Raw genomic sequence first — 72089 nt, 5'->3', positions numbered from 1 at the left:
AGGGCATTGAGCGAACCCACAACCCTAGTAAGCAACATAAAGTAAAAGGAGTAATTTAATTTAATATCATTCATATATTTTCATATCAATAATTTAAGATTTAAAAATAAAAGGAAAACTCAATCCATCCAATCTCATCCATCTCATGCATTCTCATATCACCATTCAAAGGATATTGAAAAATAGAAAACATAATCACAAGATAATACTAAAGCAAGTCAAGATATCAATAATAAAAACTAACTAACATCATTATACATGTAATATAAGGTTAACTATATTCCTCACTTTTCACTTTGATCCTTTCCCCAAAGTCTCAATTCACTCCCACAGTATGGTGATTAAAGATACATAGACTTATTCATGCAAGAGAATTAATAATCACAAACTAGAGTCAATTTGGGTTTCAAAGGATATCCCAAAATCTTCCCACGAAAACAAAATTTTGACCACTAGTTTAAAAATGGTAGTTCTCAACCTCATTAGTGAATGGTCTCTAATTTGCCACCGATTCGAAGTCTAATCAAAATGAAACTTTGGGAAAGTCTAATCAGCAGCAAAAGGATCCTATGGGTACCATCAATTTGATCCAATTCGATCTAGATCAAAAAGCCCCAAATTGGCTATCCTAAATTGCTTGTGGTAACTCAAAGAGTCAAAATGCAAAATTTTTCACAAGGGGACGCACCATTACTCTTATAATAGAAAGGAATATTAAAATAAGAAACCAAGGGCAACAATAACCCTAACATGCTCCTACAACCACAATTGCACCAATAAAGAGAAGAGAAGATTCTACAAAACTGTGTCTAAAGAGAAGGGTGTAAGAATTCTAACCTTCCTTCAACGTTTCTCGCAATAATTTGAGTCACAAAACACCTTTGATTGGATGGGAAATACTCTTCTCCTTGGTTTCTCCTCTTCCCAAAGCCTTTGCCTTGTTCTAGCCTCAAAAAATGTGTTTTCGGAGTGAGTTATAACCTAAAATAGGGTTTAAAAACCCAAAATTCTGATTATGTCCCGTAACTGAAAAAGGGGTGGGGGTTTGGTTCACCCAACCAGCACAACCAACTGATCCATGTTTGGACCCCCATCCGGACTCTGATTTTGGTGATTTTTGGCTTGATGGAAAGGTCTTTCGACAATCTTCATTTGGATAACTTAATCTTGTCAATCGGATTCTCCATCATTGATCTATGGACGTTCCAAAATCACCCTTTTACACAATCGTGATTAATCTTCTCTCTTCACTTAAACTCTAAGAGAGTTGTTGAGTCATCACAAGGGTCATCCACCAACATTGGTTCCATTTTCAATCGTTCGGGCTTGACTTGAATGGCCCACAATTATCGCTGACTTGAGGCCTGAGTTCTCTGTCTTGAAACCACGGGTTAAAGGGGTAGAAATCCAGGGGATTTCAGACTCATAATTGGGAAAAGATTGGACATGGTAAACTGAATAATGGACTTTATTTGTTGGAGGCAATTGGCGGTTACTTTTGCTTTCCCTACATCTTCTTATTAAATCCATTCAATTGTGTTAGATCTTCATCAATGGCATTGTAGGCTAGGTCACCCCCTCTAAGAACTTTTAAGAAAGTATTTCCTGATTTAGTTTTTTCTTGTAATAAGGACAATTTTTTTGTGAAGCCTGCATTTTTGCGAAGTAGACTGGCTTATTTGCCATCTATTCATAATAGAAAATCTATTCCTTTTGTGTTACTTTATATTGATGTGTGGGGCCATTGCCAATATGTGTCTATAAATGGCTATAAATACTTCGTTACTTTAATTGTTTGTCACTATTGTTCTGCTTGAAATTTTCTTTTAAAACAAAATAAATTAGGTTTTCTGATGTTTTTGAGATTTTCATAATGTGATTAGAACTCAGTTCAATGCCACTATGAAGATCCTTCATAGTGATAATGGAATAGAGTACATTGATGGTGAATTTCAGAGATATCTCTTTGATTCTGGCATAATACTCCAGACCAGTTATGTTGATACGGTGACCCAAAATGGGATTGCCAAAGGAAAGAACTGACATCTATTAGAGATAGCTAGTTCTATTATGATTCCTATGAATGTCGCTGACCAATACTAGAGTGATGCTATACTCATTGCTTCTTACTTTATGAATAGGATGCCCAGTAGGATACTTGGTTTTAAGTGTCCTAATGAGATTCTCTAAATAGACTCTTCATTTGTTATTCCCTCAAATTTTTTTGGATGTATGTGTTATGCCAGAATCACAGCCTACTAGAGTAAGTTGATTCCCTGCGGCCTATACTACATATTCTTGGGGGTATTCTGCTGCTCAAAAGAGGTAACCATGTTATCATCCTCCTTCTAGAAGAACCTTTGTGTCCATGGATTTAATGAGTCTTACCCTCACCATACACCTCTCCAGGGGAGAATCCTATATGAGAGGTGTTCTTTCCAACTTTGGACTTCCCTACCACACACATAGACTCCCACACACCACCATAGCACAAGTTAGGAGTTCAGGAAGAGATTCTTAACTAGGGGGAGACTTCGGCCAACAGACTAGAGGACTCTTTTCTCCCCCTTCTTTGTCTAAACCTTATGAGGATCCTGTTCATGGGGAGATCACCTTTGTGAGACACACTATTGAGATCTTCCAAAATAATATTGACCAAAATAAGGAGGTATAGACTTATCAAAGGAAGAACTACAATCTGCCAAATAGGTGGAGAAAGTTAGCAAGTTACTACTCTGTCTTCTACTCAAGAATTAGATTATATTGTTCTCCCTAAGGTATTTGTTCCTGATTGTCCTATTGCTATTAGAAAAGGAGTTAGATCGTGTACTCAGCATCCGATAGCTAAGTATGTTTCCTATGATTCTTTGTTTGACTCCTATTGTGCTTTTTATCCTCTTTATCCTCTGTTTCTATTCCTAAAAGTTGGTAGGAAGCCTATAATGATAAAAGATGAAAGAGAGATATGGTAAAGGAAATGCACACAATGAAGAAAAATGATATTTGGGAGTTGGTTACACTTCCTTCAAAAAAAACTTGTCAGCAATAAGTGGGTGTTTGTGGTTAAACAGAATATGGATGGATCTGTTAATAGGTTGAAGACTAGACTGGTTGCAAAGGGGTTTACCTAGATCTATGAGATAGATTACTAAGAGACCTTTGCCTCAGTTGCAAAACTGAATACTATTAGAGTTTTGTTTTTCGTAGCTATAAACAAAAATTGAAACTTGCACCAACTAAATGTAAAGAATGCCTTCTTACATGGGGAGTTGGGGGAAGAAGTTTATTCGGAGTTCCCTCATGGCTTCTTTGATGACATCACTACAGGGAAAGTTCATCAGTTGAAGAGGTTAATTTATTGGTTGAAACAATCTCCTAAGTGTTGGTTTTGATGCCTCTAGAAGTAGTGACATCTATCGGGTACAAATAGAGTAATGTTGATCATACACTATTTGTCAAAAAGATCGGTACCAAGATTAATCTTCTTATTATTTATGAGGTGATATTGTCACCATAGGAAATGGTGGTAAGGAATACAGAGGCTGGAGGACTTTCTTGGCAAAGAGTTTGAAATTAAAGACCTAGGGAAGCTACAATACTTCTTGGGAATTGAGGTGGCTGGTCAAAGAAGGGCATATTCCTATTCTAGAGGAAGTATGTTCTAGTTTTATTTCTGAAGTGAGAATGTTGGGGTGTAAAGCAGTTGATACTCCTATTGAGGTTGGAGTTGAACTCAAGGAGAAAGAGGGAGAACCAGTGGACAAAGGAATATATCAAAGGCTGGTATGGAAGCTTATCTACTTGTCCCACACCAGGCCTGACATTTCTTAGGCCATGGGGCTAGTGAGCTAGTTTATGCATGATTCATATTTAGCTCATATGAAGGATGTTATTGGAATATTTCAGTATTTATTGGGTACTCCTGATGCAGATTGGGTTGGGTCTCCTGATAGGAACTCAATTTTAGGTTACTGTACTTTTGTTGGAGGTAACCAAGTTACTTGGAGGAGTAAGAAATAAATGTGGTAGCTTTATCATGTACAGAAGCTAAATATAGAGCCATGGTTTGTGGAGTTTGTGAGGTACTGTGGCTGAAAGGTCTGTTAGAAGACATTGGAGTTCAACTTCCAAGCCCTATGATATTGTATTGTGACAACAAGGTTGCAATCAATATTGCCAACAATCCTGTGCAACATGATCGAACTGAGCACATTGAGATTAACATGTTTTTTGTCAAAGGAATGCTGAAACGAGGTCTAATTTGTATTCCTTTTATGAGATATAGAGACCAAGTGGCTGATATTTTCAGCATGGGATTGAAGGAAGGTGATTTCCTCCCTATCGTAGGTAAGTTAGGCATGACTGACATCTATGCCTCAAGTAGAGGGGGAGTGTTGGTTGGTCCGGTTCTATTAGTGGCTTTGATTTATTTAGTTTATTATTTCTTATTGCCCAAGTAAGGGTAGTTATATAATACTTTTCACTTTATTATAAATAAAGGGCTTGGGATCACACTGATCTATTTAAGCCATTCTACCACAATTGACTTTGTCAACAAAAAGAAGCACTAAGGAGGATGCACATAAGCAAAGCATAAAGTCTTGATGAAATCCCAATAGAAGTATAGAAGAGCCTAGGAACCTACAGGGTGACTTGGTTGACTAAGTTGTTTAGTAAGAAGTAAGATTATGAGCATAGAGAATGTGCCAGATGAATGGAGGAGAATAATCGTAATTCCAGTTTTCAAAGGTAAATGAGATATTCAAAGCTATAATAATTATAGAGGGATTAAACTAATAAGCCATACTATAAAAATTATGGGAAAGAGCAATTGAAATCCGCTTGAGACTCTTAACCATAGTAATAGAGAACCAATTTGGGTTTATGCTGGGAAGATCTATAACAAAGGCTATTTGCCTAATTAGGAGACTTATGGAAAGATATAAAGAGTGTAGGAAAGACATTCATATAGTATTTATTGACCTAGAAAAAGCTTATGATAGGTTCCTAGAGCGATAATTTAGCAAGTACTAGAGAAAATAAGTCTTAAAATAAATATGTGGACATAGTTAAGGATATGTATGATAGTTTAGTGACAAGTGTAAGAACAATTAAAGAATGAATTCCCAATTACAGTTGGGCTACATCAAGGACCAACTTTAAACCTATATTTATTTGCACTTATAATGGATTAATTAGCAAAAGACATTTGGTGTATGCTTTTTGCTGAATAGTGTGTTGATGGATGAGACTCAAGTAGGAATTAATACCAAGTTAGAATAATGGAAAGAAGCTTTGGAATCAAAAGACTATAAACTAATTATAAAAAGTTCAAATATATAGTTTATAACTTTGTTCGTGATCCGGTAAACAATAAGGTGGTATAGAGGATGATGTTTTCCAGAGAATTAAAATATGATGGATGAAGTGAAGAGGTGTGTTTGGGGTCTTACGTGATTGACGTACTCCTTTAAAGTTTAAAGGAAATTTCTATAAGATCATCGTTTGACCAGCTATGATGTATGGTGCAAAGTGTTGGGCTATTAAAAAGAATCATATAGATATATTCAGTGTGGTAGAAATGAGGATGCTAAGATGGATAAGTGGAAAAAGTAGGAAAGATAAGATAAGGAATGATCATGTTAGAGTTGGTCTGGTAGTAGTTCTCATAAGTGATAAGCTACAAGAAAATCATTTGGGTGGCATGGCCACATTCAATCAGAGCCTTGTAAATGCCCTTGTATGGAGACTTGAAAACCTTAACAAAACACACAGAAACCAAAAAAAAAGACCCCCCAGAACAAACAAACCCAAGGGACAACCTCCGAAGCCACCCCGAACACCAACAAAAAGAACAACCAGGCAAGACACCACCCAAAAACGCGCGAGGAATACCCATATTTAAGAGCGGCACGGAGGAGGGGTTAGAGGCGGACTGGTTTGAAAAATGGGGACATTGACCTCCCAAAGTCATTTTGGATTTATTAGGTGAGTTTATTTATAATTTTGGTTGTAACATTTAGCTACTATGGATCACAATCTTGATTTGCATGGTTCTTAGGATTATTTGTTAATTCTTTCTTCTTCTTCTTCTTCTTCTTCTTCTTTTTTATTTTTTTTTGATGATTAAATAATTCAGTACCAAAGAGAAAAAAAGGAAATACAAGAGCACAAGTGACAAAGCCCAGGCAAAGCTAAGCAGAAGCCTCAACTAACAAACAACCAAAGAGGCATTGAGCCAAGCAACTACCTAAGAGCAACAATTAAAGCAAATCGATACACAAGCACAAGTGGCCCAACACCAAAGTAAGAGGCATCGACCCTAGCAACCATCTGAGAGCAACAATAAAAGCAAACTAGTTATACAACACAAGAGGCCTATAGCCACACATAGAAAGGCCCCCAGATAAATCGACACAGTCTTCCGTTCGATCCTACCCATGAGAAGTATTCCTTATAACAATGCACATGGACTTACGCAGCATCACCACAATCGCAGAGAAGGTAGCAACACAAGAATCATATGAAGAATGAAGAGGATAGATCAGAGACCAAAACACATTTGGAGAGTTCAACAATGATAGTCCTCATGGCTTTCCCCCATAGCTAGAGAAGCCATCAATGCTAGAACCCTCAACAAATTGAAGCGAACCCCAAAAACAAGAAGGGAAGAGGAGAAGAATTTGGATCTAAGGTTGAGCCTAAAAAGTAGAGATCAACAACGATGACTCTCATGGCTTACCCCCCAACACAAGAGAGGCCAAAGAGGAAAAGAACCCTCAACAATATGAAGTTGATCCTAGAAACAGAAAGGGGAGAGGGAGAGTGAAGGAGAGATAGAGAGAGGAGAAGAATCCATATCAGAGTTCGGACCCGAGTTGGAGAGGATGACAACAATACCCATTAAGGCTTCCCCTGATACCAATGAGTCATTTGAGCCATCAAGACTAGAATCCTCAACAAACAAAGATGAACCCTAAAATGGCCTCAAACACGGGGTGTTTTTTTTTTTCTTTTTCTTTTTTTTTTTTGGGACAGAGGCCGGGAGAATGGGAGAAGATGAGGAGAAGAGAGAAGAGGAGAAGTGGAGAGGGAGTTCAGATCACATAATTGAGATGTAGCTCGACCACTCCACCAAAGAAACAGAAGGAGAAGAAACAAAGAGAAGAAGAGAATCAAAGGGAAGAGAGCAAGTTTGACCCAACCTTAGGAGAGAACAAGAGAGGAGGAGAAGAAAAGGGAAGAGAAGAATCAGAGAGAAGAGCAACTCTCAAATCTGAGATCATAATCGACCTTGCCTCTGCAAAAACAAACCAGAGGGAGAAGAAAGGAGCTCAGATAAGAGAGCTTGACCAGAGAATTGCTGAAACTAAGAGGAGGAGGAGGGTGGCAGAGAGACACACGGTGGAGGACCACTAGCATTTCTCCACCTCTAGAGACAGTCTTCTTGAACCTTTGTAGATCTGGGTTTATTGTTGTCTCCTCAAAACCTAGAGGCATGAAGGCCTAGATCGATGGAGTTACAGCTGTAGTTTGAAGGATGTAGCTAACTCTCTATCATCGCAGCTTTGTCTTGAAGGAAAGTGGCTTCCATTTGATATCTATTGTCTAAACAAGTTACGATGTATTTAGGAAATCGTGGAGTTTTTTTTTCTCGTATACTTTAGTTTGAGCATAAGGTAAAATTGGACCACTAAATACCTTTGAATTGTTTCTTTTACCCAAAACCTATGAGTGCATTTTTAAAACAACTCGGTTTCTAAAGATTTGTGGGAGGAAATTCTATATCTTAAGATTTGCGGCATATGCATATGCTATATCTACAAATTTGGAAAGGTCACATGCTAAAGGTGTCTACTAAAATTTGAGGGTAAATATCACTTTCCTCTCCTCTTAGCTCAACAAATAGCACTTAGACCTCCTTTTAGTTGGATAATGTCACTTACCTCCCCTCTTACCTAACAAATATATCAAACACTCCCCTCTGTTAACTTTCTCGGTTGAATTTAACTTTTACTATTAAATATTTTTCTAAAACCCCAAACTACCCTTGGCTGAAAACATTTTTTTTAGTTTAAACCATAAATTACCGTAATCAGCCTAGCAATTAAAATACTAAATTACCCTCAATTAAAAATATTGTTAAAAACTAAAATATCATATTTAAAACCCAATTATCTTAAATTATTAAAACTCCAACGTACCTTTTTATTTTATTTTTTTTTTTATCAAGATGTCTTAATTTAAATTGCATTTTGATATCAAGTAGTACGCGTTTCTTTTAGTTGTTTGATAAAACTAAAAAAAAGGGTACGTTGGCGTTTTAATAATTAAAGATAATTTGGGTTTTAACTATTGTATGGTTTTTCACAATTATTTTAATTGAGGTAATTTAGTATTTTGACTACTAGGGTGATTACAGTAATTTAGGTCTAAACTAAAAAAATGTTTTCAGCCAAGGGTAGTTTGGAGTTTTAGAAAAATATTTAACAATAAAAGTTAAATTTAACCGAGAAAGTTAACAAAGGGGAGGTGTTTGATATATTTGCTAGGTAAGAGGGGAGATAATTACATTATCACTAAGAAGGGGTTTAAGTACTATTTATTCAGCTAAGAGGAGTGGTAAGTGATATTTACGCAAAATTTGATTTAGAGGGTAGGCATGCTATAGTGTACATGTGAGAATGGTAATACTGTCCAAGCACTGGCGGTGGCTAGTATAGCTTTTTAGGTGCTTTTGCCATATCCAGTTGGCACTTTGAACACTTGCTCTCTTTGTGCAAATCTGTTATGGATCATTCATATTGGTCAATGGTCAGATCAAAGTTGATGGAATCAGACTCATTGAATTCCAAGGGGGTTTAACAGTTGGTCTTACTTAGGGTAATCTAGTGGCTGCTACTAAGTTGTAAACGGTTGTTGAATTTACGCTGTCAGGTCATCTGCCCAAACGATCCAAAGAGGCAGATTTAAAAGTATAGAGAGGTTGTAGGAATTATGTGGCCCAACACATATTATTTTACTTGCACATTCACATTGGACATTTGTAAGGTTATTTTGATTATATGTGGCATTTATTGTTTATGATGATTTATGTGGTTATTTGGTCCATTGGATTGTTTGGATTGATTTTATGGATGATCATCTGGTTTAACCACATTGTAGTCCTTGACTTGACTACACCCATCATAATGTATTATTGTCAAAATATACATTATTGGACTATGATGGGTTTGAGGGGTGCAAGTTAAAATTGCTCAGACTATGGGAGATATGAGGACTAGTCTCTCTATGGTTAGTACACTTTGAATCTGTGGAGTCCATCCATGAAAAGATTATGTGTACGTTTAGTGTTGATCTTAGTGACTAGTGCTCCATTGCCAGTGACTTGACAATTGCGAAAGTGTACGCGTACCTACAGACTGCCTTTTGAAAGGATTTATTGATAAAATGTTATTGCAAACTTGTTTTTATTTATTAGTAAAAACTTATTTATTTTCTTCTCTATTTGTTGCAAAACCAATTTGTTTTGTTTTATTAATAGCAGTTCTGTAATTTTTTTCCTTAATTCTTTTGGGGGCTTTCTAGTAATTGTCAAGGTAAGCCTTAAGGGTATTTTGGATATGAGCATTAGTGGGCTAGCATCTCACTTAGGGTGGACTTTATGGATGATCATCTCCACCCTAGAGATATATAAATCTCAAGGTCACACTTGCAAAGGGATAAGAATTTTATTCAGAAGCTCAAAATACCAAGTAATGGTATACCTGTCCAGCTGGGGTGAGCACCCTGATTGCTTGTGAGATCCTTGGCATCAAATGTGTTTCTTCTTGTGGTTTTAATCTTTGAGTCTCATCCTTCATTTTTGCTACAGTGGTGCTAGATCTTCTTTTTCATTTTATATCTTCTCTACAAGGTTGGATTTATCTTAAAAGAGGTATGTTAATTCTATCGTGAGTTTGTCAAATAATAATTTACTGTTTTGCAGATTAATTCTTCTTGATTCTCTCTTTTAGCTAGTTTTTCTAATGGAGGTGTGTGTACAAAGAGTAGCCTACATGTATAGACTCATGACTGTACCGTATAGGTGCATCAATGCCTATAAATAACCCTCCTATATATGTAATGTACTGAAATAGCACACTTACGTTTTCTTTTCTAGTACAAGCTTCATTTGTGCATAGTGCAGCCTATGGCTCAAACATTTGTGGGGCCTTTTTGAGTCTTGGGAGATGGTGTGAAACCTAGCCCTGACCCTGATTCGGAAACACTATTGTTTGCAGGTCCAGTGACCCGAAGTAAAGCAAGAAGTCATCTTTGGGCCATTTCTGTTGAAGACTTGATGGCTGGATTGGATTCCATGAGTGTTGATGCTAGTGTTCCAATTGTGGAAACTGCACCTTGATGAGGATTGGATTAGTTGATGGTCTTGGAGTGGTCTCTGTATAGATTCGAAGGCATTTCTAACTCCTAGGTATGTCACTCTAGGTGTGTGCGAAACCCCTTGATGTTTGGACTTGATCTGAGCCTTCAATTCCCTGTTTTGAAGTTGCTGTCTTGATTGGTCGACTCATTGGTCGATTGGACCAACAGACCAATCAATCGACCAATGGTGTCTGAACTTCCCAATTTGACCCTGCTCTTCTATTTAAGCTTAATCTCGGGAATACTCCGCCTCATCTGCCTCCTAAGCCTTTGGAACGAGTTAGAACCCTAATCTAACCCATTCCCTTGCATTCTTTGATGATCTCTCACAAAGACTTGAAGAATTCTTCATCTTTCTACAGAAAAGGTATGATTTTCACTCACTCTGTCTTCTATCTTTGATCTTCTTTCTTTTATTCTGTTTTTCATTGAGATCAGAAAGATGATGAAGCATTCTTGTAATCATCAATTCTCTGGTCTCACCATATTCTTTAAGACTCATGATCATCATCATGATCTTAAACCCTGCCTGTTGAATTCTTGAAAACCTAACCCTAAACCTTTGAAAACCTAACCTGGGTGATTATCTGGAGAACTTTTGGTAACCTACCTTGTGAGAAGGAAATCCTTTTTGGGTAACATTGTGTTAACCTAAAACTTAATCATCTATATTTTCCTGTTTTGATTTGTCTTTGTTCATCCGGAGATCTCAACCTTTGTCCAGGGAGCCAAAAGGGTGAAACCCTAAATTTACTGGAATCAAACCCAGGAACCCCCTTGTTAATCATGTTAACCCAATTATTATGTTTTCTTTACTAGATTTGAATTCTTTCATATCCTAGTTCAATATCTTTAATTTTTCTATTTTCCCTCCTAACCTATGTTCAACCTAATTAGGTTAACCTCATGATATCTAGGTTGTAACTAAAGAACTTGTTTTGATCTATGATTGATGTCCTCTATACCCTAGGATACTACCATGATAGTTTTCCCCTGAATTGTACTCTTTTGAACCACCGAATTCGGTTTTTGATTCTCAAAATTCGGATTTCTTGAAGGCCACTGTCTGCATTGGTTGACTCATTGGTCGACTGGTCCAACAGACCAATCAATCGACCAATGAGTACAGCAACCTCAATCTTGTTCTGCTTTGATTGATTTATGATCTTTTCCTTTATGCATCTTTCCTAACATGTTGTATGTACTTGTTTAGGACTGTCTTCTCAGGTTTTGTCAAGTTCATACTTGATTCTTTAAGTTTCTATACGAGTTAGAAGGTAAGGACAGTTGATTCCTTAACTACATAGATTGCTTGTTCTCTGATTTCTACGTTATGAAACTATGATATTACCTACTGTTGTTGTACTTTAATTCTGATCTCCTACTGTGAGAACAGTAGCACTTGTTTATATTATCTTTTTCATTATACATCTTATAAGAATTACTTATTATTCCCTAATCTGATTTTTCTTTTACATTCTCTTGTATATGATGAACTGTTGGTTGTGTATGTCATGACTGATCTAAGAATGTGTTTGCTTAAGTTTGGTTTGGGATTGGGGAGTGTCCTTTTGACACTTCTGTCCTTGGACATCGGAGGGAATAGTATGGGATGTTCTCCGAAGATGCCCATCGACGCTTTCCCGAATCATTGGTTGTCATACCTAGGGATGTCTAGCAGTGTTTGGCTAGGTTTTACCCTTGTTATATCAGACCCGATTCGGAAGGGTATTGAGACCGAACGACCCGTGGCAGCAATGGGGATTCATGGGCGCTCAAGACCGGTGAAATGATCCGTGAGAGGACGGGAATCACATTGTGGGGGCCATTTATTGGAGGGTTGCATATGGCTAGACTTGGGCTCATGGGCGCTCGAGACCGATGAGTTATATCCGTGAGAGGACATGAGAGCTTCCCGTTTACCATATGTGGATAACCAATAGGGTTGATGAGTCCGGTGAGTAATATCCGTGACTCTAGTGTGAAGGATACCGGAAAGGATCCCGAGAGGGGAGGAATGGAAGTATCTGGAACTGACTTGATATAACTGACTAGATGACTTGCATTGGGCTAGGCTTTTCCCTGACATGTGCCGGTACTTATGCCAAATTCTTGTGAGAGAGTGTGTTGACTTAACCCCTTACCATGGTTTGTCCGAGAGGGATGCCCGGACCCACTGCCTACTGGAGCCGAGTGATTGACCTACCCAGAGAAGTACGGTGCTATGACTTAAAGCATGTCTACCATAGAGACCAGCATACATAGAGTTAGATGCATTCATACTTTATATGTTCCATATTGCATTGCATCATGTTATGTTTTGTCACATGTTATCTATGATGTTATGGATTAACTTGCCTTACTGAGTTTTCTTCGAAACTCATTCCTTTTTGTATATTCTTTTGTTAGACTATCCTGCAGATACAAATTATTATGACGAGCAGTACAGTGAAGCACAAGCTGATGAAGCGTATTACACGCAAGGTGCTGGCAACGATCAAGATTACTCTGATGATCCCCCGGCGGATCAAGCTGCGTACTACTTTTGAGAACGGCATAGAGATAGAATAGATCAGTTGGATTGATGAAGTCCACACTTATGAAGACGTTATCTATAAACTAGAAGACGCTTGATCTTAGTTTATTCTTTAGTACATTGTTTCGGTTGTAATTTCTTTTGACTTTCATACTGCGTTCCGCTATGTTTGTGAAGTGAGTTTCCGCCTCACTTTACTTCTTTTGATATCTTTGGATATCTAGTATCTTTCCGCACTCTGATTATACTGATTATTCATTATTTGTTTTGAACCTTTGTTTATAATATTAAACCTTGATTAATTACTGTTTATGATTATGTTATTGTATATGTGGGAGGATGATTTCCTCGATACTTGATCTTCGGGGCTGTGGATCACACTCTCGGGTATGCCAGTTAGGGTACCGGCTGGGAGGATGTGACAGATGGTTTGCTGAAACTCCACTGCATCTAGTTGGGAGGAAGGGGGTGGGGGAGTGGAGGAAAATGAAAGCAGCCTTGCAATGTGCCTAAAGGTTCTAACATTCTGTTGTTGCTATGCTATTTCAAGATTCACATCAACACTAGAGAGAGAGAGAGAGAGAGAGAGAGAGAGAGAGAGAGAGAGAGAGAGAGAGAGAGAGAGAGAGAGAGAAGGGGAATAATCTACAACTGAGTTCCTAGAGATTCTGGAGTGTCTTAGAGAAGAAAAGTATTTCATGTATGGATCTCTAATTAGAGAGAGGACGATTGAAGGAATCTCAAATTAAGATACATTGGGAAAGGGGAAAGACTAAAATAATTAGGCAGAAATGAGCAATAAGAAGAACAATAAATAAATTGAACACAAAATAAAATGGATTTTTACTAGAGAGAGCCTCAACTATAGGCATCTCTTGTCTAGGACATAAGGGGAAAGAAGGAATAATATAAGAACCGAAAGTAAAAGTCCTAAATTAAGAATGATGGATAGAAATAAACAAGAATTCGAGGGGTTTGGCCCTTTTCCTTATAGGAAATCTCCCAAGAGTGCCCAATGACATCTAAGAATGTGCCATGTGGACTATACCAATTCAAGGGTCAAGATAAGATAATTATTTTTACCCTAATGGAACCCAAAAAATCTGAATGGAAACTTCGTTTGAACGTCCATCTTCCCGTCTTCTTCTTTGCGAGCTTGTAGAAGTGGAGATTTGCTCCACCGAGCACCACACCCCTTGTAGCCGCAACCTACCCTCCTATGTACACTCGCCTAGCCTACAATCTGTCTCCATTTCCTACTTCGCTGCCTTACCTTGCTACTTTTCCTCTTCTCACCCAGCTCACCTTTTGGATTTTTGACAACACCAAACCCTTCTCTCCTTCGTCCTGTGACTGACTTACGCCTTGAGAAACTTCTCACTACTATTGGTGGACCCTGTTCTTGTTTACTCTCCCTATGTTGGGCCATAGGAGGAGAAAACATACTGGCCTTTCACGATTGCACAACAACACTAATTAATAAATTGAGAAAATTGCACTGGCACCCCTAAAAATGGAGGCCTTAAAGCACTGACACCCCACTTTATGTTTAAAAAGCATAGAGACCCCAAAATTGGATTTTCATTGGATATATTTGTCCAATTTGTCATTGAAAACTTTTCAAACACTGTTAAGCACCTTGCTATTTTCATTCATCCTTTTAACTTACCGAAGTGAGGAAAGCCACATTGGGGATCGTGAGCCCGGTGGGTGGTGAAGATCTTGTGTGTGTCATCGAAGTCTTTCCGGGGTTGAAAGCATGGGTTGGAAGTATGTGTGATGAGCTTCTATCCAATTTGTCATTGAAAATTTTTCAGACATTGTTTATTATAGGGATATTTTTGAAAATAAACAGAGATTTAACTGTTTTCAATGATAAATTTAACAAATATATCCAAAAAATCCAATTTTGGGGTTTCTGTGCTTTTTAAATATAAAGGTGGGGGGTGTCAGTGCTTTAAGGCCTCCATTTTGGGGTGCCAGTGTAATATTCTCTAATAAATTTGGTTGTGATGTGTCCAAAATCTACTCAGCCCTTAGATCTCCTTAGAATGACCTACAAAACAAAAGCGTCAGATGTGGCCCGACCGCTGGGGTCGGGAGTCCACCTCCGAAGGCTAAGTCAGTCGATGAACTTAATCACAAACAACTCTGCCAGAAGTATAGAGCTAAGGAAGGAAAAACTGGAATACGATTTAGATCATAAGCCTCTGAGTGTTTACGTCCAAATGTGTGTATATGGATCTCTCTTTTACCTTGTAGGTAAAAGATGTTTATATAGAGTGTACCTTCGAATCTTCTTCGTTGGATGTACTTGAGCCTTCTTCGGATAGTCGTTGGATTCTAACAGTTAGATCCGTTGAAGCGATAGACTTCTACTAGTTTGAACTAGTAGAGGACTCCTAGGATAACCTCACGGTTATTTGATGGTTATCCCTTCAATAGTGATAAGTGACAGCCGCCAAGTTGTGTCTGTCATCATTAGGGTAATTAACCTAATCCATAAGTTGGATTAGGGCGTGCTTGTGGCTGATTTAGTTTTCTTCCTCAGCAAGCTATCTCCTGAACCCGGCTCGTTCGGAAACGAGTCGATTCTCTTCATCCCGACCGGAGTCGAAGGTCAAACCAAGCATGAACCAGGTTCGATCATATTTTCTCCACATCATGAGCCCCCCAGACCAAGCGTTCGGTCGACCCCGAGGGCTTGGTTTTTAACTGGGTTTTTCGTCAAGCCATGGTCTTTGCATAACCCACTAAATGTCATATCACATTTAATGCGGTGGTCACTTTTTCCTCGAGAGTTGTGAGGGCAATGCCATGCATCCTTTTGCATTCTAACTATCGTGGCTCACGTAACCCAAACGACGGTTTTTGAATGCCTATTTTGGATTCGTGAGTTCAAACTTTCAAACCTTCTTCAAATCTCGATCATTGATGCTTAATTAATCTCGATCGTTCACGTCCTCGAACACTCGTGTGAGTGCTTAAAAGCGGCTTGTTGTCTTCGTAGGTTTCATTCTTCTTGTCTTGGAATTTTGAAACCTCGTCGTCTCTTTCGCGCCTTCTCGCTCTCGAGCTTTTTGCCTTATTGAATCAGTAAGTTTACTGATCCCTTTGAAAAGTTAACTTTCTGTCTCCAGGTTTTTCTTTTCTTTTTGTACCGTAGTGAAACTTTAGTAATGGAGGACAGTAGGGTTTCTTCCGAAGCTTCCCTTGTGCCCAGCGCCAGTAAGAGTGATAATGGTAATGAGGCCTTTGTTTCACTTCCCTCTGAGCAGTCGGACAGTGATAACAAAACCCTAACTGCTCTCTGGCGTGACTTCGCAGAAGTTAACCAGAAGAGAGGAAAAGCTGAAACTTCTTCTGCCCTTCTTGAGTCTGGACCATCCATGACTCATAGGGTGACTGCAGAGTCTTCTGGGTAGTCAAAACAAACTTCCAAACCTAGTGGTAGACCTGATTCTGTTGCCTCCTCGTATAAGGAGGAAACTCTTCTTTTGGCCATCTAGGGTTTTGATTTTCCTTCCTCTTACCATCTTAGGGTTCCCAACCCTAATGAGAGGGTTGATTCAACCCCTCCGGGCAAATTTTCCCTATATATAGATGCACTGGAAAGCGGGGTTTGCTTTCCTTTCTTCAATCCTTTGTTTGCAACCATCCTGAATCACTGGGACATTTGCCCTGGAATGTTCCTTCCCAATAGCTGGCGTCTCATCATCGGCTTCTTGGGTTTATGCTTTGAACTTGGCATTACGCCCTCTCTTGCTCTTTTTGTGCATTTTCATCTTCTTTCTATCTCCCATCCTCCTTGTTGGGTTGTGCTTTCCAAGCGCAATAAGACTGAGCTTAACTGGAGGGGCAACATTCTTGCTAAAGGAACTTGCCCTTCCAATCACAAAGGATGGCGCAAGCGATATTTTTTCTGTCGATCTCCTCAATCAGATCTCAACTTCCCGACCTTTTGGAAACAGTATACTTCATACTCTGAGGATAACCGGGTCCTTCCCTTATCCAAAGAAGACAAAACGGCCGTCAGGAAGATCAAATCTATTCCGTGGTATCAAGAGATACATGGATATGAGATGGAATACAACTCCATCCTTCAATACTGGGGACTGGCTCGTCGTGAGCTTCTTAACCACCATCTTTTTATTTTCTGAGGATGATATGCCCTTTTGCAATCCTGGCTTTTGTCCTTCTTTGCAGTGCCACCAAGAATGAACCCTGAAAATCTTCGGGCAAAGGCTTCCAGGGCTGTTGTGAAAGCTGAGCAACGGTCGCCTCGAGCCTTAACTGCCAAACAAGTAGCCTCTGTTCCCTCTCCCGACCCTTCCTACAAGGGTATTAGGAACTTGAAGCCAGTGGTTGAGGCTTCGGGAAGAGGGAAAAAAACCAATGGTGGGAGAGTCTGATATCCCTTCCGCCACTCGAACTAAAAGGAAGCATGATTCAGTTGATGCTTCCACCCCGAAAAAATCCAAAAAGGATAAAGATTGCGAGGAGATCTTTATCCCCCAGTGGACACTGACGTAGACTGATAGGGCAACACAAGACCCTAAGAAGGCTGCAGAATGGAGTTCTCTTGGGCTTCTGCTTGCTGATCGTCAGCCTTTGAAGCTCTGGAAGATGATGCTCTCGTTCGTCAGTCCACTAGGTACCGTCTTTCCCGATCTTTCATCAATTTCCCTTCATAATCTCTTATGAGTTCTTCTGATAATTTCTTCGTCCCCAGGAATGTTGTGTTGAGCTTTTATCAACACATGGAGGCATTGAGCCGAGTTGGTCGTGATGGCTCCTTGTTGCGGACTTGTGAAGAGAATTTGGCTAAAGCCAATTCTGAAATAGACTGGCTGAAGACAGCAACCGAAGAGCTGAAGATGAAGCACGATGAGGAGATGCATTCCTTGAAAAAGGATCTTGACTCTTCAGTTGCCCGTGCTGTTGCTGCCGAACGCAAGGCTAGGAAACAGAAAAACACTGCTACGTTGTTCGGTGAGAGTCTTGAGCTTAAAGCCATAGAGAAAGAACATATACTGAAGATGGCAGTTCCTAGCAAGCCCGAACATATTAAACCAGAGTTTCGAAGAGATTGCATTCGGAAATACCTGAACAGCGTTCCTTTCTCTAACCTGCTGGGCGCCTTCAACCTTCAAGCTTACCATGTGGGGCAAAATGATGTTTGGGAAAAGATCCTCGAATCTAACCCTTCCTTCGACACAACTCCTTTTCGTGAGGTGTGTCACAAAGAGATCTTTGGGAAGCTTAAGTTGGCCTTCCCCGACTGAGCTTTGAAAGAGGATGATCCTTTCCCAGTTGACCCAAATTATGAGGAATATCTTGCTGATTCACCACCCCTTCTAGAAGAAACTTCACAGCCTGCCGCTGAAAAGGATCCTGAGGAAGACGATCCTGAGAAAGACTCCTCAGTCAATAATGAGGAAGTGTCTTAGGGAGTCACCTTTTTTTTTTTTTTTTTTTTGTAAAGCTTGACCCTCCATAATCAATGAAAATAGAATTTTTCCAATGATTGCTTTAATATTTCCTCTCATCTCATGTCCAAAAACTCGTCTTGGAAATAAAAAATAAATGATATAAATTATCACTTAACTTCTTGTATCTTGACGAGGGTTGACCCTTGGGATATCATGAAGAGGCGTTCGGGAGAGATGTTTCAGCTTCTATGTATTCCCAACTGCTCTTTCATTTATTACGAAGTCCCAATGTCTCCTTGCCTTTGTATACCACTCACTTCTCCCAACGAGTTGGAAATACAAATATTATTTAAGTGGTGGCGCAACGGTTGGAGGTATTCTCGTATCAGGTGCACAGTTCCACGTGGCTTTCCTCTAACCGTTGATCTTGCCTTTTGAAGAATTCGAAGCGTTTCTTCAATCCAGTCCTTTGGTTGCCTTTGGCTTTCAACCATCGCCTCATTACCTGAGGCTATTTAAGTCCCTCCAGGGTACTCCTCATTTATCCTACTATTTGCAAGTTAGATTTGCAAAACGACATTTCGTCTTCCTTTGCTGCATTCGTACTTTTCGTATTGCAACAATATTTTCGATCAGCATCTGAGCAAGTAAGCTTTTTCTTTGTCTATGTCACGAATCTCCTCTCCTTCCCCCCGAGTGAACTCCACAGTAGTAATACTTGGGGTTCTCTTAATGGGTATTCTGAGTAGTTCATATTTGTTTGAGAACTAGGGTTTTCCCTCTTTCTGTATGTTGTTGGATTTTCGTACTGATGCTGCCTTTTCTGTACTTGCAGTGCCTCCCAAAATTGATTTGAGCTTTATTAGGGCGAAGTCATGCAAGAAGACTGTCCCAGTACCGACGCAGGTTGCTTGCCGTACGGTGATTGCCTCTGGTGAATCTTCTAAGCGTAAGGAGACTGCTGTTGGTGAATCTTCAGATCAAATTCCCACAGTTTCTACTGATGCTTCTCCTACTGCTCCCTCCGCCTGAAAAGATCGTTTGATCTTCCCAGGAAGATCTTGATCCTTCCGTCGCTGCCTGTGCTACTGATGCCCCTGCTGGAGAAACCATTCGGGATTCTCCGAAGGAGAACCTTCGGACATCTGAGGCAACTATGTTGGCATTTGATGAAGGCGCAGTCCCGGCGGGTGCTACTTCTATTTCCAACTCTAATGCTTGTTTGGCATCCTCTTCCTCTCCTTCTTTGGAGCTAGAGGATTTTGCCACCAGGAAGCGTCGTCGGTTGGCGGATGATGTAGCTCATCATTCTCCTGATGTAGCTCATCCTTCTCTTGATGTAGCTCATCCTTCTATTCCTCTGAGGAAGTCTGAATTAGTGTCAAACAAGTTTGACAAGGCGCTGGAGTGGTGCACTGCTGCTCAAATGCCTAGCCAAAGCAGAGTTCTTTCCAAAGTTCCAGATGATGACTTTATGAAATCACTAGTGATGTAAGTTTTTCTTCATTACCTTTTGATGCTGAAGATTATTCTTTTGCTCCTAACTAACTCGGGAGTTGTTTGCAAGAGTCTCACTGGCAACTTCCACAACCAAGTGGAAGCAGCCTCTAGACTTAGTAAGCTGAGTATTGAAGTTTCCAGGCTTCGGGAAGACTCCAAAGCCAAGGATGCTGAAATTGCTCATCTTAGGAGGTTAGCTTGGGAGGTTGCAGGAGAGAAGAACTCTGTGATTGAGCATCTCCGTTCAGATTTGGATGATGCCAGGGAGAAGATCCGGTGGCTAGAACGAGAAGTAGGAAAGTCAGGGGTGAAAGGATCTGAAGCATTACCCCAAAGGCAAGCTAACATTCCCTTGCCCGAATCCCTTCCAACTGACGTTCACAAAGCTTGCATCTTCAAGTATTTGCACGAGTAAGCCCTTTGTTGACATACTGAATGCTTATAACTTGCAGGCATACCGGGATGGCAAAAATGAAGTATGGGAATCAATATTAAGGAAAGATCCTCATTTCGACATGACTCCCTACAGTGATGATTGTCATCCTGAAGTGTTTGCCAAGCTGGGTCTTCCTTCCCTTGACTAGACCAAGGATAAGATCGATCCTCCACCCCCGGATCCGGATATCATGCATTATCTCGACGATTCCCCTCCTTATGCTCCTCTCCAAGGATTCAGTTATGAAGAACTTGGCCTGAGTGCAGGTTTCATCAAAGATCAGACTTCTTCCGATTAAGCTGGATAAAGAGTATGGAATTGCAGAGGATTTTGATAACATGCTTTTTTCCAACTCTATTCTCCTTCTTATTGAATTTGTGTTGCTTCCTGACTCTGTATTACTTCTGGCAAAGCTCTTTCAATCTTGTAACTTCTTGATGATGTCTTTCTCATTTTGACCGAGTGAAGATTGTACCCCAACACTTGTTTATATATATGTTGGTTGTAAAGGTTGGCCTCTTCTGGTCGTTTAAATAAATAAAGAATTGAACTTCATCTTTGAACTTTGCTAGTCACTTGAGTCATTGTTGCAGTAGGTCTTATAATGCCTTTACTTAGAGATTTCCGGAAAAATTCAATAAGTCTGAGAAGGAACTCACTCGGGTTTGAAACCGATGCTTTGTAGAAGGACCCACATGGTTTTTAAACTAATGCCTTTACTTAGAGATTTTCGGAGAAATTCAATAAGTCTGAGAAGGAACTCACTCGGGTTTGAAACCGATGCCTTGTAGAAGGACCCACAGGGTTTTTAAATCGATGCCTTTACTTAGAGATTTCCGGAGAAATTCAATAAGTTTGAGAAGGAACTCACTCGGGTTTGAAACCTATGCCTTGTAGAAGGACCCACACGGTTTTTAAACCAATGCCTTTACTTAGAGATTTCCGGAGAAATTCAATAAGTTTGAGAAGGAATTCACTCGGGTTTGAAACCGATGCCTTGTAGAAGGAACTCACTCGAATTTTCATCCGATGCCTTGTGGCTGGATCTGTTCTTGAGTGTGGTGTATGATGCCCCCTAATCAAAAGATAGTTGTTGAAAACCAATAATTGCATTGATTGAGTTGAAATTTGTTACATCATGAACAAAATTGATAATCTTCAAGGATAATATTTTTTCAGATGTCTGGCATTCCACGAACGATCCAACTCTTTTAGGGTTGTCATGTCCTTCAGCTTTTAAGCTCCCGAACCGACTGGTTTTATAACCATATATGGTCCTTCCCAAGAAGGGTCCAATTTTCTTTGATGGCGTGGATCTGAAGCTAAGGTATTTCTCAATACCAAATCTCCTGCTAAGTACCGACGATTCTTTACTCAGTATTATAATGTGACGCTATTCTTCGTTGATAATGTTGAGTTCATGCTATTATTGCTTTTGCCCGAACTTCATCCAACAAATCAAGACTATCAAGCAGTCCTTACTCATTCGCTTTTTCTTCGAACTCTCTGTCCCTCAATGTTCCCGCCATTACTTCCATAGGTGCCAATGCCTCGGATCCATAAGCCAACCTAAAAGGAGTTTCCCCTATGGGTGTTCGAACTGTAGTCCGGTAGGCCCACAAGTACATTATGCGTTCTTCGACCCATAATGCTTTATCAGCCTCAAGTCTTCTCTTTATTCCCTCAAGTAGCGTTCGGTTAGTAACCTCTACTTGCCCGTTGCTTTGGGGGTATGCCCACGATGACATACGATGCTCGATCATGTAAGTTCCACAAAACTGCTCGAATTGTGGACAGTCAAATTGGGTTCCATGATCAGTAACGATTATCTTCGGCATCCCAAAGCGATATATGATTGACTCAAGCACAAACTTCTCCACCTTTCTTTCAGTGATTGTTGCCAGGGCGCTGGCCTCAACCCATTTAGTGAAGTAGTCAATTGCTACTATCAGATATTCTCTTCCGCCCGATGCCTTAGTGAATTTGCCCATGATATCGATTCCCCACATCGCGAAAGGGATGGGATCTAGAATTGACGTCATGGTTTCCGCTGGGCGTTTGGATACTATAGCATGAACTTGACAATTGCTACACCGGCGAACATATTCCATAGCAGCTTGTTGGATCTTAGGCCAATATAACCCAAGTCTCAGGATTTTGTGTGCCAGGGCTCGTCCACCCATGTGCGTGCCACAAATTCCTTCATGTACCTCGGCCAGAGCTGACTCCGCTCCTTCGAGACCTAAACATCTCAGAAGGGGTCCAGAATAAGATCTTCTGTACAACCTTCCATTTTGTATGATGAATCTTGCTGACCATACTCTGACTAATCTCACCTCTTTTGGATCCTCCGGTAGTTTATCATCTCTCAGATATTCAACTATTGGATCCATCCAGCAATGCTCTGCTTCAATATAGGAAATTTCTTTCCCATGATAACTCAAAAATGTTATCTCTTCAATGTAAACCGAAGGGTGTAAATTTTTCTCTTTGGCATTGGCTAATCGGGATAGCTCATCTGCCACTGTGTTTTCTGTCCTTGGAATCTGACATACCTTCAAATTCTTGAATCCTTTTTGAAATGCTTGCACCATCTTTTGGTATTTCTGCAAGCGAGGTTCTTTAATACCATACTCACCCTGAACATGATTGACAATAAGCTGAGAGTCACTATAAATAGTTATATCTGCTACTGCCAATGCTTTTGACAATCTGAGCCTAGCTATCAGGGCTTCATATTATGCTTCATTATTGCTAGCTTCGAATGCAAATCTTAATGCATATCGAATGATAAATCCTGCTGGACTCTTCAAGAGAATTCCAGCCCCTGCTCCGTCTTTATTACTCGAACCATCCACATATACTTCCCAAATGGTTGGTATAGTGGGCTCTTCAACAATGTTCTCCATTGGTGCAGTAGTTTCTACTACAAAATCGGCCAGTGCCTGTGCTTTGATTGCCGTTCTAGGCTTAAAGCTCACTTGGAACTCACTAAGTTCAACCGACCAAGCTACCATCCTTTCAGACAAATCAAGTTTACGAAGAACTTTACTAAGAGGGAAAGTTGTAAATACCTCTATTGAGTGAGCCTGAAAGTATGGCCATAGCTTCCTAGCTGCTGTCATGAGAGCTAGAGCTTGCTTCTCAATCTGAGAATACCGTGTCTCTGCATTAAGTAACACGTGGCTGACATAATAAATTGGCCATTGCTTCTTATCCTTCTCCCGAACGAGTACTGCACTGACCGCTGAAAGGGATGCTGCTAAATATAGCTGTAAAACTTCTCCCTTTTAAGGTCAGATAAAAGCGGTGGTCTTCCAAGTGTTTCCTTTAATTCTTCGAAAGCTCTCTGGCACTCTTCGGTCCAATTCGCTTCCTTGCTGCCCTTCAAATCTTTAAGTGCCTTAAAAAATGGTAGACACTTTTCTCTAGATTTTGAGATGAAACGGTTCAGAGCGGCTATTCTCCCTGTCAAGCACTGCACATCCTGAACAGTTTTTGGGGCTTCCATATCAATTAAAGCTTGTATTTTGGCTGGATTAGCCTCAATACCCCTCTGTGATACCATGACGCCCAAGAATTTGCCTGAAGATACTCCAAAAGCGCATTTCTCCGGATTCAGCTTCATTTGATATTTTCACAGTACTGATAATACTTCTGTTAAATCTGCGATATGCTTTGCCCTTGCAATGGTTTTTACCAGCATATCGTCAACATAAGCTTCGACATTTTTCCCGATTAGGTCTTTGAATATCTTGTTGACGATCCTCTGATATGTAGCTCCTGCGTTTTTCAGGCCAAATGGCATGACTTTATAATAAAAGCTTTCACGATCGGTCATGAAAGCTGTAAACTTTTCATCCTCCTTATTCATGAGGATCTAATTATACCCTGAGTAGGCATCCATGAAACTCAAAGTTTCATATCCTGCAGTTGCATCTATCAAGAGGCCAATCCTGGGCAATGGATAGCAATCTTTAGGACAAGCCTTGTTGAGGTCGGTGTAATCTGTACACATCCTCCACTTCCCATTCACCTTCTTAACCATTACCACGTTGGCTAACCAAAATGGGCATTCAATTGGTTTAATGAAACTAGAACTCTTCAGTTTTTCAACTTCGCCCCGAACGGCTTCTTATTTTTCTATGGGGAAATTTCTCCTTTTTTGGACAACTGGTTTCACCTTTGGATCTATCCAGAGTTTATGCTCTACAACACTACGATTGATTCCTGGCATGTCTTCGGCAGACCATGCGAATACGTCGCTATTTTGTTGAAGAAAAGACTTCAACTCTCCTTTGAACTCTTCCAGCTGCTCAGATCCGATATAAGTAATCCTTTCTTTATCATCAGTAAACAACTGGATTTGCTATAGCCTTTCTACCGGCTCTGGCCTTTGCATTTCTGTTTCTTCCCGATCATCTCATACCTCGATTGGTAGGGCAGTCACCTTCCTTGGGCCTTCCTTGTCCTTCAAATAGGCAACAAAGCATTGCCGAGAGATCTTCTGGTTAGATTAAACTTGACCAATTCCCATCTCTGTCGGGAATTTTATCTTCAGGTGCTTCATAGAAACAATAGCACCTAGCTTGGACAAAGATGGCCGCTCGAGGATAATGTTGTAAGCTGGAAGTTCCCGAACCACCGAAAAATTTACTCGGACGGTAGCTTCTTTGGGAAAACTTCCAATCGATAGGTCCAACTAGACAGCTCCCTCTGCTATTGCAGACGATTCTGCAAAGCCATATAAGTGTGTGGATGATGGCTCCATCAAGTCTTCATCCACTTTAAGCTTCTGATACACCTTATAAGATATTAGGTCTGCAGCAGACCTTGTATCAACCAAAACTCTATGTACTTCTCGGCGCACGATCTCTACCTTAATGACTATGGCATCATCATGAGGTAGACAAACGCCTCTTTCATCTTCTTCGCCAAAGGTGATAGAATTTTCACCATTTGGCCTCTTACGCTTCTGCGTTTCTCCGGTTTCAACAAATTTAGATTTTGTTTTCAACCTCCGGAGTGATTCGGGCTCGGGGCCTCCAAATATTGTAAGGATCGGTGACCGAGTAGCATCAATCACCTCCTTACCTTTTTTAGATCTCGGAGCCTCCTTAGGTTGTTCTGGACTAACCGAACGGTCCCTTTTGGGGCCAGCCTCACGTGGCTCCTCTCTTCTCTTATTAACAAAATTGGACAAATGTCCCTGAGATATCAATCTCTCAATATCTGCCTTCAAATGACGACAATCATTGGTATAATGATCGTAATCCTTGTGGAAGCGACAATATTTTTCTCAATCCTGTTGCTCTCCAGGTTTTAAAAGAATCTTTGGAGGCCACTTCAAGATATTTCGCTTTTTAATGATATTTAAAATATCAGCCCGAGGAGTATTTAATGGAGTATACTCACTTTTACCGAAAATCTCTGCCGCCATGCCTGAGGCTTTCCAACTCGATCACGAACATTTTGCCTTGGCTTCTACCTGTTCTCAGGAGCCTTTTGTTCTTTGGTGGAGGCTTTATTGCCCCCTGGCGTGCATCTAAGATTTCCGTGACTTCAGCCTGCTTTTGGTATCTCTGTACCAACTCAGCATAAGTTGTAGGCATATCTTGAAGTAATAACTCCAAGAGTCTTCGGTTAGTGAGTCCAGTGAACAAAGCAATTTTAGCCACTTGCTCATCTAGATTCTCTATCTCCATTGTAACTCTATTGAATATTTTCAGATATTCTCGAATCGATTCGCTCTTCCCTTGTCTTATAGTAAACAAAGTTTCCTCTGTCTTTTTGATCTGGATCCACTCTGGAATCGCTCTATGAATTTGGTGCCAACTCATCAAAGTTTACGATCCTTCTGGATGGGAGGTTCGAAAACCACTTATGTGCCGCTCCGGTTAAAGATGAACCAAAAACCCTGCAGAGAATTTCATCAGAATTAGCTGCAACTGCCATAGTCTTCTGATAATAACCGATGTGGGATGTAGGATCTCCAAAGCCGTCGAATGTGGAAAAAGTTGGCAAACGGAAATTGTGAGGAAACTGGTATCCCGCAATTGGCTCGGCAAATGGAGTTTTTCGAATAACTGAATAGATATCATCAGTTATCCTTCCTCTAGCCCATTGTCCCAGCTTCTGATTAATATTGGCCAATTCTTGAGCAATATGAGTTGAATGATCCTGTGCAATACGATCACGACCTCGAACAAAACGATCATCACGAACATTCCGATCATCACGAACAGCTCGTCTAACAGTTGGTGAGTGAGTTCTCACTCCCGTAACCAACCTCGTATTCCAATCGGTTGTACTTCCTTGCGGTCTATCAAACCGATCGTCCCGCCTAGGTAGATCGTCGACTCTCCTAGGCACTTGGTCACCTTCATGAAAGTTCTGACTGATATTCTGATATTCAATCAATCTCTGATCCCGTGGCAATACCGTCTTCCTGCATCGCGATGATCAGGTTCTTGTGGTAATACCACTCGTCTGGTTAGCACACAGAGTGCTTGACTTACATCCAAAAGTTAGACTTTCAATTGATCCAATTGATTTTGGAGTGTCTCTGGAGGATTGTTTCCCCCTTGACAGCCATCTACTTCGAGAGGTGGTAAACTTCCCTAAGGAATATGTGGATTGTTTACTCCAGGGATTTGGACATTAGTATCGCGTTGTGCAGCGGCTGTTGCTACGGCTGATCTAGTCACCATAGCTTTCTGAATCGTTTCCCACAGACAGCGCCAAATGATGCGTCCAAAATTTGCTCAGCCCTTAGATCTCCTTAGAATGACCTACAAAACAAAAGCGTCAGATGTGGCCCGACCGCTGGGTTCGGGAGTCCACCTCCGAAGGCTAAGTCAATCGATGAACCTAATCACAAACGGCTCTGCCAGAAGTACAAAGCTAAGGAAGGAATAACTGGAATACGATTTAGATCATAAGCCTCTGAGTGTTTACGTCCAAATGTGTGTATATGGATCTCTCTTTTACCTTGTAGGTAAAAGATGTTTATATAGAGTGTACCTTCGAATCTTCTTTGTTGGATGTACTTGAGCCTTCTTCGGATAGTCGTTGGATTCTAACAGTTAGATTCGTTGAGCTATAGACTTCTATTAGTTTGAACTAGTAGAGGACTCCTAGGATAACCTCACGGTTATTTGATGGTTATCCCTTCAATAGTGATAAGTGACAGCCGCCAAGTTGTGTCTATCATCATTAGGGTAATTAACCTAATCCATAAGTCGGATTAGGGCGTACTTGTGGCTGATTTAGTTTTCTTCCTCAGCAAGCTATCTCCTGAATCTGACTCGTTCGGAAACGAGTTGATTCTCTTCATCCCAACCGGAGTCAAAGGTCAAACCAAGCATGAAGTAGGTTCGATCATATTTTCTCCACATCAGGTTGTAACATCATCAAACTAAAGTGGTAGACCTAATCAATTCTCCTTTGTTTCCTCTGTGCACACTTGGTCTGGGAAACATCCTCTTATCTTCTCACTCAATGGATTCACTTCGGCCTTCCATCCACAACAGCATCCTTTCGAACCTAGACCATCGCAGGAAGGATGATTACTTTGTTGTGTGAACACCCTCCACCAGGTTCTTGTATTCTGAAATGGTGATGAGGTCAAAGTTGTGCTGCAAATGAGTTGCCTTTTGTGGCCGATGTCCACAATGCGGATGCCATGCTATATCATGAGAACGTGGGCCCAATCAAGTTCTTTGGTATTGACAAGTACGGCAGGCCGAAGAGGGCTGCCGTCGCCCAGAGCAAGATGAATGCAGTTGACTGGCGAAAGATCTATGCTGAGTGTTTGGGATTGATATACCCTAATGTTATTCCCTTCCCCTTTTCTCGTCTTCCTAGATTCCATTGTTTTTAACCATAATTTCATTTAATACATGGGTTATCTTTAATAATAAATTGTGAATGATAAGTTTTCCCCAGATAAAATGTTTGGGGCTTGTTTTAGTGCCTAAACATGCTGGAATTAATGTACATGGTTAATTTGAGAGGGGTAGAAAAAAACTAAAATTGAACCTCCTCTTCTTAGTTCGGCTGTGGGCTTATGAATCAATGTACTGCATGGAAGTAAATTCTACTTCTTATTTGCATTGAAAAAGCACATGCTACCGCAAAGTGAGAAGGAGAAGGGTGGGATGTTGCAGCCCAAAACTGGAAGAGAGAGTTAGAAGTGTTTTTTTTTTTTTTTTTTCTTGGGGGGGGGGGGGTGTTAACATGAATGAGAGTTAGATGATGCAGCCTTACCCCACCCCTGTTTCCAAAGTTTGTCTATTGGTTATATAGCTTAAGCTCTAGATTAGTCATGCACAAATTTCAGAATGTATTTCAATCAGGGTGCAACAGTGAGGCGAATTTCGCCCATCTCGGTGGTGGGCAAACCGAAACCCACATTGAGATCGAAATTTGCAATATATAGCCGGGATATCAGCGATTTTCTGGCGATTTGGCGAAATACTGGCGAATAAGACGATGGCTGTAATTGTTTTTTAAAGGAAAATCCTTTTTACCTTCCCTTTATCTTTCTCCGTTTCAAGTTCACAGAGAGAGTTGCATTTAACCGTCTCGGGTTCAACTTGTGGGGGAAATTTTCAATCTATTAAGTGAAGATTCGTTGCTATTAGAACTGTAAATGGATAGCCGAAATCCGCCTCCGAATTCGCATTTGCATTCATATTTGTTTAAGGGTGTCCGTATCCAAAAATTTTCTTACTGGAAAATATCCGTATCCGTCCGTTAAGCAACCGGATTCGGATTCAAATAATTGCTTATCGGATCGGATAATATCTGGATAGAGTAAAGTATTTAACATATTTTTCTTGAAAATTGATGGTAATCGGATTCGGAAACTGGTAATCGGATAATTGGAAATAAAAAATTATCTGGTTATAGTAAAGTATTAAACATTTTTCACAAAAAAAGACTGATAATCGGATTTGGATACCAGTAATCGGTAACTAGATATTGTAACTTGAAAATAAAAAAATAAAAAAAAATGATAATCACCTTGTAATTTTCGAACAAAAAATGATAGAAGACCACCCTGTAAAAAATGAAAAAATGTCTAGTTGCTATGGAGGTCCTTTCTTAATTTTTGAACTGCTGCACCCTGATTGCAACCGATGATAGAAGTCACCGGACTTCTCTGTGAAGAAGACGAAGTGATGAAGATTGAATTTTAATTTTTTTGACATTTTAGGTTGTGAATTTGAACCACACACGTGGTTCATGGAGAACCATGGAGTTAATAATAATAATAATAATAATAATAATAATAATAATAATAAAAATTAACAAATAAATAAATTAAGGTAAACATGAGTACTGATGTTTGGCAAAATTGCTGGCATATTTACATTATTTTATTAATTTTTTAAACTTCACTTTGCAGATGAACTTCATACGTATGTGACTATATGAGCCCAGGTAAATGTGGGCGAAATCTCGGCAAGATTTGACCGGTTCGCCTGGTTCGCCAGGTTGACGAATCCCGGCGAGATTTCGTACCCTGGTTTCAATCAAAACAAATAGTATAATCATGTATCTCATTTGTTTCTGTTCATACATAACAATATTATTGCTATACATTCTCCCAACCTTTTGGCAGGAATAAAAGCTATCAAAATTAGCAGTTTAGATCTGTCATGCTGACCTGAAGAAAAATCATAAGCCCTCTTGTGTTTCTGAATAGCTACTATGAGAACAACGCTGTGATAACAATAAGTGATTTCAGCTCTTGGACTACTTTGCCTTTGTATCTCACCGAGGGTGAAGCTTTGTGATAGATGCACCATTGATAGACATTGGTTCGGGCTTACATGTGGAACTTGATTGTGTTTCCCGCAAGTAATTCTGTGATGAAGAGTTTTCTGAGTCATTTCTGTTGGAAACAAAAAGGGCAGGTGCTGATGGTGCTTGGAGAGTGAGAGATGCACTACTGAACATGAGATTAACTGATGCCATGGTAGGTCTGTCAGCTACATCTTCTTGAACACATAACAGTCCAATGTGAATGCACCGCCTTACTTCACTTTTTGAACAATTCCCTCTCAAAGTTGCATCTGCAAACTTCAAGGCTGTGTTCTCCCTCCAATGTCTCCATGCCTAAAAGAATTAATCAACACAAGCAAATAAAGAGATAGGATTTCCTTTTAAAAAGAAGGAAAAAATGCATAGAATGAAAACCAAGAATGACTGCCAACCATAAGTAGTTTTAGTACTACATGAATTGGACAATACTGCAATGGCTTGAATCAGTTCATGTTCAAATTTAGCTTAGTTTCATCCAATACAATAATCCCAACCTGAACCAACGATGGCAGGGTATCTGGGTGCAGCCAGAGAGAAACTGCCTCGAGCTTCTGTTAGATGTAGGATAAAGAAAAGGCTTAGATGCCAAGAGTACATTGATTCTGGAGCCTATCCAGGCCAATTCTGATCCGCATCCCAATTCCATTTATAGAATCCCTGTCTCGATACCTTGAGAGGGGGACTTTAAGTTACTCAACAATTTCTCTACATTTTACCCTGATGTCCCAAAACTCTTGGACTTCAAAATCATTGTGGGAAATCTACTGCCACCCCTGGTGCACTTTCATATATATATATATATATGAATCTCCTTATGAAGTAACTATTTTACATCCAGAGTTCATACTTACATGGCTAGGAAGGTCTTCATTGTGGTCCTGACCGAAACTGATGTTTTTCCTTCCACTCACAATTTCCAGAAGTAAGACACCAAAACTATAAACATCTGACTTAACTGAGAAGAACCCATGCAATGCATACTCTGGAGCCATATATCCACTGCAATGCATCTCAATACATTAGTTCATGATCAATGAAATGGGATATTTAAAAAATTGAAATACAAACCAACTAGTCTATTAACATAGAAATAAATAAAATGGAACATGACAAGCTTCAACAAATTTGAGCCCAGGGGAGTGCAAGAATGTCTACAAAAGGAAAAACTATCAACCTCTATTGAGGATATCTAAAGAATATTTGGCCAGTTTGTAGTTCATCCATAAATTCAAGAATGACGATTAAGATCAATATTAGGATCGATCATGGAATTTTCACTTACTATGTTCCGACAATCCTATTCGTATTTTGAGTTTCGTCAATGACAAAAAGCCTTGCCATACCAAAATCTGAAATTTTTGGGTTCATTTCCTCATCTAACAAAACATTGCTGGCTTTGAGATCTCGATGTATAATCCTAAGTTGAGAATCTTCATGAAGATAGAGAAGCCCTCGAGCAATGCCACTTATGATTTTGTAACGCTTTTCCCAGTTCAGTAGAGTGCATTTGATTGGATCTACATGTTCATCCAGAAAAAAGATCAAATTAGGATTCAGGTACTAATGCAGTTCCCAAGCACTCATAACAGTTCCATATGCAGTTTCTAAATAATCATGACAACCACATATTCAGCTTATGAATCATCGAAATTAATTGGTTCTCATAATGAAGCTTTGTACGTAAAATAATGGATGCAGAGATATATTTGAAATGGAAATATGAAAGGTTCCACATCAGTTATCTTTTGTAAAACCAGAGGTACTCTTCTCCAGCCAGACATCTTATCAGCATACAACTTTGCATTAGATAAAAGGGAGAATACTTTTAATCTTTTGTAGCCAAGAATCTTGAGAAAATAGAAAGAAATGCAATTGAAAAGAGAAGAAGAAACAGTGTCTAACCAAATATGAAGTGATCAAGGCTTGTATTTGGCAAGAACTCATAGATCAGGAGCTTTTCTTTTCCTTGTAAGCTGAAGCCAAGGAGCCTTACAAGATTCCTATGCTGCAACTGGGCCACTAAGACCACTTCATTCTTAAATTCTTGTTCACCTTGTCTAGAATCTCCAGAAAGCCTCTTCACAGCAACATCTTGTCCATTCAAAAGCTTACCCTGCACTCCATTTCTATTAGGGGATACTAGTATAGATGACTTACAGCCATCTTCAAGAATTGACATGCAACTTTAAACTGTACATGTAAAAGAATTGTTGTACACTTGCATCACAATTTTGTATCATTACCTTGTAAACGGGACCAAAGCCACCTTGTCCAAGCTTATTCAAGTCAGAGAAGTTGGCTGTGGCAGCTCGTATTGTTTCAAAGTCAAACTGAAAGGGTTGCACCATATTAACCTCCCCCAGACCTTAAATGGATTCCCCACGCACCAAAAAAATAACAAATAAACCAATCAATATTTGACAAATATAATGCAGAAATGATGATGCTAAAATGGATGAGTGGAAAAACTGGGATGATATGGTAAATAATGATACCTACTAGTTCTGGTCTGAGAATGGCTATGAGAAAATCCATTAGGATGGCATGACCATGTTCAACATAGGCTTTTAAGTGCCCCTATACAAAAAACTGATTTAATCTAGAATGAAGGAATTAGAAGAACTAGTGGTAGACCTAAGATAACCTTCAGAGACATGGTCAAAAAAGGATATGCATAGCTTGGGGGCATTGTATCTAGTTTGGCCTCAAATAGAGCTGATTCAAAGGCAAAGATCCGTGTAATCAGCTCCATTTAGTTGGGATTAGGCTTGTTGGTGATATTGTAGATTTAATCAAAGCATAGTTAGCCAAAGCTCAATCAAATGAGTGTAACATGTTTTTTCCTGAGCTACTTTCAATTGGTAATTTTAATGCTGTTCCCTACACATCTCCTCATGGTTCTTCCCCTAGTCACCATGATTGAATGAAATCAATCCACTTTAAACATTTTAGCTTCAAATGATGTCTTTGAAGATATGGAAACCAATATAAAATGTAGAAGACAAAGAAGTATTTGAACCATAGTTGCTCACCATGACCTTCACTCCTTAGCTGTCCATCACCATCACTCTTTGGCTTCCTCCTCTTACAACAATATACAAAAGCGACAGAAACAAGTATAACCGCTGTTACTGCTGGAACTACAGTACTAATAACAATGGTGGATGAACTTTTCCCTTTCCCTGGAAAAACAGTAAGTCTTTCTCTTCATGTATGATCTATGTTCTTGAAATTGGTAGTTAGAGATGTTACTCATGGGCAGTCAATGTTAATCTCAGAGGTATAAAGAGAAGATCAGACAGAGAAGAATAAAAGAGAACCAGAACCTTTACCTTTACCTTGTGTCGTGTTGGTGCCCCCACCATCAACAGCCGACGGAGGTGGTGATAATGCTGGCGGAGTAGCCTGTATTGAGGATGGCGGTGGCGGAGATATCAAGTCAAAGAAGATATAAGAATCATACCTTAAGAAGCAACTAACTGTGCGAACATTCCCTCCCGATTTCCCATTACAACATCTTGGAATGTCTGAAATTATGTTTTGCAAGCAAGTGTAGCAGCGATTTTTCGACAAGTCGCTCGTGCACTGCAACATCCCATATACAAACTCAAAATTGCTGACAGAGCTGTTCCTTCCAGTTGCGAATTTTGAAGGGCTTTCGGCAGCTGTGATCGACAAATGATCCATTAAACCTCCAACCCTCTCGTTAAAGAGAGTCACATCTGTCACGTTTTCTTCTGGGTACATGGGGATTAAGGGGCTTTGGCTGTCGATTTGGCCGAAGAAGTTCCAGTCCGCGAAGCGTAAGACACAACCCCAATACAATATCGATCCTGCCTTCCGGTTAGTACATCGTCGACGGATCTCAGTTGCAGAAGTATTCACACAGTTTCGACAGTCTTCTTGTGTAGAATCTCCTCTGCACTGGACGAGACCATACACACGGTTTGGAGCATTGCCGGAAATGGTGGTGTTGAAAAGAGTTAAGCGAGTATTTGAGTACAGAGAGGAGAAGGTTTGGTTGAGGTTAGTTTCGAATTGGCTGCCGGAAGTATAGTTGCCGGAATCGTAACAGGTGCAGATTGAAGGATCCTCAGCTTCCGAAAGAGAGGGTATCTGAAATAACAAAGCAAGAATTGCAGAGAAGATAATGATTGAGTTGGCATTTGATGCCAGAAGGCGACGCATGGTAGGATGAGGATCAGAGTTCGAACTTTGGAGTAGAGAACGAAATTACAGTTAAAAACGACGCGCACTAACGTGTTTTGACCTCTTCCACTGATAAATGTGGATTTTATCCTTGCTCAAGTTACCAACCCTGCCTGAAATTGTACGGCAAAAGTATGTTGATCCTTTAAGAAAATAAATAAATAAATAAACAAATGTTGACTTTCACGTGAATTTTTCTTTTAATCTGAGGGTGAATTATATTAGGGTTCACAGAGAGAGAGAGAGAGAGAGAGTATTGCTTAGCTCCTTGAGCAAAAAATGGCAAGTTGATTATTTATACGACTTATATAACAAGACCTTAACATATTTTTTGTTTTTGGTAAAATATAACCAGACCTTAACATACTCAACCTAGGCAATGCTCCTTGCCTTGAAGTTCTGACGAGGCAGCTGATCTGCAATTTGAATTGACTTTGAAAGTAACTTTGAAAGTGAATTAAGCTAGTCGGAAATAAACAATCTATATGCAATTTGAATTGACTTTGAAAATGAATTAAGCTAGCCGAATAAACAATCTCCAAGTTGATTATTTATACGACTTATATAACAAGACCTTAACATATTTTTTGTTTTTGGTAAAATATAACCAGACCTTAACATACTCAACCTAGGCAATGCTCCTTGCCTTGAAGTCGTTAAGAGCAGCTGATCTGCAATTTGAATTGACTTTGAAAGTAACTTTGAAAGTGAATTAAGCTAGTCGGAAATAAACAATCTATATGCAATTTGAATTGACTTTGAAAATGAATTAAGCTAGCCGAATAAACAATCTCTATGCAATTTGAATTGACTTTGAAAGTGAATTAAGCTAGCCGAATAAACAATCTCTATGCAATTTGAACTGACTTTGAAAGTGAATTAAGCTAGCCGAATAAACAATCTCTATGCAATTTTAATTGACTTTGAAAGTGAATTAAGTTAGCCGAATAAACAATCTCTAAAACTTGAATTGATTCAAATTTTTAGACTATTTGTTCAACTACTTCTAGATGCAATAGATTTTGCTGCTACAAATGCTCCCCCAACCCGATACTAGATAGAATAAATTAGATTAAAGTAAGCAAGAGCAGTCCAAGAACAAATCTCATCCATTAAATTCCAATTATTTCAAATGGTGGGCCACTTTATACAAGTTGTGAGTCATGTCATATAAATAGGGATTGAGATTCATTACATGTTTGTATGGGAAAAGAAAAGGAGATTCATCATTACATGCTATTAAATCCAAAAACACGTATTTTATGTCCTATATGCAATGTCCGAAATTTTGCCAAAATTTAATTTTCATTTTGGCAATATATAGCCAAGTTTTGGCTAGATTTCAACACCCCTCACCCAATTTTTTTTTTTTTGGGGGGGGGGGGGGGGTATTTTAGGTCATTTTTTCTCAAATTTGGCGTCCACCCTATTTTAATGCCAATAACACACTAGAATTGTTGGTTTTAGCCTAAAGCCCCACCTAGATTGGTGTTCTTGATTGACAAATACCCGATTGTATATGGGCAAAACTAGAATTCTATAACATTATTTTAAACAATTAATCCAAAATAAATATGCACAAGGACAATAAACATCATTAGAAAATACTAGTATATAAATACAACTAAGTATATACCTGTGTTGGCTCCACCTGTATCATGTTAATACCAAGTACTATGCCTCGGTGGATCCATCCGTTGTGAGTCTTGTGATCTCATGTTAGAACTCCCAAAGGCTATAGTTATAAGCTTCTCCTCAATCATATTTTTAAAGTCACTCCATGACATTTCATGCTGATGATTATTGAGGTACAGAGAAACTAGAGCTCTCTAATTGGCGTCATCTGTGGATGCAAAACTACTCATATCAAGAGGGTAATGTGAATAGAAATATGGAAGAGACTCAAGAGACCCTATTGGGTGTGGTGGTGTTGGTGCTGGTTCATATGATGGTAGGTATGGTTGCATGCCATATTGGTATACTATCTTCAACGTACCAGTTGTCCTTTAGCCACTGCGAGGGATAGTCGAGACATTTGGATGATGATGACCCCAACCATCATAACCCCCATAAGTATATGTGGTCCATGTAGAACCTCTAGAGTAATCCAAGCTCATGGATGATCAATTATTGTATCCATAGTAGTGCGAACTCCTACACGACGGGTATGTACCATAGTGTCCATGAGTAGGAGGGACACCATAACCATAAGCCCCATAGCCATAAGTAGGTGTGGAGCCTACAGACTCTTCCAAACTCATGGACCCCAATGCTCCCAACAAGCTGTCTATTGGATCAAAATGGCCATATGAGCCGTACGATCGAGTATCGTCACTATAACCATAGCCATGCATGTGTTACTGCTCCCTCCCATGGCCCTTTACACTCCCTGGCCGAGAGTGGCTCGTAGGACAACCATGATGAAACTCACCACCATGATCGTCATCTTGGGTGACATGCATGTGCTGAGTCTCTCCAATGTATCTCTCTAGGGATGTCGTGTCTCTAATAATGGAACATGTAATGACTCTGTACTCCTCCACCACCACCAAGACCATTATAATCATCATCATCCCTATGAGTTTGATTGGGACTGAGAGAAAGGGTGTCATCTGGATCATCCTCGTGCTTGCCAAGCTCCACCATCCAATCCCCATTCCTAGTGGTAGTAGTCATCTGTGCATGTGCCTACCCCTCTTGAGATGCCATGTACTCATCTACATCAACTCTCGCAGCTTGAGCAATGACTGGGTCTAGCCTACCTCCAAGTTGGTCTAACACTAACTCAACCTTGTCCAACAACTAACCAGTGAGGGGATGCTACTCATCTCCATTGGCCTCAAAGATATCGTCGAGATGGATGTCCATGTCCCTATCACAGTTAGCATGTATCCTGGCATGCTTTATCTTCAACCTCATGTTGTAGTGGCAATACACGAGGTAAGTGTTGACTTCCCAACATTTTCCTCCTCTTAGAATGAATCATGTCAAATGTACTCCAGTTCCTCTCACACTCAGAGGCAAAACAAGTCTAGGAGAGGATCTTCACTGCCATTCTCTGGAGGATCTCTGCATCACCCCCATACAAAACCCATCACTCAGTTGCATCATCACAAATACATTAAGTTAATGTTTAATAAAAAGATCCTACTTATATAGTAATATGTAAAATAATGCCTCTAACTTGGATACAACATCTGCACCAAAGATCCCAAGTGCATCCTTAAACATCTTAGCTAAATTCTTTCAAAAATAAAAAGCAAGTACTAATTTTTAAATCCCTGATATCTCATCTTTATGTGGCAATTTGACAGGACCACTGGGTTCGGCTCTGAATTCGAAGTAATCTGCATGATGACATTAAGCAAGTCTAACCTCAACCTCAAACTTTCACTATACCGATATTTGTGATTGAGATAATAGGCTGCACAATTCACAATTCACAAACTCACAGTTAAAGACTTAGACTTGTCATTGAATGAATTACTAAAATCTACTACAATACAAATTAATAACCCATGCTAATTACTTAACCACCCTATGCATCTAATGTATTAGATGAGCGGTCCATCTAGTGTGCACAATATTCAAGTAATGATCTATGAGGTTTGCTTCTTGTATTGCTGTCTTCATGCACTCAAGGGTTGCATAAATGTGGGGCATAGTGGCCCCCTCAGGGAGGAGTCAATCATACGCGATCTTGATCATGGCTCCAAGGTCTCTAGCACAATAGTCACATTTCCTCCAAAATTCATCAGATGAGATCGTCACTTGTGTTGTGCACCCACTATTCATACTGAATTATGACAAACACATTAAGTTAATAATAGATACTATATACTAGATATTCATAGTATAAATGTGTATGAATTTGTTAAATAAAATAGTAGAGAGAAAAAAAAATATTTACTTGGATCCAACCCAAGAAAACCACTCCTCTGATGCAAACATAGCTCTATGGCCCACCTTCCACTCCTTGATGCTGCTGAGGGCAATGAAATTCGTGGCGAATCTCATCAAACCAGGTCAGACCAACTCACCTACATGCTCGCTTCATCATATCCAGAGTAGCACTATGATTATAGATGAAATTAGTTACCTGCCTGGCCCTCTCCATTATGGTCTAGATAATACTAATCTTACTGATGTCCTTTAAAATGAGGTCGATACAGTGAGTTGCGTAGGGTGTCCAATAGAGATTATACCCGGTGTATTCATCCAGTACCTCACTTGCCTTCTTGAAGTTGGAGCCATTGTCGGTTCTTGCCAACCTCATCAATAAAATCTTGCAGGAGTCCAAGTAGATACATGTGGTCTTTTGTTTGGCTAGTAGCATCCATAGATTTCAAAAAAATGGTCCTCATATCACAATACACCATAAAGTTGATGATAGACTTTCTTGTCAGACCGGTCCATCCATCACACATAATGATGCATCATATAACACCCACATGGATCTCAAACCACCGATGTACTCTTGCATCTCCTCTTTCTGCTCAATCAGTAAGGTGTTCATCACCTCTCTAGGGGTGGGACCAACATATCCAAGACCTGCATTTGCAATAGTGTTAATCATATTCTTATAATACGGACCCTGTGTTGTGTTTGCTGGAATAGAACTATAATCCATTCATTTTGCCACTTCTTTCTTCACCTTCTTAGACATCCCTTTCCATACACCTGTAATCTTGGGCTACTTGGCCCCCTTCCTTCTGAAAATGTTAGGATCTTGCTCAAGGATAGGACCTCTCCTCTGTGGATAGTCATGTGGTGCCGGTGAATTTGTTGTAGAAGTGGCCTTCTAACTCTTTGATTGGCTAAACATACCACGTATACAACCTCTGTCCCTAGATCCAAATGCTTCAGCCTCAGATCCAGAGGCTCTAGCCCTTGCAGCCCTACAAGGACCAACTCCTGTAAATTTAGCTTTGGCCCTCTCCTGCTCCTGGTACTGCATCTCCCTGCTCTCAGCCATCGCCCATCTAATATCTCTCTCCTCCTGTTCTCTGATATCATTCGGATGAACATTCCGATCAGAATCTGAATCAACTCTATAAGATGATGGTGCCCGCACCGCCTCTTCCAATGCAACATTAACCCTCCTCTTCTCTTGTTTCTTCTTCCCCTTTGCTTTCTCCATCTCTTTTACTGCCTTCACTATATCAACATGCACCCATGTGGCCACATCCTTCGAACTACTAGTGATGTGAGCCTTAAACCTACTAACGCCACCTGAGTTCAACTCCTTACCACATAAGCTGCATCTTGTCCTACTCTTGTTGCCATCAATAGCAACACAATATTGCCATGTTGGATCAACTCTACCCCTCACTGCAACTCCTTGTGGTTGTCCCTATCCCCACCATGCCTGTCCTCACTGTGAACTAGCTCCTCTCCCACTGTCAGACATGATAATTGTTGCATTGAAAATGATTTCATAAGCAATTAAAAATACAAAAATAATTTTCTCTACACAAAGGAACAATCATGTACTTAGCTAGCAACATTTTCTTTTTTTTTTTTTTTTTTAAATACAAAATGAATATTTAAAAAACAATTGACAAAAGAAAAGGCTGCCCATATCAAAATTGGAAATGAAACCACACGAACAACACTTGAAAATGCTTATATAACTATTCCATAAATTTCAAAAGCATTTCCTTATTTTTTTCCCTCTTTTTTCCATAATTATTTATATTTTATATTAATATTTTAATAATTTTCAAACAATAAAATAATTATTCATTGGGTGGAAAAATATTCGACTTTGTGAGTTCTGTAGATTGGCCTTTGAAGATCCATATATGTTTTTTTCGATCATGATACAACACATATATCATTCAAAAAGCAAGCATTTTCAATGTAGAAAAATACGATTTTTTACGCCTAAAAATAAATAAATAAATTACTTAGCGATAACAAATTTTGACACCATGAGTTTGTAGATCGGCCTGCGGTGTTCAACATATATTAACTTCATACCCATCCAACAACACTATGGCATGCATTTTGGAGAGAGAGAGAGAGAGAGAGAAAAAAAAAAAGTTTGGAGAATAATGGTTACCTTTTAGATGAAAAACTCCACAAAACTCCCATATTTGTGTGAAATTCCATTTGATCGTCGAAAACAATACTATAGTCGTCAAGAATGAAGTGAGACCTATATGTCAAAGATTGAAGAAAAATATGGCAAGAATGCAAGAAATAGGATAGAGAAGGTTTGGGGAGCTATGGAGAAGATAGAGAAATTCACACAAAATCAATGGATAATTCATCCATAATTTGGCAAATTTTGGGTATTTCTCGGTTTCGCCCTTGATTTTGTTTCGGTTACCACCGAACCGACTGAAATTTGGCGATATGTTGTACTATGCCGATATGCTAGTAAACGATGAAAGATATTATAATTTGTAAAGAGTTTTTGGTCAGATATTTTGTGAAGAGTTGAAATTCTATGGTAAGAGTCCTAAGTCTTCAATAATGGATACAACAAATTAGATTAAGATATTGACCTTGGACATGAACTTCAATACTAGATAGAATAGATTAGATTAAAATCAGCTAGAGTAGTCTAAGAAAAAATCTCATCGATCCATTAATTTGGGGTAGATATTTCAAAAGGTGGGCCACCTTAGACAAATCGTGAGTCATGCCATATGATATGGGCAAACAGATGATTGGTCGGTCAGGCAAGACTAACCTTGGTTAGATCATGGCCAAGTCAAGCCACATGCCATGCACACCTAGCAACGTACATTGGTAGAACTATAGCCAACCTTTCCTATATCCTGGGATAGCGCTCCTAGTCAAGCAGGGAGGGAGATGTTGGTAGATCAATAAGGACTCTATCACTAATCACTCCATAAACGCCCCAAATCAAACAATTTGAAAGAATCTGTAGTGGTCAATCGTACGACCTAGGTAACCCCCAAACACTTATATAAACATTAGCTTTACTATGATCTAAGGTACACAAACTTCTAGTATTCAACTTAACATTAAGAGCTCTACAACCTGTGTTCTACTTCTAAAGTTGTGAGCATTAAACAGGTTTTTGGAGCAACAGTTTTTGGCGCTGTCTGTGGAAATCCGATAAAAAATCCATGGTGGTACTAAGATCTAGAATGCAAGTAGAGAGCCATTTGAATGATCTTAAGGTTTCGATGATCTGAAAAGAAGATGTGTCATGGTTGTGAGAACAATTTCCTCCCCGTAACGATCCAGCTCCTAGCTCGGTCAACCAAAATCAATTTGTGATGATGGATAAATACGATGAATTGCATATGCAGATTTTGGAGATTAGAGATTTGCTTAGCGCTTACATCCATCAATATATAGAGGATTTCACAGGGTACCAATCCTTTCCTCGCCAAAGGCAATCCACCTCAGTTGCCTCCTAATTTGAAGGCTTGAAGATAGGAAATCAAAATAATTTGATGATTGACCACCTCCTCCCGACCAATCTCCATGACTATCACAAAGAAATCTAGCCAAGGGAAAAGAAAAAGTTTGCGACCCAATTCGAACATCATGCATGGAAGTGTCTATACACAACTTAGACCCTCCCCTCAAAGGAGAAATGGATGACAACCAAGGTGGTGAAAAGTCTGTTGTAGGAGGCAACCAACCAACAATAGATCACCAAGAAGGCATGGGCGATCATGATGTGCCAAGCAAGGAAATAGCTTATGTTGATTGGCAGTTCGAGGAACTAGATGAAAAATTAAAAAAATTGAAAGACACCAAAAAGGAAGACCTGTTCCTAAAGGTTTTAAACCTGATCGAATGAATTAGAAGAACTAAGGCAAAACCCAAGATAACCTTAAGAGAAGTAGTGAGGAAGGATATGCATAGCTTAGGCCTTATATCTGATATGGCCTCAAATAAAGCTAATTAGAAGGCAAGGATTCATGTATCCAACCCCATTTTGTTATGAAAAGGCTTGTTGTTGTTGAAATATGTAATAGGTTGTTTTCAACCCATATATTTATGAACTTATTAATGAAGCTTTGATTTGAGTTTATTTTCTTGTCTCTTGCTTGAGTTTAAGATGGATGAGAACCTTGCTGTCAAGAGCTAAACACCTAGTGCTGAAGGAGCTTTGATGTCGAGGGCTAAATTCATCTATCTCCATTCTATATTCTATTGTCTTTTATTTATATCGTGTTACTTCAAATTCTCTGATCTGTGGGTCTAACTAGTGGTAAGTCATCCTTGGTCTTTGCCTTACATAAGGGATGGGCCAGAAGAGTGGTTTTGACCTAAAAGGGTGGAGGAGCTAGCTGGGTGGGAAGAAAAAAGGAGTGATGGGCCGATCGGGCCAGAGGGTGGGGGAATAGGACTAGAGTTCAATGATATAGGTAGTTTCAGGGCTAATGGGGGCTTGGGGGTTAGAGGCGGCGGAGCATAAAGCAAAGTGGATAGGAAGGGAGATGGGTTGGGGGTTAGAGGAAAGAGAGGAAGTGGAAGAGGGGAGGGAAAGCCGAGTGAGCTAGTGGAAGAAGGGGAGGAAGGTCGAGAAGGCAGGGGACTAAGGTGGGTTGGGGGGGGGGGAAGGTGATCGAGGAGAGATCTCAGGTGACTGGCACAGAGGGCTAGCAGTAGGCACTAGGTTTGCAAAGATTATGTTGAGAGAGGGGTGGTGTTGCTCCAAAAACCTGTTCGGCGTGCAAGCTAATTGACTTGCAAAAGCACGTGCTTGATTGGGTTTGTCGAGTATCGTCTCCGAAGATCAAGTAAGTGGAGGTACACAACATTAGAAGAAGAATGTTAGTTGCATCACTTAAAATGCAAGAGAATAACCAAAGAATGCATACCTGATAATGGCAAAGGTATGGATATATATAGTATTTGGGAGGTTAGCTTTTTAGGGTCTACCGGATTTAGTAGTAGTTGAGTCCAACTTGGACTCCTTAGGCAACTCAAACTCCATAACTTGATCAAAGTCCATGGTTGTTCAATCATCCTTCATAGATCTTTCTTAATCATTAGATCTGGACAATTTGTATATTGATAGAACTAGAGTCATTGTTGGTCTACGAGACTGCTCTTAGTCTCCTTGTTCAACTAGGAACTTATTATGAAGACTTAGTAAGTTAGTTTAATTGTATTTGTGTTTGTTGCTTAATGCACATGTTTATAAGTCTTGCTTCGTCAATGGTCCGACCAGTCCTTGGTTGAACCGTATTGAACTTGGTCAGTTCGCATGTATCCAGTTCAATCAAACTCTACCAATAGAGGCGGTGGTAGCAAGAGAAGCAGCGATTGTAGGAGTAGTAAGCCCAATGTTAGCATTAGTGGATGCAGTAGGCATAGGAACTGGGCAAGTAGTAGAAGCCTTGTAAGAAGCAGATGGCAAAGAGAATTGCATATGCAACTGGTGTAAAATCCAACTTTTACCTAACCTTGACCCGACCCGGACATTGTTGTGTTTGTAGGTCCGAAGACCCGAAGTGTTGGTAGAAGGGACTTATGGGCCCTGCTGGTTGATGACGTGGTGTCGGAACTCCAGTATATGGACATTGATGATGCTGCTCCTTCTTCGAGCACATTATCAGTGTTAAGTTAGAATCTGCGCACTGATGAAGAGTGAGACAGTTGAGATATCAAACGGACTCCTGTGCATAATTTGAAGGTACTCCCTAAAACTAGACCTCTTGAGTGAACTGTAGGAGAAAACCCCATGCAATTTGACCTTGTATAGCCCTCCAAGTCCACACCTAAAGTTGCTGAACTATTCTATTAAATTCTACAAAAACTTGTATTGCTCGGTACTATTGGTTGATATTATCGACCAAATGTATCGACCAACAGATTTACTAGACCCAGGTTTAAAGATTCTCTGGAATATTCCTTTCTAATTATTTATTCCTCGAGACTGGAGCCCTATTCCAGCGTATTCAACATCTGAGAACGTGGGAGAGCCTCTCAAGAACTTCTCCTTGGTAATGGTGAAGCACCTTCTCCATTAATCATTGCCAACCACTCATTTCCACTTTCTTGTTTCACTCTCAAGGTATGACTCTCTCTCTTAATCACTTTCTCACTCATCTTTTCTCTATTTTACTGTTGGGACCATGGCCAAGGTGCTGCAACCTTGCAAACACCTTGCCATGAGCCTTCTATACCTCATACATTGATGTTTTCATCGACATGACTATGATTTATTCACCTCATGATCATTAACTACACATTTCCATGATTTATTGCTCACCAACTTGCTTTATTTACCAAAACTGAGATGAAGCCTATGATTAACCTAATCTATACCTTGCATATGAGTTCAATGTTGCTTCTAAGTGATTCCCTACCTAATCCCCTATGTTTTCCCTCAATTTGCATTAAGATATAACCAATGCCATGTTTAACAACTCTTGACCTTGATGAATCAATTTGGGGATTTCTAAATGGACCATTGGATTATGTTAAATTCTTGATAATTAGTGTCCCTATGTTGTTCTTAGACTATTCCCCAAGTTTCGTATTGATTCGAGACCCGGAAGGCCAAATCTGGGCCAAAACCCAAAAAGCCAGCTTGCTGTCCGAAACCTTCTTGGTCGATGCTTGTTGGTCGATACTATCGACCAAATGTATCGACCAACAGAGTTGCTGTCAGCAACTTTTGCCTAGTTTTGATTTGTTCAATCTCCGATTGTTCTGATTTCTTCTCTAACCTTTCATATATGCTTGTTTAGGGTTTTAAGACTGTTTGGGACACTTGCTTGTGATCTTGGACCATTCTCTTCTCCAATTCAAGGTAAGGATAGTTATCGATATAATTACATAGGACATGGGATTTTGACTTGGTGTTCCTAACCTAGTGAGCATAGTTTCTATTTCATATTCTTATCATGTTAGACTTGCTACATATGTCTTTCAACAGTAACTTTGTGTTTACAATATTTTATTTCAATGTCTTATCATGTTTATCAATTTCAATATATGATTACTTATGTCAATGTCATGAATCGAATGTTTATTATGATGTTGTATTTTGTGAATTGATATGATGAACTTGGGCATGTGATTGCTTAAGTATAACTTGGGATTGAGGAGTACCCTGCTGGTGCTTCTGTCCTTGGACATCGGAGGGAATAGTATGGGATGTTCTCCGAAGGTGTCCATCGACGCTCTCCCGAGTTATTGGATGACATAGATAGGACTTGTCTAGTGGTGTTTGGCTAGGATGTCCCTATCACATCAGACCCGAATCGGAAGGGCATGAGACCGAAAGACCCGTGGTAGTGTATGGTTTGATGGGCGCTCTAGGCCGGTAGCCAATCCGGTAGGGGACATAAACCATGCTACGGATACCCGAAAGGGGCCATTTATTGGTAGGGCTGCAAATGGCTAGACTTGGGCTCACGGACACTCAAGACCGGTGAAATGATTCATGAGAGGGACGTGAGAGCTTCCCGTCTACTATTTGTGGATGACCAATAGGGTTGATGAGTCCGGTGAGTAATATCCGTGACTCTAGTGTGAAGGATACCGGAAAGGATCCCAAGAGGGGAGGAATGAAAGTATCTGGAACTAGCATGATATAATTAAGTAGATGACTTGCATTGGGCTAGGCTATACCTTGACATGCGCCAATACTTAGACCAAACGGTGATGTGAGAGAGTGGTGACCGAAACCCCAACCATGGATTTGTCCGAGAGGGATGCAGGACCCAATTCCCCCCGGTGATGAGTGACTGAGACTACCTAACGAAGTATGGTGCTATGGTTTAAAGCATGTCTACCATAGATGACCAGCATACTTAGAGTAGAATCTTATTGCATTATATGTCTCATTCCATCTGCATTATGTTATGATTATCTTGTGGTTTATGTATCGTGGAATAACTACCTTGCTAAGTTCTTTTGAACTCATTCCTTTTCTGTTGCAATATTTTGTTAGGCTACTCTATAGGTGATTTCTTTGATGGCACGTTCCCTAAGGCGGACCTGGATACCTGATACTACTATCCGGAGGCTAGCTACTATGAAGACTTCGGTGACGGTACCGAAGCAGATCTTCCAGCGTATCAGGGTTAGCCCTGGGATAGTATGGGAGCATCCATATTGGGTCTCTGTGGTCTTCACTATCGAAGAGAACATATTTATTGTGGAGGAGCCGTGTGTGTAATTGTAAACTTAAATTAAATTTCTTAACTTGAGACTTGTACTTATTTAATTTTGACCTCACTTCCGCTTTGTGAAGGAGTGGATTCCGCCCATTGCCTTCTTAATTTATTTGATATGATATTTACTTCCGTACTCTGATTATCTTTGATATCTTATTTCTGAATTCTATTTTTATCGATTGTAGTTTAATATTGATTGTTCATGATTGTGTTATCGTCGATGTGGATGATGTGGTCCCTGAACTATGGATCTTCGGGGATATGGATCACATCCTAGGTATGCCAGATAGGGTACCGGCTAGGTGGATGTGACAGAGTGGTATCAGAGCCCCAGGTTCAGTAAGACCCTAACCACAGAAGCGATGATGGAACATTCCGAGTTACAGATCAAAAGGGTAACTCAACTATTCTTAGAGCTGAATAATAGATAACCAAGATTAGTAACTAAATAAATGAAACTTAATTTGATTATGGAATAAGACACAATAATATAAACAAAACAACTTGATCTCATTAATTACATAAGAAATTTTTACAAGTCTGAAAGAAAGTACATTTGGGAAAAACATAAAAGGAAATTCCTAGTGCTATCTATCTAGGTGATCTACTCCGACGATCTGTCTGATCCCTCCTCGATTTGAACTCATCCTCGAGTCGTGTAAACCTTTCACCTAGACTGTGCATGTATGACTCCATCCTTATCTATCGAGCCTCGATCCTCTCGAGTATGGAATGAATCGAAGACTGATGAGAAGCCACACTTGGAGTCTCAGAAGTCTGGTGAGATGGACCTCCAACCTTGGAAAATCGTGGAGCAAGAACCTCCTCATGCCCCTGATCAACATCCTGAGCTGGAGCATCACCGTGATCATCATTGTCTCCGTGCTCATCTACATCGTCATCCCCGGCACCCCCATTGATGTCGGCCTCATCATCTGATCTAACTGCACTACCAAGCCCCATCTTCCTGATCGACCATGCACAAAGGTCCTCGCCTATCTCTATATTAGGAATCATCAGTGTGTCCTCTAAATCCACCCGAAAGTGCTGGAAGATGCGTGTCAGAACCCAACCAAAAGCTAAGTTCCTGACCCCGGGAAGCTCAACTCGGTCTATCATGATATGCTGCATGATGTGAGCCAAGTCTATCTGCACTCCGGTGTAAATGCAATAGATGACTAGTGCCTCCATGATCATCACCCTACTGTGATTCCCTTCCTTCGGAATAATGTTTCGCCCGACAAAGCGAGCGATGACTCGAGCAGATGGCAACATAGAAGTGCCACTGCTAGGCATGTAGCAGTTCTCATCATCCCACAAAGTCATACATATCTCGTGTGTCTCGTGTGGAAGAAGAGCCTCCATGATGTCAGTGCGAGGAGGAATCCACCAACGAAAATCCGGGATGAATGGCACTCCCAAGATCGTAGCCAACTCACTGGTGGTGAATAAGATCTCGATGCCTCAGACCACGGAGCTGATGACAATCCGAGAACCATCTCGCGGGTCATCCTCAAATCGGTAGGTCAGGTTACTATAGAAGTACCTGACAAGCTCTGGATAGATTGGATATGGCGTGGTGTACAAAGGTAGCCATCCCATCGCCTCTAACCTTCCTCGAATGCGAAAAGTCTCTAGCTCATCTAAGATTACCAACCGCTCGTACTCAATCGGTATGTCGTAGAAGTAGCGCTCAAACAGAACTCTGCCTGAGGTGAGATAAAGACGTCCTCCTCGATAACCTCCTACCGTGGAGCATGCCCTAGACCTCTGTCAGCCCTCTGTCCTCCTCTGGGCATGATGAATCTGTGGAGACAAGAAAGAAATTTCATTTTGATTAGTCCCCGTGTGCATTTGTTAGGTGAAGGGCATTTTCGTAAATTTTTGAAAATTTTAAATTTTTGCGGAACTGCGTTTCGAACATACTAGTGTGTGCATAAGACTTGGGTAAACATGCTGGGATGTTTTGTTTGGTGAAAACCTAACAATTTGGCCATGTGGAAGTGAAAATTCAGCAAGAAATGAGAAGGAAAATCCCTCTTTGGGCTATGTTTGTGATTTTTCAAAAATTGGAATTTTGGCAAACCGAGTGTGGGAACACCTTCCCCATAGTAAATTAGTCATGTGAGACTTGGTTTCATGTCAAAATTCAAATTGGTTTAAAAATGAGGCAAGTGTTTGCAAAGTTGGAAAATTTTGAAATGAATAGTGATTTTGGCACCTAAGTGTGTGAAATCTTGTGTTTTATGCTTGGTTTTGTTTGTAGGCTAGTGGGAGCATGTTTCTAAACGTCCCTAGACATGATTCTAACCATTAGCAACAAACATTTTGCAGTTTTGAAGGAAAACCATGTCATGGTAAATGAAAATACAAGAAAAGAGAAGAAGAGAATGAGACTTACTAGTATTGATGATCAATGCAAGCTTGCAAGAGTGTTGGAAGCCTCAAATCACCCCTAAAACCCTTAGAGACCTTAAGAAGAACTTTTCCCCAGAGCCAAGATTGAAATGGAAGTGATTTGAAATGAATCGAGTGGGCCATATATTCTGTTTTGCGGCAGAATATGAATTGGATGATACTATTGGTCGATGCCATCGACCAAATGTATCGACCAATAAGGGAAAAATTTTGCTTTTGGGTTTTTGTGAAAATCTGAATTGTGATTTGTTCTTTTTACCAATGTTGGACTATAATCTTGCTATGTTGATGATTTTAAGCATGATTTGGGCATTCTAATCTTTTGATCAAGTGATTTTGACAAGTTTGATTTTTGATGTTGTAATTTCCAATTTTTGCAGAATGGTGCTTCTAAGAAATCGCCTGATTGGTTTTGATAATTCCAGAATCGATGATGTGCCTGCTGGGGTCCCGGACCAGAAAAGACAAGGGAGAAACCCACCCCTAATGGAGTTCCCGATGCTCCTGAAATCGGAAGCTTCAGAGACATTGCTAAGCGTTATGACCAACATGATGCAGCAACAGGCAGCACAGTTCAATCAAATGATTACCGGATTTATGGCTTTGAGAGAAGAGAACCGAGCAAGTGGTTCAAGAAACCCCAGCCATGCAGCTCCGTATGTGGAGAGGTCCACCGGGATCCCGCATACCAAGCTGATGGAGAGCTTTCTTAAGCTTCATGTACCAACTTTTACTGGCGTGACCAAGGACGTCCTCTTTCCTAATCAATGGTTGAGAGAACTGGAGAAGGCATTCAGACACCTGCATTGTTCAGATAATCATAAGGTGTTGTTTGCAGAACAGAAGCTTCAACATGAAGCTGATGCATGGTGGACCTCCACTAGGCCTATTCTCGAAAACCTTCATGCTAGTGTGGTTTCTTGGGAGTTGTTTAAAGAAGCGTTCTGTAGAAACTATTTCCCTGAGTTAGTGAAAGATGCCAAGGAGGCAGAATTTATGGCATTGGTACAAGGTTCCCTTTCTGTGCTGGAGTACCAGCAGAAGTTTGAAGAACTCTTTTTCTTCGCTCCTGATTCTTTAGGCTCTGATGTTGCCAAAGCGAAGAAATTCTTCAAAGGGCTGCAACCTTCGATCAAAGTTCACCTCACTGCCTTGCCTCTTCGGAACTATGCCCAGGCCGTAGAAAATGCAAAGAAGATTGAGGAAATTGAGAAGGAGAACACGCGAGCACAGAGACCTTGGCAGTCTAGACCTCCTGGATTTGTTGATCGTACTGACCGTCGCTTTGCAAGGCCTGCACCGTACCCCACTCCTACCTTTCAGCCCCGGAGTGTTGGGCCGAGTCCCGGTGCTGTTCATGTAGGCCAGTATGGCCAGACTAGTGGGACCCGACCTGCGGGATTTGCCCAGCCTCCTCAACCTGGAATGGTGCATCCCAGGCCTGTATCTCAGAGACCTCCAGTGGCAGCTACCTCTGTTGGACCAAAGGATAATGTTTGCTTCTTTTGCAAACAGCTTGGCCATTTTGCCCGCCTTTGCCCCAAGAAGTTTGTTCAGCCCGACGGTCCTATTCAGAAGAGTGTTCCTGCTCCTCCTGCCGGTAGTGTCTTCAGTTTATCTGGTACTAATCAAGAAGCTTGTCATGATGTTGTTACAAGTACATTGTTAGTTGCTTCTTTACCAGCATTTGTATTGTTTGATACGGGTGCATCGCATTCATTCATTTCATCTACTTTTGTTGTGAAGACTAACCTAACACCCAGATGTTTGTCTAGTAATTTGTCAATTTGTACCCCTGTTGGATCTGCTGTTAAACTAGATAAAGTGTTAGAGGAATGTCCTGTTTGTGTTTGTGGATTGAACTTGAAGGCAAATTTGGTGTTGCTCGATATGAGAGATTTCGACGTGATCTTGGGAATTGATTGGTTGACATCCTACAACGCTATGATCTTGTGCTCTTCAAAGAAGATCCAATTCCGATTGGAGGGGAATTCAGTTTTGGAGTTCCAAGGGAAGAAGGGAAGAGTGAGCAAGAAGACTTTGACCGCTTTAATGCAAGTCCACTCCCTGGTGGAAGATGCTTCATCTAGAAGCAAGGTCAAGGAAAAGATGAGACTTGAAGATGTCAGTGTTGTTTATAACTTTGCTGATGTGTTTCCAGACGATCTATCAGGACTACCCCCTGATAGAGAGGTTGACTTCTCTATAGACTTGACTCCTGGAGCTTCTCCGGTGTCTAGGCTCCTTATAGGATGGCGCCTACCGAGCTTGAGGAGTTGCAAACTAAGTTAAATGAACTCCTGGATAGAGGTTTTGTGCAGCCAAGTGTGTCGCCCTGAGGAGCTCCGATCTTGTTCGTTAAGAAGAAAGACGGTAGTATACGCCTATGCATTGACTATCGAGAGTTGAACAAGTTAATGATCAAGAATAGATACCCATTGCCTTGGATTGATGATCTGTTTGACCAGTTAAAAGGTGCGTCTGTGTTCTCAAAGATTGACATGAGATCGGGGTATCACCAGTTGAAAGTGAAGTCAAGTGATATCTTTAAGACGGCTTTCCGAACAAGGTATGGACATTATGAATTCAAAGTTATGCCTTTTGGTTTGACGAATGCTCATGCCATGTTCATGGACCTCATGAACCGGGTATTTCATGATGTGCTCGATAAGTTTGTGATCGTGTTCATTGATGACATCTTGATTTACTCGAAGAATGAGGAAGAGCATGTGGAACATCTGAACTTCACATTGCAAAGGTTGAGGGAAAAGAAACTCTATGCTAAGTTTAGCAAGTGTGACTTTTGGTTGTCAAGGGTAGTATTTCTTGGCCATGTTGTTTCAACCAAGGGTATTCGTGTTGACCCGGAGAAAGTGCAAACGGTTACCGATTGGGAAAGACCGAAGACCGTGACCGAGATAAGAAGTTTCCTTGGATTGACAGGATACTACCGGAGATTTATTGAAAACTTTTCTAGGTTGGCTGCCCCTATGACTAAGCTAACTAGAAAGGAAGAGAAGTTCATTTGGACTGAAACTTGCGAGAAGAATTTTGAAGAACTGAAGGTTAGATTGACAAGCGCCCCGGTTTTAACTATACCTGATAGTTCCGGTGGGTTGAAAGTCTACACCGATGCTTCCAAGATCGGTTTGGGTTGCGTGTTGATGCAACACGACAAGGTTGTGGCTTATGCCTTGCGGCAATTGAAAGATTATGAGAGGAATTATCCCACTCACGACTTAGAGCTTGTTGCCGTCGTTTTTGCTTTAAAGATTTGGAGACATTACCTATACGGTGAGAAGATCGCTATCTTCATAGATCATAAGAGTTTGAAATACTTCTTCACCCAAAAAGAGCTGAATATGAGACAAAGAAGATGGTTGGAGTTGGTTTATGACTATGATTGTGACATCCAGTATCACCCGGGTAAGGCAAATGTGGTTGCGGATGCTTTTAGTAGGAAAGGTCAAAGGAAGGGTTTGAACTTGGGTACTTTGAGTCGACCTTTGTTGTTGTCGATGGAAAGGTTTGGCTTAGAAGTGATTCCTGAGGGTTCGGATTGTACTCTTTATGCCATGACGGCAAGATCCACCCTTAGAGACCGGATTGTTGCTTTGCAAAGTTTTGACCCTGAGTTGAAAGAGAAGATTGAGAAAGTTACCACAAATTCAGAGATGGACCCTGCTTTTAATACATCTTTAGAAGGTACCTTATTGTTTAGAGGTAGACTCTGTGTGCCTGCTGTTGATGAAATCAAGAAAGAAATATTGAAAGAAGCACACCAGTTGATCTTTACAATACACCCTGGAGGTACCAAAATGTATAAGGACTTAAGGGAACATTTTTTGTGGAATGGTTTGAAAGCGGATGTTGAAGACTTTGTTGCCAAGTGCGAGACTTGTCAGTGTATTAAAGCCATTCGTCAACCTCCATCCGGATTGCTTCAGCCTCTTCCTATTCCTAGCTGGAAGTGGGAAGATATCTCCATGGACTTCGTGACTAGCTTGCTGCGGACAAGTAAAGGAAATGACACTGTGTGGTTGATTGTTGATAGGTTGACTAAATCAGCCCATTTCATTCCTATGAAGATCACTTACACTTTGGACAAGCTAGCTAGACTTTATGTGGACAATGTGGTTCGTCTGCACGGAGTGCCTGTGAGTATTGTTTCTGATCGTGATCCTAGGTTCACCTAAAGGTTTTGGAATGGATTGGAGAAAGCCTTGGGAACCCAATTGAATATGAGTATAGCTCATCATCCACAGTCTGATGGACAATCTGAGCGGACAATTCAAATTTTAGAAGATATGCTTAGATCTTGTGTGGTGGATATGGGTGGAAATTGGGATGAACACTTAGCTTTATTTGAGTTTGCCTATAACAACAGTTATCAATCAACAATAGGCATGGGTCCATTTAAAGCTTTGTACGGTAACACTTGTATGACACCTTTGTATTGGACTGAGACGGGTGAAAGAAAAGTCTTAGGCTCGGAAATGATTGAAGCTACAAGTGCAATGGTCGACATGATAAGAGAAAGGATTAAGTCTGCCCAGTCAAGACAGAAATCCTATGCCGACAAGAGAAGGACCGATTTGGAGTTTCCAATTGGAGAGAAAGTTTTCCTTAAAGTGTCACCTATGAAAGGGGTGATGAGATTCAATGTGAGAGGAAAGCTTAGCCCCCGCTTCATTGGACCTTTCGAAATCTTGGAAAAGGTTGGATCCGTTGCTTATCGCTTGGCCTTGCCCCCATCCCTTGCTGGAGTTCACAATGTGTTCCATGTTTCAATGCTTCGAAAGTACATAGAGAACCCGGAACACATACTACAGCAAGCACCCAAAGGACTTAGTGCCGATCTTTCTTACGATGAAGGACCAGCTGAAATCCTAGACAAAAAGGACAAGCAACTGCGGAATCGCACCATCCCTTTGGTGAAGATTCGGTGGAAAAACCATACCCTGGAAGAAGCTTCATGGGAGAAGAAAGACGAAATGAAGGAGAAGTTTCCTCATCTTTTTGGAAACACAGGTACGCTTTCAATTTCAAGGACAAAATTTCTTTTAAGGGGGGAGAATGTAAAATCCAGCTTTTACCTAACCTTGACCCGACCTGGACATTGTTGTGTTTGTAGGTCCGAAGACCCGAAGTGGTGGTAGAAGGGACTTATGGGCCCTGCTGGTTGATGACGTGGTGTCGGAACTCCAGTATATGGACATTGATGATGCTGCTCCTTCTTCAAGGAGGCCCTCAAGGAGGCCCTCGAAGCGTCAAAGATTCGTGCCGCTGCTGCCGAGCGCGAGGCCAGGAAGCAAAAAGCAGCTGCCACGTTGTTTGGTGACAGGCTTGAATTCAAAAGTAGGGAGCTCGAAGAACATCTGAGGTTGGCGATCCCTAGCAAGCCCGAGCATATAAAGCCAGAGCTTCGGAAGGAGTGTGTTCGGAAATACCTGAACAGCGTACCTTTCTCCGAGCTGCTAGGTATCTACAACCTTCAAGCTTATCGCTTGGGGCAGAACGACGTTTGGGAGCGAATCCTCGGATCAATCCCTGCCTTCGACACTGCTCCTTTTCGTGAGGTGTGCCACAAAGAGGTCTTCGGGAAAGTTGGTATGGATCTCCCCGGTTCGGGCTCGGGGAAGAAGATGATCCTTTTCCAGCTGACCCTCAATATGAGGCATACCTGGCTGGCAAGCCGGCACTTCCAGAGGAGAAATCACAAGCCGAGTCTCAAGTTGCTGCTGTAGAGGACTCAGCCGATGCCATTCTTGAGGAAGGCTCTTCTCATGATCCTGAGAAAAGTCCTCCCGACCAGGGTCCCTCGGGCAACAATGAAGAAAAGGCTTAGGGAGTTATCTTTTTGTACAGATTTACCCTCTATTTAATGAATAGACATTTCTTTCTCATGTTGGCCTTTATATTTCCCCGTCTCCTGCCAAAATCTTGCCTTGAATATCAAAGTATTAATGATAAAACTCATCACTTAACTTTACATTCCTCGCCGAATAATAATGTTGTAGAAATATTATGAAGATGCGTTTCGGGAAGATGCGTTAATCTTCTCCACTACTTCATTTATTGCAAAGTCCGCACGTTTCCCTTCTGCGAAGTTCAAACGTTTTCTTGCCTTTGTATACCATTCACCGTTTCCAATGAATCGGAAATACATCCATTATTTTAATGGCGGTGCGACGATTGGAGGTATCTCTGCATCAGGTGCTCGCTTCCACATGTTTCCATGTGGCATCCCTCCGACCGTTGATCTTGCTTTCTGCGGATTTAAGCGTCATTTCGATCTAGGTCGTCGGTTGTCCTTAGCCTTCAACCGTCGTCTTAATACCTGAGGCTATTTAAAGCCTTCGTGGGTACTCTCCATCTATCCCGTCTTCCTGCAAGTTAGATTTGCTAAAGTGTTAAAGCGACCTTTCGTCCTTCGCGCCGGCTTCCGTATTCCTCGTACTCCAACAATAGCTCTATCAACTTCCGAACAAGTGAGTTTCTTGATTACTCATCTCTTTCCCCACTTCCCCCCCGAGTAAACGCATGGGTAGTTATACTTGGGGTTTAGTTATTTGGGTTTGTTGGAAGTAATAAAAAACTAGGGTTTTCCCTCTTGTTGTTGTCCTTTATTTCTGTACTGATACGGCTTGTTTGTTTGGATAGTGGCTCCCAAGATCAACCCGAACTTTATCAGAGCAAAATCTTGCAAGAAAATCGTTTCGTCGGTGGTGGTTGGGGCCAGTGCGGTGGTTCCAGCTAGTGAATCCTCCAAACATAAGGCGACTGCTGCCGGTGAATCTTCAAGTCAGATTCCCACAGTTTCTATTGATGTCGTCCCTGCGCCTCCTTTGCCCGAAGTGATCGCTCGTCTTTCCCGGGAAGATCTTGATCACTCCGTTGCCGATGGTGCTGCCGACGCCCCTCTGGTGAGACTGTTGGTGCACCCCCGAAAGAGACTCTTCGGGCATCTGAGGCAACTATGTTGGCGTCTGATGAAGGTGTGGTCCCAACAGGTGCTGCTCCTATTTCCAACTCCAGTGCTTGTTTGGCATCCTCCTCCTCTCCTTCCGAGTTGGAGGATTTTGCCACTAGGAAGCGCCGTCGGGTGACAAGTGATGCAGCTCATCCTTCTCTTGGTGTAGCTCATTCTTCTCTTCCTTCGCCTGAATTAGTGTCAAACGAGTTTGATAGAGCGTTGGAATGGTGTACCCTGCTGCTCGAATGACTTCGAGAGCACGCTTCTTTCCAAACTTCCGGATGAAGTCTTTACGAAGTCACCTGGTGATGTAAGTCTTTCTTCATTATCCTCGATTCTGAAAAATTACTTTTTCTCGCTCCTCGTTAACTCGGAAGTTGTTTGCAGGAGTCTTCTTGGTAACTTCCACAACCAAGTGGAAGCGAGTTACTAGGCTCGGTAGATTGAGCAATGAAGTTTCTAGGCTTCGGGAAATCTCCGAAGCTAAAGATGTTGAGATTGCTCGCCTTCGGAATCAAGCTTGGGAGGTGGCGGGGAGAAAAAAATTCGATGATTGGTCGTCTTCGGTCGACTTGGATGATGCGCGGGGAGAAGATCCGGCGATGGAGCGAACAGCTTGAAAAGTCGGGAGCCAAAGGATCTCGAAACGTTACCTGAAAGGCAAGCTGTCGTTCCTTTGCCCGAATCCCTTCCAACCGATGTTCGCAGAGCCTGCGTCTTCAAGTATTTACACGGTAAGCCTTTTGTTGATATGTTGAATGCTTATAACTTGCGGCATGCGGGATGGTGAGAACGAAGTATGGGAATCAATATTAAGGAAGGATCCTCATTTTGATACGACTCCGTACAAGGTCTTTTTGCCATCCTGAAGTATTTCTCGACCGGGTATTCCTCCTCCCGATGGACCAAGGATAAGATTGATCCTCCACCTTCCGATCCAGATATTATGCATTATCCGGAAGATTCTCCCTGTTTATTCTCCCCCTGGAAGAAGTCAATTATGACGAGCTTGTCCTGAATGCGAGTTTGGTCGAGGACCATGCTTCTCTTGGACAAAGAGTATGAAATTGCGGAGGATTTTATGCATACCGAAATATTTTGTAATCCTCATTTCTTCTCTTCTTTTCCTTGAATCCCCACCAATGGTTGACTCATATGTTTGTTCTAGCAAAGTCGCGTTGATCTTGTATAACTTCTCAACAAGTCACCTATGATGACTTTCTTTTTTGACCGAAGATTGTATCCAGCTCTTGTAATTGTTTTGATACTGGCCTCTTTGGATCTTTTGAAGAAATAAGAAATTAACTTTATCTTGAGCTTTTCTAGCCACTTGAATCGTTGTTGCATTAGGTCTTAGTTGTTTGAAACAATGCCTTTACTTAAGGATTTCCGGAGAAATACAATAAGTCTGAGAAGGAACTCACTCGGGTTTTAAACCGATGCCTTTACTTAAGGATTTCCGGAGAAATACAATAAGTCTGAGAAGGAACTCACTCGGGTTTTAAACCGATGCCTTTACTTAAGGATTTCCGGAGAAATACAATAAGTCTGAGAAGGAACTCACTTGGGTTTTAAACCGATGCCTTTACTTAAGGATTTCCGGAGAAATACGATAAGTCTGAGAAGGAACTCATTCGGGTTTTAAACTGATGCCTTTACTTAAGGATAATTCAAAAATTCAATAAGTCTTGAAGGAACTTACTCGGGTTTTAAACCGACGCCTTGCAAAAGGAACTCACTCGGATTTTCATCCGATGCCTCGACTTAAGAAAGTCCAAAAATTTCCATAAGTGTTGAAGGACCCACACGAATTTTCATCCGATGCCTTATAGTTGGATCTTGTTCTTGAATGTGGTGTATGATGCCCCCCAATCAAAAGATAGTTTGTTGAAAGCCAAAAATTGCATTGATGGAGTTGAAAATGATTACATCGCGAACAAAATTGAAATCATCCTCAAGGATAAAACTTTTTGAGATGCCTAGCATTCCACGAACGATCCAACTCTTTCTGGGTGTTGATGTTCTTCAGCCTGTAAGCTCCTGAACCGACCGGTTTCACAACCATATAAGGTCCTTCCCAGGAAGGGTCTAATTTTCTTTGGTGACGCGGGTCAGAAGCTATGGTGTTTCTCAACACCAAATCTCCGGCTAAGTATCGACGATTCTTCACTCGAGTATTATAATGAGACGCTATCCTTCTTTGATAATGTTGAGTTCGTGCTATTGCCTTTGCCCGAACTTCGTCCAACAAATCAAGACTATCAAGCATCCCTTGTTCATTTGCTTTTTTCTCGAACTCACGATCCCGTAATGTCCCCGCCATTATCTCCACTGGTGCCAATGCTTCGGATCCATATGCCAACCTGAATGGAGTTTCTCCTGTGGGTGTTCGAACCGTAGTTCTATAAGCCCACAAGACATTATGAAGTTCTTCGACCCAAGAAGCTTTGTCGCCTTCAAGTCTTCTCTTTATTCCTTCCAGTAGCGTTCGGTTAGTAACCTCTACCTGTCCATTGCTTTGGGGGTATGCCACCGAGGACATACGATGCTCGATCATATATGTTCCACAGAATTGCTCAAATTGTGGACAATCGAATCGAGTACCATGGTCGGTGACAATAATCTTTGGAATCCCAAAGCGATATATGATTGATTCAAGCACAAATTTCTCCACTTTTTTCTTAGTAATTGCCGCCAGTGCACTAGCTTCTACCCATTTTGTGAAGTAATCAATTGCTACTATCGGATATTCCCGTCCGCCCTTGATGCCTTGGTGAATTTGCCCATGATATCAATTCCCCACATTGCAAAGGGAATGGGATTTAGAATTGAAGTCATAGTTTCCGCCGGCGGCGCTTCGATCTCGTAGCATGAATTTGACAGTTACCACATCGACGAACGTACTCCATAGCAGCCTCTTGGACCTTAGGCCAATATAACCCAAGTCTCAGAATTTTGTGAGCCAGGGCTCGTCCACCCATGTGAGCTCCACAAATTCCTTCATGAACCCTCAGCCAAAGCTGATTTTGCTCCTTCGGGGCCTATACATCTCATAAGGGGTCCAGCATAAGATCTTTTGTATAGTCTCCCATTCTGAATGACAAATCTAGCTGATCGAATCTTGATCAACCTTGCCTCTACTTTGGATCCTCGTGGTAATTTGTCATCCCTTAGATACTCGATTAGAGATCCATCCAGCAACCTTCTGCTTCAATATAAGAAATTTCTTTCTCATGATAACTTGGAAAAGTTATCTCTTCAATGTAGACCGAAGGGTTTAGATTCTTTTCCTTGGCATTGGCTAGTCGGGATAGCTCATCTCGCCACCGAATTTTCATTCCTCGAAATCTGAGATATCTTCAAATTCGAAATTGGTTTTGAAATGCCTGCACTATCTCTTGATATTTCTGCAAGAGTGGTTCTTTAATACCATACTCCCCCTGGACTTTGTTGACTATAAGTTGAGAGTCACTATAAATAGTAACATCTGCAATAGATAATGCTTTTGACAACCGAAGTCCCGCTATCGAGCCTCATATTCTGCTTCGTTATTACTTGCGTCAAATGCGAATCTCAAAGCATATTGAATAATAAATCCTGCTGGACTTTTTAATAGAATTCCAACTCCTGCTCCATCTTTATTACTCGAACCATCCACATATACCTCCCAAGTGGTTGGTATAATGGGATCCTCAATGGTGGGTTCCACCGGTGCAAGAGTTTCTACTACAAAGTCGGCTAATGCCCGAGCCTTGATTGCAGTTTCGGGGTTAAAGCTCACTTGGAACTCGCTGAGTTCAACCGACCAGGACACCATCCTTCCGGACAAATCGGGTTTGTTAAGAACTTTACTAAGAGGAAAAGTTGTAAATACCCGAATTGGATGAGCCTGAAAATATGGCCTTAGCTTCCTGGCGGCCATCATGAGAGCCAAAGCCTGCTACTCAATATGTGAATATCTTGTCTCCGCATCTAGCAACACGTGGCTTACATAGTAAATCGGCCACTGTTTTTTATCTTTTTCCCGAACAAGTACCGCACCGACCGCCGAAAGGGACGTCGCTAGATATAGCTGTAATATTTCCCCCTTCTCCAGTCCGGACAGGATCGGTGGTTGTCCAAGTGCTTCTTTTAATTCCTCGAAAGCTTTTTCGACACTCTTCAGTCCACTTTGCTTCCTTACTCGCCCTTCAGGTCTTTAAGTGCCTTGAAGAAAGGCAAACATTTTTCTCCAGGACTTGGAGATGAATCGATTTAAAGCAAGCAACTCTCCCTGTTAAACATCGTACATCCCGAATGGTTTTGGGAGCCTCCATATCAATCGAGCTTGTATTTTGGCAGGATTAGCCTCAATTCCCCTCGTGATACCATGAAGCCCAAAAATTTGCCCGAGGAGACTCCAAAGGCACATTTTTCCGGGTTTAGCTTCATTTGATGTTTCCGCGATCATCGAGAATACCTCAGTCAAATCTGCAATATGATTTGCTTTTGTAAAGCTTTTCACTAGCATGTCGTCAACATAAGCTTCAACATTCTTTCCTATCAGCTCTTTGAAAATCTTGTTGACGGCCCTCTGATATGTTGCTCTTGCATTCTTCAGGCCAAAAGGCATGACCTTGTAATAATAGCTCTCACGATCAGTCATGAAAGCCGTATACTTCTCATCCTCCTTATTCATAAGGATCTGATTATACCCGAGTAGGCATCCATGAAACTTAAAGTTTCATATCCTGCAGTTGCATCTATCAAGAGTTCAATCCGAGGCAACGGGTAGCAATCTTTTGGGCAAGCTTTGTTAAGATCTGTGTAGTCTGTACACATCCTCCACTTCCCATTCGCCTTTTTTACCATTACCACGTTGGCCAACAAAGTTGGGAACTCAATTGGTTCTATGAAACCAGAATTCTTAAGTTTTTCAACTTCGCTTCGAACGGCTTCATACTTTTCAATGGAGAAATTTCTTCTTTTCTCGTATCCTTTGGTTTCGCCTTAGGGTCTATCCGGAGTTTGTGCTCTGCAATGGCCCGATCGATTCCGGAGCATGTCCTCAAGCAAACCATGCAAATACATCTTTATTCTCGTTGAAGAAAAAACTTCAACTCATCTTTAAATTCTTCCACTGTTGTTGGGACCCGATATAAGTAATCTTTTTCTCATCCTCGGACACAGCCTGGATTTGTTCCAGCTTCTCCACTGGTTCGGGTCTTTGCATCTCTGTCTCTTCCCGATCATCTCGAACTTCTATGGGGAGGGTAGTTACCTTCCTCGGGCCCTCCTTGTCTTTTAAATAGGCAACATAACACTGCCGAGAGATCTTCTCGGTCAGAGGAGACTTGACCAATTCCCATATCAGTCGGGAATTTTATCTTCGAGTGCTTTGTCGAAACAATAGCACCTATCTTGGATAAAGATGGTCGCCCGAGGATCATATTATAAGCTGGCAGTTCCCAAACCACCAAAAATTTGATTCGGACAGTTGTTTCCTTAGGAAAACTTCCAATGGATAAATCCAACTGGACCGATCCTTCCGCCACTGCAGATGACCCTGCAAAACCATATAGATGTGTGGATGAAGGTTTCATCAAATCCTGATCCACCTTCAATTTTTGATACACTTCGTAGGAAATTAGGTCAGCTGCAGACCCTGTATCAATCAAAACTCTATGCACTTCTCGTCGTGCAATCTCTACCTTGATGACTATAGCACCATCATGAGGTAAACAAACATCTCATTCGTCTTCCTCGCTAAAGGTGATAGAATCTTCACCATTCAGCTTCTTCCGCTTTTGCGTCTCTCCGGTTCAAACAAATTTGGATTTTGTTTTCAGACTCCGGAGTGATTCGGGCTCTGGTCCCCCGAAGATGGTAAGGATCGGTGACCGAGTAGCTTCAATCACCTCCTTGGCTTTCTTAGACTTCGGGGCCTCCCTTGATCATTCCGAACTAACCGAACGATCCCTTTTCGGAGCAGCCGCACGTGGCTCACGTGGCTAACGAAACTGGACAGATGTCCCTGAGATATTAATCTCTAAATATCTGCCTTCAGATGACGATAGTCATTAGTATAATGACCATAGTCCTTGTGGAATCGGCAATACTTTTCTCGATCCTGCTTGCTCTCCCCGGTTTCAAAAGAATTTTAGGCGGCCACTTTAAAATATTTTTTCTTTTGAGGATATTTAAAATATCAGCCCGAGGAGCATTCAATGGAGTGTACTCACTTTTACCGGGGGACCTTTGGCGCCAAGGCTGAGATTTTCCAACCCGATCACGAACATTTTTCTTTGGCTTCACGCTTCCTCAGGAGCCTTCCGTTCCTTATTGGAGACTTTATTATCTCCTTGGCGCGCATCTAGAATCTCCATGACTTCAGCCTCGCTTCGGCATCTCTCGTACCAACTCAAGCATAAGTCGCAGGCATATCCCGTAGTAATAGCTCCAGGAGTTTCCGATTAGTGAGTCCCGTGAATAGAGCAATTTTGGCTACTTGTTCATCCAAATTTTCTATCTCCATCGTCACTTTGTTGAATCTTTTCGGAAACTCTCCGATTGATTTGCTCTTTCCTTGTTTGACAAGAAACAAGGTTTCTTCCGTTTTCTTGACTCGTATTCCCACTGGAATTGCCCTATGAATTGGCGCGCCAATTCGTCAAAGTTTACGATCCTTCCGAGGGGAGGTTCGAAAACCACTTTTGTCTTTGCTCCAGTAAGTGATGAACCAAAAACCCGCATAAAATTTCATCGGAATTACCTGAAACTGCCATGGTCTGTTGGTAATAGCCAATGTGAGCTGTTGGATCTCCGGAGCCATCGAATGTTGAAAAGGTAGGCAAACGGAAGTTACGGGGAAACTGATATCCCGCAATTGGCTCGGCAAAGGGAGTCTTCCGAATGACCGATTAAATATCCTCCGTTATTCTTCCCTTAGCCAATCGCCCTAATTTCTCATTGATGTTGGCCAATTCTCGACCAATCTGGGTCGGGTGATCTTCGAGCAATATGATCACGACCTTGATTAACACGATCATCCCGTGCTACTCGATCATCACGAACAGCCCGTCCTTCCCGAGCATTCCTCTCGTCGCGAACTGGTCGATCATCACGAACGGTTCTTCTGACAGTGGGTGAGTGAGTTCTTAACCCTATATCCAACCTTGTGTTTGAATCAGTTGTACTCTCTTGCGGTCTGTCGAACCGATCGTCTCGCCTCGGTTGATCATCGATCCTCCTAAGTCCTCGGTCTCCTTCACGGAAATTCTGATCGATATTCCGGTCTTCAGCCAATCTCTCGGTCACGTGGCAATGCACGTCTCCCCCGAATCGCGCCGATCGGGCTCTTGTGGTAAAACCACTCGTCCGGTGAGCATGCGGAGTGCTTGGCTCACCTCCAAGAGTTGAATCTTTACCTGATCCAATTGATCTTGGATTGTATCGGGAGGAGGATTACGTCCTCCCCGGCCACCATCTACCTCGATAGGATTTTGGCTTTCCTGGGGAATATCTGGATTATTCACTCCAGGGATCTGAACACCGGAATTGCGTTATGCAGCGGCTGCTGCGGCACTTATCTAGTCACCATAGCTTTTCAAGTTGTTTCCCACAGACGGCGCCAATTGATGCGTCCAAAATCTGCTCAGCCCTTAGATCTCCTCGTGATGTCCTCGCAAAACGAAAGCGTCGGATGTGGCCCGACCCGCCGGGGTCGGGAGTCCACCTCCGAAGGCTAAGTCAGTTGATGAACTTAATCACAAACGGCTCGTTAGAAGCGCGAGCTTAAGGAATGAAGAAGCGGGAAGGGTGATCTAGATAGCGAGATCGCCGATAGTTTAGGTCTACCGGCATGTATCCGAACCTGAGTCTCAGATAGTATTCTTTTTTCGATCCCCTCACCTTGTATGGTAGTGAGGTTTATATAGAGTGTACCTTCGAATCTCCTTCGTTGGATGCACTTGAGCCTTCTTCGGGTAGTCGTTGGATCTTATCAGTTAGATCCGTTGAGCAATAGACTTGTACTAGTTTGGGCTAGTAGAGGACTCCTGAGATAACCTTTAGGTTATGCGATGATTATCCCTTCGATAATGATTATCCGCAGCCGTCAATTCGAGTCTGCCATCATTAGGGTGATTACCCTTATGGATTAGGGCACGCTTGCAGCCGAATAAGCTTTCTTCTTCAGCAAGCCATCTTCTGGATCCGGTTCGCTCGGGAGCGAGTCGGATCTCTCCGTCTCGACTGGGGTCGAGGGTCGGACCAGGTATGAACCCGGTCTGATCATAATCTCTCCATATCACTACTCATCTCTTATTTAGCTTATTTTATACATTCCTTTGAATTATGGTTGAACTTGACTAAATTTAATATTTAATCAAAATGAGAGTTTGTCTGATCCTGATGTTTGCTCGAGGACTAGCAAATGTTAAAGTTGGGGGTAATTTGATAAGTTGATTTCATGCATATTATTTTATACAATTAATTTACTATATTTCCATGTATTTACAATTGTTCTATATCAATTTACCCTAATATGATAACAATTTTTCTATATCAATTTACCCTAATATGATATGAAAATGAATATGTTGCATCCTTTCCTTTTATTTCTATAATTTTGGTGATTTTATATATTTCCTAACAAATTCTAATTAAGATTTATTACTTTTATGTATAGGAAATTATCAATCAAATTTGGGTATTATTGCAAGAGTCCTAATGGAACTCAACTGGATTTTATTCTACTCCAGAAAGGAAAGTCTTGATCATCAAGTTACAGTGCACTCTAGAAGCTTCCTCAAGTCAAAAACATAAAGAGAATGAGTCATTGGATGATTCTATATTTTATTTCCCAATTAGGATTTGATCAAATAAGGGAAAAGAGGAAAAATAATCCAATTCAAATAAGGAATATTCAAAAATCCCGTTTTTGAGTGTTTCTGTCCAGTTTTGATCAAACCCTTCATCAGATAGTCATCCGGTGTCCGATTGAACCGATATTTGGAAGAGTGCTTCATGACTTCTTGATCTTCAAATCCAACGGTGGGATTGTTCATTGGAGATCTCTAAGTTAGTCCGATTTGTACGTCAAGACACTCCTTGGTTAAGACAAATAGGAACTCTGAGTTTAATTAATCTATAAAAGAAGAGCAAACTTCAGCAGAGGAGAGGACGTTTTTGGGAGCTTTGGAACATCAGAGAGAACCTTCTTGGAGCTTTGGAAGAGCGGAGAGGTCGAACCAGAAGACTTTGGATGGCTTTGGAGATCTGAAGCTTAGGAATAAGTTTTTCTTGATCTTCTTTCAATGTTCTTGAACTCCTCTGTAATGTTTTTAATTTCGAGTATGAATTAATTTAGTTTTTCTAGGGATCAGATGTAGCCTATCTTTGAATTCCCACTCTTGAATTCATCAATATAATTTTGAATATGGTTTCTTTTGATTGAGTTTTTACTTCTATTCTTCATGCTTTTGATTAATTGGCCATTAATCAACTGATTTGTTAATCATAATGAACTGAGAGGGGATTTATGTGTTTAGTTCATTGGAGTAAAAGCCATGAATTACATGTAGGATAGAGATATACTTACATGGTTTGTGTAGTTGTTACATGGGAATCCATAGAATTTAATGATTTTTTAGTTGTTGTAACCCACATAGAAATATAGTGGGTTAGCAATTGAGGGAATTTCTATTAGTACTCGAGAGAGACTAGTAGATAGGGAAGGGAATCTCGACTATCAATCAGGAAATACTTCTCAAATTATAAAGAGGGATAAAAGGGTGGGAATGCTTAGTTATGGTGAAATCTGACCCCTAGGTTTTTAGCAATTAATAATCTCAATTTAAATTTCAATTTGCATTATAGTCTAGAATAATTATCTTCCTTATTATTTGTTCGACTAAAATTGGTATAATTAATTTGGTACTTAATCTATAGTCCTCGAGGATATTAATTTAAAGCCAGATGTCAAATGGTTTTCTGAAGTTGCTATGCTACCCAGAAAATCCACACGACACAGTCTAGGATACGATATTTTCAGTCTTGTTGATCATATCTTAGTTGCTAGATCAACAACACAAGTAGATACCTATTTAGCATTCTAGATAAACCCAAATTTTGGAATAATAATTAAAGAAAGATCTTCCTTTGCCAGTCAGGAAATCACTGTTATCAGCTTGATACAAACTATGTAGATTTTAGAAGATTAAACATCTCAACTGATAATCAAATAAAGCAGATTGTAGATAAGCTTGAACTAAGGTTATACAAGATTCAAACCCCCTTGAACACTGGGATAAAGACAAGCCTTATATTAAGCTTGAGATAAAAAAGCCCAGATCTTAGGATTGTTACAGGCACTCCTAAATTCAATACCAAAGATGATGAAGAGTTTGATTTACATATAAACGAACTCTTAAAGCTTGGATTAATCAGAAATTTTGATAGTCCTCATAGATCTGCTGCTTTTATTGTTAATAAAGAATCTGAGAAGAAAAGAGGTAAAAGCAGAATGGTGATAAATTATAAGCGTCTTAATGATAACACAGTTGATGATGCTTATGATATTCTCAGAAGAGATTTCCTGATAGCTCATATTGATAAAGCTAAAATTTTTAGTAAATTTTGACTTAAAATCAGGGTTCCACTAGATTATGGTACACAGAGATTTCATTCCATGGACTGCTTTCATCACAAGCAGGGGACATTATGAATGGATAGTTATGCCATTTGGCCTAAAGAATGCCCCTTTTGTATTCCAGCGGAGAATGGATCAAATTTTCTTACCTTATAGAAAACTTGTAGTTGTCTACATAGATGATATTCTGATATATTCCCAGAATGAAAAAGGTTATTTTCAACATTTGTTGACTGTATTTAAATTATTCAAAGATCATGGTTTAGTTATTTCCAAAAAGAAAATGGAAATAGGAAAAGATCAAATAAAATTCTTAGGCTTGAATTTAGGTAAAGAACTTATATCTCTACAATACCATATTGCCAGAAAAGCCCTTGAATTCCCAGATAAACTCGAAGGAGTTACCCAAATAAGATCTTTCATAGGGTTGGTTAACCAAGCCAGAGACTTTATTAAAGATTTAGGAAAAATGCTTGGACCCCTTTGTGCTAAAACCTCGCAGAAAGGAGAAAAAGGATTTAACCAACAAGATATTACCCTAGTCAAGAAGATAAAAGAGTTAATCTCTAAGGTACAACCGATGAGATACCCTAAAGAAAACTGGTTTCACATTGTTGAAACTGACGGATCTCAAGATGCTTGAAGAAGCAATCAAAGATACAGTGGGACAGACCACTAAAGATAAGAAAATTGTCAAGATCAGTTTTCCCAATTTAAAGGAGAAACACGTTCCAAAAAGATGCCAATTCGGCTAGAACTATTTGTTCTCTATTGACAACAGATTCCAATTCAAGAACCTACTTGAAGTTGGACCAGAAGATAAAGTTGTTTTAGATAATCTCTGGATATCACACCACTAGGTGATTCAAACTACAGCAGATAAAAATAAAAGAGATTGCTACTGCAATGAACAGTTTGTGCTATCAGATGAACATGTCACAATCAAAATCCCAGACAAGATATCGCTACTATGTGGTGATGAAAGGGAAAATGCTTGGTGTTTATACATCATGGTTTGATGTGGCTATGTGTATTAAAGATTTCAAAAATCCTTTATACCAAGGATTTGTAGATTTGGGATAGGCGTTTGACTATGCCCAAAGGACAGTTGGAGTTAACTTTTACAAAGATCCGAAGATTGAAAGAGAAGACTAGAAAGATTTCAAAGGAGCACTCGTTGCTTGTGATGAATGCTCCGTTACAAAGATGGAATGCAAGACCTAGTCCAAGGTCTAGATACTAGCAGAGCTCAGTGCTCAAGGCTGGTAGAAGAAGTTAATTCCTTGAGAATCAAGAACCAAAAGCTTGAACGAGAAAATTTTGATACAATGGCATGTCTTCTCAAGGCAAAAGATTTACTGTAGATGAACGAGGCCAAGATCCATAAAGCCTTTGAACAGAAAAATCGGAAAAACCAAGATCCGGCCCAGCAGCTTGTCCAAAGCAATCCAGCCCAACAATTTGCCCAGGCTGAGATACAAGGATACTCAAAAATGAAAGCATATGTCAAGTCAATTGACATGATGCTCGAGTAGATGAAAAATATAATGGCGGAAGATGGTGGACCCTCCTATACTAAAAAATGAATGCTATACAATTCAATGTGAGGATAAACCTACCAAGGAGAAAACCCCTAAACCAAAGCTAAAGAAGGTGGTACATCCTCTCAAAAGATACCTGGAAAGGACCAAGAAAAAGATAAAAAAAACAAGTGTTTTCTATGAGAAAGCTGTGAAGCCACCTCATTCCTTTCAGAGGTAGGAGAAGATGTTGTACATAGATTAATCTCACTCTTCGATGAAGATGACCTCACCAAATATTTTGAAGGATAAAGTTACAATATCAGGACACGTTAGTATCTGATGTGATGTAATACTTATCTCTAAAGATTCCTCTCTGATGTGTTTCGACACGTCCCCTTTATGATGGCAACATAAAGGTACTTAGATAAAGGCAGGAGCCTGTTAGCCACAGGATATGAATTTGTATTTTACTTTTATTTAGCTTAAATTTGCTTTTCATTTCCTTCGCATTTAGAACTACTTTGTTCGCCTATATAAGCGAAGCTATGTACATGTAATGAGCATAATGAATGTTAGCAATAAAATATCCTTATTAGAAACCTCCCCAGATGTCTCTACTTCTTTTCTTCTGTACTTCGAAGCACATCAACATAAGATAAGAAGAAGGCTACTACCTCCTTCAGTAAGTTTATTTCTTTAAATTTTTAAAGGATGGGCTTGGAGTAAGATATTAAATATGAATTTGTTGTTATTTTCCTTTCTTTCTCTTCTTCGGACTGGATAACCGTAAAGCATGCCTATAGTCGTGCCTCTACTGTCAGTGACGGCCAATATTATATAATAATACCTAATGAGTAGTCTAAGAAGATAACTATAGAATATGCGTATGCTGAAAGCCCCATGAAATAGTTGGTGAGGCAAAGCGTTGCATATCTATGGTGATGATTCCCTAACGAAAATAGAAGTTAAGTAATGGAGTAGAGTTAAAGGTGCTTATCCCAAAACTACTGAGGAAGAATTGTCTGTCAACGGCTGTGTAAAGGCCTAGAGTCCATACCGATGGAAGGGCAGCATGAGTAAGTCCCGTTTTTCCAGTCTAAGGGACATAAGGTGGCAGAGAATTCAGATGATTGAATAATCAGTAGTGGAGGTGAGACAAGTGGATTCTTTAGAATTCAAGCATACTCCTTGAAGAAAAAAAAAAAAAGGAAAGGATCATACCGGTGATCAATAAAATCCGGCAACCCTATATTATATATATATATATATATGTATACATATATATATATATATATATACATATATATATATATATATATATATTATAATATATATATACATATATATATATATATATATATATATATATATATATATATCATGCATGCCTTATTAAAAATTTGATTACCTTTTGGTAATCTTAATTTTTTTTTTCAAACAATGTATTAGTATATGTTGTAATTTTATTGGCAATCAATCCTCTTTCCATTAGGTTTAAAATTATAACTGATATTATGTTGTGGGTAACATAAAATATAACCCAATATGAGAGAATTTCAAGGGCTTGATTGTGAGTGATTGCTAAAGTGGCACTCATGGTTAGGTCTATGAAATATCAATCATATAAAGTAGTGGGATGTCTCTTGGTGTCAATGTGTCTTTATACACTCTCTTTATACACTCTAAGGTTGTAATTGCGTATTGGCATTAGGAGGGTGACACATACAACATTTTTTTGGGAGTGAACTAATCTAAAAATTTTATATACCCAAAGGTGATAAATTTCAAAGGTTGTAACGCTTCCATCAAAGCCGTTGATGTGTTAAGAGAGTATCACAACTATATGTCATGAATTCTGCCCAAAGATATTTTCATGATGATATATGTGTGTTCTTTCTAGTTATGTACTTATAAGTTACATATTAATGTGCTAATAAAGTGAGGGAGTATCACAACTTTATATCATGAATTCTGCCCAAATGTGTTTTTATGATGATCTATGTGTGCTCTTTCCAGTGATGTACTTATAAGTTACATATTAATGTGCTAATAAAGTGAGTGAGTCTCACAACTGTATGTCATGAATTCTGTCCAAATGTGTTTTCATTATAATATATGTGTGCTCTTTCTAGTTATGTACTTATAAATTACATATTAATGTGTTAATAAAGTGAGGGAATATCACAACTGTTAGTAACATTTTTTGTCAACAACAATATGATTGTTATTGAGATTCTTGTAAAGTCAAACTTTAAGAAATTGTAGATGATGTGTTGTTTACTATGGAAATAGTAGATGCCCACACATTCTTAGTTACTGAGAAACTGATGGATATGGCTCATAAGAGTATAGACAACAGAAGTTGATTTACACTGCAAAGATGAAAAGTAATTATGTCTACTTATTGCCCATTAAAAGGTCCATCAAGGAACACTTGAAGAGTTTGTTTACCCAGTAAATGCATTGTTTTGAAATTGATAGGTGTAGTAGCACAAAGATACTAAGTCTCATCTAGTGTTGAAATAAATATATTTCTATAAGAGTTCTTATCATAAGGTGTGATGGTTTTGGAGTTAGGGATTATTTCATTAGGATGACTGTTTTTCAAGATAAAACTCAAGAATCCTAATGTTTCTCTTCATTACCCCTGCTATTATCCATCAAAGCCCTTAGCATCCTCCTCTGAGTTTGGAATTATAAAGACCAATTACTTTTTCCAAGAAGAAACTTTGTTCTTATGAATATCAATACTCATAAAAATACTTAGGGTAAAGATAAAGAGTCCATTCAGACTAACATTTTGGGACCTATGAAAGTTTTATTATAAAAGGGAGATGAACGTTATTTTTTCTGTAAGTAGAAATTGCATCGAGTATAAGGATTGGTTAGTCAAGTGCGAGAATAAAAAAATAATGATTATTTGGTTCTTGTTTGAGAATTTAATTTTCTCTTGTCTCATTCAATTCTAGTGACTAGATAGTGGTCATTATTCAACCAGTTTGTGTATAAATTATTATTTCATCATATTTATTGATGACCACTCATAATATGATTTTTTGTATTCAATTAAGGAAGAGTCTGAATCTCTTGATATCTTCAAAATTTTTAAGACTGAAGTTGAGAAACAATAAGAAAAAATCACAAAAATTGTTAGATTTGACTGGGGAGGAAAGTATTATGGTTGATATGAGGATGCTGGACAATTTAAGGGCCCATTCGCCAAATATTTGGAGGATTCAAATATAGTTGGTCAGTTTACTATGCTTGATAGTCCCAAGCAAAATGGTATAACCCAAAGGCTTCATCACACCCTTATAGACATAGTGAGGTGTATGGTAGGAGAACTATTTTATCTGAATTTTTTATAAGGTGAAGCCTTGATAACAGCTATTTATATCCTTAATCATGTCCCTTTCTAAATATGTTCCTTTGGCTCCCTTTCCATTGTAGATTATTCATAAATCTAATTTGAACCATCTTAGTATTTGGGTTATTCTGCAAAGCTAAAGTTATATAATCCAATATTGCAGAAGTTGGACCTAAAGGTATTCATTGCTAATTTGTTTCTTACCCAGATCATGTTTTTACCATCTTTGTCGAGACACCAAAATTGTGGATTCTTAGTTAGTTTTTTGGAGTTTTATATAGCCAAGAAGGGTAGCTTGTTCCCAGGCTACTTGATCTAATTTTAGTGAACATAACTATAACATTCACATTATGGTTGCCTAATTACTAGAAAGTTGTCTTTAATCTTTAATTAGATTTGTGATTAGGTGCAACGAGGGATATGATATAGTTGATGAGACAAAAGGATGTTTGGGAAGCTTGTTAAGTTGCCCGAAGTCTATAAACCTGTTGTGGATAGCATAAATCCCGAGGGGCCCCTCGGGAGTGACACACCCCCACTCGGGCTGGTGTGTCCCCCTCCTCTATAAGGTTCAAGAGAACCCACTCGGGAGAGGTACACACCCCCGCTCGGGCTGGTGTACCTCTTCCATCATAAGGTCCCAGAGAACCCACTCGGGAGAGATACACACCCCCGCTC

General features: G+C 40.3%; 1 protein-coding gene across 2 annotated transcripts; it reads right to left on the bottom strand.

Moving 5' to 3' along the window:
- Positions 1-29686: 29686 nt before the first annotated feature.
- On the bottom strand, positions 29687-34408 carry LOC149023084 (cysteine-rich receptor-like protein kinase 15). 2 transcript variants are annotated; one of them, XM_089150932.1, is made up of 7 exons: positions 33493-34408; positions 33193-33342; positions 32404-32525; positions 32063-32273; positions 31443-31677; positions 31012-31159; positions 29687-30454 (listed from the first exon to the last, which is right to left on the bottom strand). In XM_089150932.1, the coding sequence occupies exons 1-7, from the start codon at positions 34346-34348 to the stop codon at positions 30110-30112; spliced, it is 2067 nt and encodes a 688-aa protein (XP_089007058.1). In that variant the 5' UTR covers positions 34349-34408; the 3' UTR covers positions 29687-30109. The 2 variants fall into 2 exon arrangements, with proteins under 2 accessions (XP_089007058.1, XP_089007059.1); XM_089150933.1 differs by having other exon boundaries at positions 33499-34408.
- Between the last annotated feature and the right edge of the window lie 37681 nt (positions 34409-72089).

Source organism: Hakea prostrata, chromosome 3 (genome assembly GCF_041222555.1).
Source record: "Hakea prostrata isolate BN-2017 chromosome 3, UWA_Hpros_2, whole genome shotgun sequence".
NCBI lineage: Eukaryota > Viridiplantae > Streptophyta > Magnoliopsida > Proteales > Proteaceae > Hakea > Hakea prostrata.
The sequence above is the reverse complement of the archived record's forward strand: the minus strand, read 5'-3'. Positions and strand labels throughout refer to the sequence as shown.

Excerpts from the sequence above, each read along its gene's own strand:
- LOC149023084 (XM_089150932.1), bottom strand. The coding sequence starts at position 34,348 with ATGCGTCGCCTTCTGGCATCAAATGCCAACTCAATCATTATCTTCTCT. Across the intron at positions 31,160-31,442 it reads AATAGGATTGTCGGAACATA|TGGATATATGGCTCCAGAGT; the intron begins GTAAGTGAAAAT and ends GATGCATTGCAG. Across the intron at positions 30,455-31,011 it reads ATGAAGACCTTCCTAGCCAT|GCATGGAGACATTGGAGGGA; the intron begins GTAAGTATGAAC and ends TAATTCTTTTAG.